Source organism: Gossypium raimondii, chromosome 5 (assembly GCF_025698545.1).
Source record: "Gossypium raimondii isolate GPD5lz chromosome 5, ASM2569854v1, whole genome shotgun sequence".
Taxonomy (NCBI): Eukaryota; Viridiplantae; Streptophyta; class Magnoliopsida; order Malvales; family Malvaceae; genus Gossypium; species Gossypium raimondii.
The window spans coordinates 47,191,294-47,263,382 of record NC_068569.1 but is presented as its reverse complement, the minus strand read 5'-3'; positions in this window follow the sequence as shown (position 1 = coordinate 47,263,382).

Below are 72,089 nucleotides of genomic sequence, written 5' to 3'. Positions count from 1 at the left end.
AGAGTTGACATACACATTAATTAATTTTATTGATAAAAGAATAAACAAACTCATTAGCTTTCATATTAAAAAAGGACCAGTAAATGAAATGAACGAATAAATCAATATTTAACACATATTCAACAATTTAAAACAACATTATACAATTAAACAAATTAATGCACGAATAAATAAATCTAATATGCATAAATACTAAAAAACCTAACTCTTAATCCTAAGTAAGTCCACTAACTAACGTCCCCAGTGGAGTCGCCAAGCTGTTAAAATGTTGCCTACATAAGAGTACATGGACCTAGTAAGCAAAGCTAGACATGGAGGGACTAAATTACGTAGAGTCGCCACTAACCAATTAGGGATAGGTTGGTTAGCCACCTATCGTCGAAAAATCTAAAATTAATACTACGGAAAAAATATTAAAAATCTAGACTTGGTCTTGATAAACTCTAGAATAACGTATTTTTATGTATTAATTATGTATTTATTCTGAGTATGATCATGCTAATTTGATCTATTTATGATCTTTTATCTCATAGGGACTAAATTTGAGGCAAAAGCAAAATTAAGGGCCAAAAGTGTGAATTTAGAAATAAAATGGGCCAATGTGCGACATAAGGAAAAGTTGGTGCCAAAAGTGCAAGCATGGAGGACACAAGGGTTGAAATGCAAAAAGAAGAGATTTTATTCTATCAAACTCTATTTTAATTATATTAGGATAATTAATATTAAGATAATTATTAAGGATTATTTAATTTTAGGATTTAATTTTATTTATCTTTATTTATTTTATCTTCAATTAAATGTATTTATCTTTTGGGAATTTAAGTAGGATTAGACTATCTCCCCTAGCACTATAAATAGGGGGTGAAGTGACTCAAAAGAGAGCCATCTTTTTTTTGTAAACACGCTCTCCCCAAAAGTCTAGGCTTTTGTTCTTCTCATATTTCCTTTCAATAAAATCTCCATTTTTATTATATTTATTTTTTTTCCACCACAACCATGAGCCACTAAACCTATCTAGCCAAAGGTTGTCGAAAATCCCTAAAAGGGTTCATGAGGCTTTGAATCCGTACTTAGCCTTCTCAACGAGTATTCATCGTTTCTCCGCACTACGGGGTTGACCCTTCTGTCCATGTCCCTTAAGAAGTAAGCTTTTCAATGTATGCAAAGGTAGCCGTTTTGTATGTTTTGGGAAGGTTGCACAGTCGGTTCGTTAGCTTACTGCGTCAGAGGTTGGCGAGCCCAAGAGACAAAATGGCGTGGGATTCGCCATTGAGAAGTGTTGATCTAGCATAAGACGATCCCACAGAAGTGATTGTTGGCTAGAGTAAAGTTCCACCAAATCAGTCTAAATCCTTGGAGCTGGTGGTTGTAGGTGTCCTCTTCCACCATAACTGGCTTATTCGGTTTGGGAAGGATCATCTAAAAGCCGAGGATTTAGCCCAAGGTGGTACGAGACAACTGGAGGCTGGAATCTCCCATAAGAATGTCCTTTCTCTCAACTCTATTTTTAATTTCTCGAATTTTTGATTCAATATTCTTAATTTTATTTTTATTTTATTTTTCGTTTCTAGATCCAAGCCTTTAATTCTGTTATTTTCTTATTTTTTCCAGGAACGTAGGTTTTCTTGGGCAAGATTCTGCCTGGGATTTCATGGAACAAGATATTGTGCAAATCCAGTCCCTGAGGATTTGACCCTACTTCCCTTTTACTATTCTTTTTCATTATTTATTAGGGATAGGATATTTTTGGTGCTTTCAACGACCGCATTAGTTCTCATCACCAAATTTCAGGTTTGGGAGTACGGTTATGTGTGGGGAAGGTTATAGTCTTTTACTATCTGGGGATAGTCTTACGGGGTCTTAAGAGTTAGATTTTTTTATTTAAGCATATTAATGTCTTAATCTAAGTTAAAATCTTATGGAAATCTTAAATAAAAACTCTAAAGGAAACGCCTCCAATTTGCTTGTAGCTCGATTAAGATGTGTTCACCAAACTTATCTAATTTGAAACTTAAATTAGAGATTTTTACTTTTAACGGGAACCCTAAAGGATACTTAAACTTCAATTCCTAAATTAATTCTATTTTAGAATTCTAAAAAACCTAGAAATTACTAATGAATTAAGAGAAATATTAAAATACATCTACAACTTATTCGATCTTATTATTATTATTATTATTGTTATTATTATTATTATTGTTATTTTAAAATATTTAATTAATAACGTTGAACCTATCAAGATCTTACGAAAGTATCCTATGTCGTGTTTATGATTTATCTTTAAAATTCTTGATATAAGATTTAAATTGTCAAAATCCTATAATAATAAATCTTAAATAACATTTATTAGCTTTCTTAAAAATTTTCTAAAATAAAATACCGAGAAAGACCTACTCATGATTTACAATTCACCTACAAAAATCTTTAGTCTTAATCTTGAATAAAGTCCTAAGAAATATTTACATATTAACTTAAGATTCTAATCCTATACGATATTTAAAACTAATTTAAAACCCTAAGAAAATATCTTACATATTATTTATAATTTTTCTAAGATAAATATTAGGTGAGATATTAAGAACTAACCTAAATCCAAATGTAAAAACCTTATGGTTTCATTAAAATATAACACCTATTTAACTAACTTCATGTCAACATATATAGGATGGAAAATGATCTAAAGTTCCCTATTTTAGAACTAATAGTAATAAAATAGGAAAAATTAATTAAATTGGCTAAAGTTAAATAAAAGTTAAAACTGTTTCAAAATGGCAATAATAAAAAGAAAAATTAAATAAATGAAGTAAATAAGACATTAACATGATATAACAATAATACACCTTATTCATAATACAATAAAAGAATTAAGGTAACATAAAAAATAATATTAAAATGTATGAAAGGGAATGTAAAAAAGTATAAATAGACATGAAAATAAATAAAATGAAATAAGAATAAGTAAAAATTATACAAGTGTGAATAAATATAAAAATTAAAATAAAGTGCATAATTAACATTAAATATATAATGTATAAATACAAATGAAATGGAAGATATAAGTGTAAACTATTTATTAAAGATGGAAACAAAATGACATAGGTTGATTTTAGAACTAAAAGATAAAAAAATGTGGAAGACAGAGGACTGATGTAGTAATTGATTTACCTTTAATTTTTAAATTCCAGATTAAAGCGAATGTTTAAATAAATAAAAGGGTTATGGGTGTAAAAAATTGGGTATTTTTATTAAAGCGAATGTTAGGTTAGAGAGGGAGGGCGGTGTTGCAAAAAATGAGGTATTTTTTTGTAAATGTAAAAAGTAAGGAGGGTAAGAATAAATTACCCATTTTTGGCACCTATAAATGAAAAAAAAACTGTTTATTCTCTCATTTTAACCTCATTGTTTTTCAAAAAAAAAAACTTCCTCTTCCTCTTCCAACTTCTATGTTGGCTATGGCTTCACCATCAGAGAGCCCAATGGCTCTCCGGACTCCGGTGGTGGGCCGCCTCGTACAGTGGTCGGATTTTGTTTTGTTTTTTTCTGTTTTTGCAAAATCAAATTTTTCTTTAGAAAAAATCATTACTTTTCTTAAAAATCAAAACCTTATTTCGAAATAATGAAAAGACTCATCTTTTTCATTTCATGTTTACATATTGTTTTTTTTAATCTTGCTTATTTGTAAAAAATGATAATAATGATATTTGTGTCAATTTAAACAATGTGAAACAATATCTAGTGCTTGGTTTGAGCTGGTTACTGAGTTCCAATGCTATAAAGTTCAAAATAATGGCATGTATAAAATCATAGTGTATTAAGTAATGGCTTCTCTAGAACCATTTAATTTTCTTAGAACTAAATATAATTTAACTAGGCTTAAATTTAATGACACATTTTAATGAAGCTTTCGGAACAATATCAAAAATAAAGACAAAAGAACAATTTTGGGCCCGTTACGTCTTGTAACTGTTTGTGAGCTTAAGCAATCATATATCCTTAAGTAGACGGAGATGGTGAATCGATCAATGCAAGGCAATTATTCCATGTCTGAATGCTCTTCGCTATAATTGTCGCTGGGCTTAGGTATTTGAATAGAGGATTTTAAAGAGTCCTCCTTACTAATGCTGAGTGGAAAACTTTTCCCAATACAACAAGTTCGCCGCAACACTTGTTAGAAATACTCCCTGTCTCGAAAATACTCGTGAAAGCTTCTAGAACACAGGGCAAACCCATTTTAGTTTCATAATTATTTTCCTTAATAATCTGGTCATTCTCCTTCGTAGCCATTGTTGCCCCGCAAGTTAAGAATAGAACTTCTAGTACGGAATAAACATTAAGGCTTGCCATACCGCTCGAATCTGATGTTACTAGTTAAATTTGGTTCGTAAAATTAATTTCGAACAAGATTTGCAGTTAAAAAAACTGGCATTTATAGGAATTGTTATTACCACATTGGACTAGAATACGTTACAGTAAAAGAAAACATTCAATATTTCAGTTTAATTAGAACATTCAATATTTCAGTTTAATTAGAATTAATTGTAATTACTACAAATCTAAATATTAATTCAAAGAGACACATTTATACTTCCCTTTGTAATTCTTAAATGGCATTAAACGGATCACGAAAATAATGTTCAATAAAGATGATTATGTCGTACATGTGTTTCACCGTTGAAACTGGGATTGAACTATTACGTCCACTCCAAACCAAACACCTCGACTATAATATGGAGGAAACAGCGTATGGAAAAAGCAATATGGGATTACAGGCACACATATTCATTATGTGTGTTGTCCTATTTTTCTGATTTTTTGAAGTTGTGTACGCCCTTGTTATGTTGATGGTAAAAAATTCTCGTGTGTCTCAAAATTGAATGAGCTATACCAGATTCCTCTGCCAGTGATATGGATGTGGCACAATGTAGAAATAGTTATGCGAAGCGCAAAATCTTATAACTTTGTTGTTGTTAAAAAGTTTTTATCAAACTTATCATATTTGTAAAATGGAAAATGGCAACTGAATGATTGAAATTCAAAATTAATACATCAAAAATATTTCTCGTTCTGAAATTAAGTAGATGTTTGTCTTTATCACGGGACTCCATTTCAGTTTTTGTAGCCTTCGTTGAACGTTAAATTTTTAGGTGTGAGCGTTCCGACCCAATGTCACTAGAATATGAATGGAAGCTTTTAGTGGGATAAGTAATGGAACTTGGAAAATGAAAAATTCTCTTAGAGAGTTAAGTTGGAAACAACAAATGATGTTACATTTCTATAACTCTTGTAGGTATTGCCCAAATAATGGATAGGATTTTGTTTTTATATAAATTGAACCTTTTTTAATAGGGAGAATGTGGGACGTACGTCGTCGACATATTTGGAGTTTCATTCTCGATCTTGATAAAAAAAAAGTAATCTAAAGAAAGAAGAATAAGGAAATCAAGTTAAGACTTTGAAGAATAAGGAAATCAAGTTAAGACTTTGAAGCGTTCCATCACTTTCGACGAGGATTTGAGGATTGCCCCTTCTCTATGGAAAAGAAAGAGGTCGTAACTGTTAGATAAGTATCGAAGTAGTGAAAATGGAAAATGGAACAAAGGTGTTCGTGGGCAATGAACTATTACAAATTATAGTGCATGTCCGTTGGTGGATATTTCCTGGCACGATATGTGTCTTTTCATAACTTGGAGAAGTGAAGGTTTTGTTCCGTTAAAGCCAATGTGAATTTAAATTGTATAAAGACTTTCAAGGAATTGAGATTGTTTCAATTCCACACCACGCTAGAACATTCCAATTCCACATTATTGAAATGAACTTAATGTTTATAATAATGATATTTATGTCAATTTAAACAATGCAAAACAATATCTAGTGCTCGATTTGAGCTGGTTACCGAGTTCCAATGCTATAAAGTTAAAAATAATGGCATGTATAAAATGATAGTGTATTAAGTAATGGCTCCTCTAGAACCATTTAATTTTCTTAGAACTAAATATAATTTAACTAGGCTTAAATTTAATGACACATTTTAATGAAGCTTTTGGAACAATGTCTAAAATAAAGACAAAAGAACAATTTTGGGCCCGTTACGTCTTGTAACCGTTTGTTAGCTTAAGCAATCATATATCCTTAAGTAGACGGAGATGGTGAATCGATCAATGCAAGGCAATTATTCCATGTTTGAATGCTCTTCGCTATAATTGTCGCTGGGGCTTAGGTCTTTGAATAGAGGATTTTCGAGAGTCCTCTTTACTAATGCTTAGTGCCAAACTTTTCCCAACACAACAAGTTCGCCGCAACACTTGTTAGAAATAGTCCCTGTCTCGAAAATACTCGTGAAAGCTTCTAGAACACAGGGCAAACCCATTTTAGTTTCACAATTATTTTCCTTAATAATCTAGTCGTTCTCCTTCGTAGACATTGCTGCCCCGCAAGTTAAGAATAAAACCACTAGTGCGGAATAAACATTAAGGCTTGCCATATCGCTCGAATCTGATGTTACTAGTTAAATTTGGTTCGTAAAACTAATTTCGAACAAGATTTGCAGTTAAAAAAACTGGCATCTATAGGAAGTGTTATTACCACATTGGACTAGAATACGTTACAGTAAAAGAAAACATTCAATATTTCAGTTTAATTAGAACATTCAATATTTCAGTTTAATTAGCATTAATTTTAATTACTACAAATCTAAATATTAATTCAAAGAGACACATTTATACTTCCCTTTATAATTCTTAAATGGCATTAAACGAATCACGAAAATAATGTTCAATAAAGATGATTATGTCGTACATGTGTTTCACCGTTGAAACTGGGATTGAACTATTACGTCCACTCCAAACCAAACACCTCGACAATAATATGGAGGAAACAACGTATGGAAAAAGCAATATGGGATTTAGTACAGGCACACATATTCGTTATGTGTGTTGTCCTATTTTTTTAATTTTTTGAAGTTGTGCAAGCACTTATTATGTTGATGGTAAAAAATTCACGTGTGTCTCAAAATTGAATGAGCTATACCAGATTCTTCTGCCAGTGATATGGATGTGGCACAATGTAGAAATAGTTATGCGAAGCGCAAAATCTTATAACTTTGTTGTTGTTAAAAAGTTTTTATCAAACTTATCACATTTGTAAAATGGAAAATGGCAACTGACTAATTGAAATTCAAAATTAAGTAGTGTTCCGACCCAATGTTACTGGACTATGAATGGAAGCTTTTCGTGGGATAAGTAGTGGAACTTGGAAAATGAAAAATTCTCTTAGAGAGTTAAATTGGAAACAACAAATGATGTTACATTTCAATAACTCTTGTAGGTATTGCCCAAATAATGGATAGGATTTTGTTTTTATATAAATTGAACCTTTTTTAATAGGGAGAATGTGGGACGTACGTCGCCGACATATTTGGAGTTTCATTCTCGATTTTGATAAAAAAAGTAATCTAAAGAAAGAAGAATAAGGAATTCAAGTTACGACTTTGAAGCGTTCCATCACTTTCGACGAGGATTTCAAGATTGCCTTTCCTCTACGGAAAAGAAAGAGGTCGTAACTGTTAGATAAGTGTAATACCTCAATTTTACCTGGCTTATATGAAGAAAATAAAACAGTCCAAATTACAAGTGGGCCTATATGGCCCAAACTGAAATAAACTAAAATATGGTGGCCCAAAACAAATGGCCCAAAGCAAAATCAGAAACCCTAGGGTTTCTCAAGATCAACAGCGCCGCAAACCAGGCCTTGCCTTCCGAATCTCCCTCGATCTTCATACCTGCGCATCAAGGAAAAAACAAAAAAGGGAGCACAATCAAAGATTTGAAGATCAAATAAAGAAACAAATTTGTTTCTTCTTTAGATTTGTTTCATTTGGCTATAAAAAAGCCACCAATACACTGTAACAAGGACCGCTTTTCAAGAAATCAATAAGAAAAACTAGCTATTATTTTTGCAGCAAACAAAAAGGTTCAATACAGAGAGCAAAAAACCGATTAAAATGTTGATATTTATATTTTTTTCATTTTTTTATCGTTATGTCTATTTTTTTTACAAACGAATAACATAAAAGTAAAAAAAGGAAGCAAACAACCTATTTGCTTTTAAGACGACGCCATAGGAGGATCAACTCCGAGGATCGGTGGTCGGAAACCGAAAGGTTTCGTTCTTCATTCGCGTTTTCTGAGAGTTTTCTAAAAACTTCAAACTCAGATCGGGGTTTAAAAAGGTCAAAGAGACTGACTGCAGAATTTTTCTCGTTTCCGACCACCGCAGATGGCGGTGTCGGCACCGGAGATCGGCAGTCGGCGCGGTGGCCGGTGACCGGACCTAGGTCGGACGTCTAAGGAGCGTGGAAAGCTTTTTGTAGTTTTTTTTTTTGTTTTTTGAAAGGAGGCTTAGAATGAAATTTTGGGAAGGGTAAGTGGCTTAAATAGCCCTTCAAAACGGTGTCGTTTTGAACCTGGGTTAACTCGAATCCAACCCGACCCGGCCTAGGATCCGCGTGTTTTTCATGCGGAGGGGCAAATTGCGCTTGTTTTTTAAATTCGTCCTTTAATTTATTTTAAATTTCAATTTAACCCTTTTAAACGGCGCCGTTTTAGAGGAGAAGGGAAAATTTCCCTTCCAGCCCCTCTATGTAATTCGCACGTTTGATTTAGTCTTCCAGACTTTATTTATTTACGGATTTCCCCAGATTTTTTTATTTGCAGTTCAATTTAGTCTTTTTTTAGATTAATTAATTTTAATAGGTTTTATATATTTTTCACAATTTTCATATGTAATTATTTTTAAAAAAATCTATATACATATATATATTTTGCACATATTTATATATATATTTTTCAAACTAATATTTTTCTCATATTTATATATATACACATATTTTATTTATTTTGATAATATAAATATTATATATATTTTATATGTAAATCATATGTATAGTTTTAAGCTTCATAATTTCAACATGTATATTATATACCTTCTATTCTTTATTTATTTTGGTCGCTTTTTTCATTTCCTATTTAATTGTATTTAAATTCATTTATTTATTCATTTGGCATTTTGGCATGTCATGGATTATTGTTTTTAGTTCCATTTATTTATTTGTTCATATTATTTCTATGCCATCGTTAAAATTATTATCATTGTATTTATTACTATTGTATTTGTTATCACGATATTTGCACATATAATATAACGTTACATCATCTTTTACTCAAATTTAAAAATAGAAAATTTTAAAAATTGAGATAATGCTCGTATTTAGGATTTTCAAGGAAATTGAGCCCTAACATATTGGGTTTTGATTTTCTTCGTTAAATCTAATAATCGAGCATTTCTCTTTCATCCAAAAATAAGAACTCATTATTGGGAATTCAACACGTTGTGTCCTAACGTATTGGATGTGACGCATTGATTTCTCGAAATGAAGGTTTTTTTTTAAAAATAATAAAGGAAATATTCCGAGTTTGGGATTTTGGAGGAATTGTGCCCTAACGTATTGGGCCGCGATTTCTTAAATCTTGAATAAATGGATATTCTTTTAAATTTTTATTACATGAGTATTCTGGCCTAATTCATTTTTGAGGAAATTAGAATGTTGTGCCCTAACGCATCGGGTGTGTCATTTTCTTTCTCTGAAATGATAAGGGTCTTAATGCGTAACGTTTAAGAGTTTTTGCTAAGGATTATATTTTTCAAATTTTCGACATTAAGACATTAATTAATTAACTAGGTACCAATTTTTGGGCGTAATGAAGGTGCTAATCCTTCCTCATACGTAATCGACTCTCGGACCCGTTTTTCTAAAATTCATAGACTAAAGTCATTTTTAGGTGACCCAATCACACCTTAATAAAAGATTGGTGGCGACCAAACAGTTTTTTAAAAGAAGAATAATAAGAGAGTCGTGCCGCAAAGTTGATTAATTTTTGTCTTATAGTCGAAAAAATGAAATTTCATTTTTTAAAAATCCTCTTGCATTCATGCTTAATTGATTTAAGTACTTTAAATTATTTTGCATTATACATTACATGTACTGGATAATTTTATCCTCTAAGTGGGAGTGAGAAGCTATTCCTTCGTGAGGTTTTCACCTTTGTATAAGATAGTGGATCGCTTTCGGGATACATCGGTACTTATGCCTTCGTGAGATTTTCATCTCCGTATAGTCATAGGGAGAATGTGTCCTCGAATCGAACTTGATCTATATGAGCCTATAATGGGTGAAGATCAAGGAATCACTGGTTCGGTACCTTTACTTTAGAGCCAAACCGCATATAATGAGCCTTAGGAGCTTGCCTTAGGTAGAACTACACTAAACCCTAATAGATGTCCTAATAGACGTTTTACTCTTCCTTGATTATATGCTTATATTTGATACTGACTTTTGTGTTTTATTTTGTTTGCATGACATGACATTTCATTTCATCATAAAAGGCGTTAGTTCAGATTCAGTTGCTAGATAGAAAGTTTGTCATGGAAAAAGGTTTCTTGATAAAGTGGAGGACAATGCGGCTGTCCGAACATGGTCTAAAACAACGCAGCAAGAAAAGGGCGATAGCCTGGCCGATGGGTATGTATCGAAATTATGGGATTTTACTTGCATCAGTGTAACTCAAAATAATTTGCAGGATTTGAAGAAAATCTGGGATCAGTGGAATAATGAGGTTAGACAGTTATTTTATGACAATTATGGGGATTTGCTTTATTTTCTTGATGTGAAGGTAGACAAGCATTTGTTTCGAGCCCTCGCCCAGTTTTAGAATCATGCTTACAGTTGCTTCACGTTTGGGAATGTCGATTTGGTGCCTAGGATAGAAGAATATGTGGCTTTACTCCGATGTTGAAAGTTTCAAGTGGACAGGGTTTACTTAAGAGCGGTAAATGTGCCAACCTTTTCAAAGAAGCTGATAGGTATAACAGGGATGAGTGAGCAGTGGGTTGCTGCACGGATTAAGCAAAAGGGGGATAGTAAATGCGTTCCTTGGAGAAGTTTGAAAGATGCAATTCTAACACATCCAGATGTGAGAAAGAGGTTAGATGTCTTTGCTTTAAGTATATATGGCTTGGTTGTCTTCCCCAAGGCCTTGGGGCATGTAGATGAAGTAGTCACCGATTTATTTGACTGACTTGATAAGAAGGTTACACCGATTCCGGCAATTTTGGCAGAAACCTTCAGGTCATTGAGTGCATGCCGAAAAACAGGTGAGGGCAGATTTATTGGATGTGCACAACTTCTACTTGTATGGTTTCATAGTCACTTTTGGAGGGTGGATAAGGTTTCGTATCTGGTTTTCTCTGAAAATTATTCACCACTAAAGGAGATAGTAGCTACGCCGAGGAGGGACGACATTTTAGAGGAGAAATGGATGGTGATTCTTCAAAGTCTTTTGGAGGAAGATGTTGAGTGGAGAGCTCCTTGGTTACTTCCAGATGAGATCCTGTATAGGTGTGGTAATTTCGATTGGGTTCCACTACTTGGGATTTGGGGAGCTAGTGGATATGCCCCGTTGTTGGTACTGAGACAGTATAGGTCAAGACAATTTATACTTGCGACCCAAGGGATAGCTGATTGTGAATTTTCGTACAAAGATTATAGTTATAGAAAGAAGATTCAAGAGATTTCTAGCGCGTGGAAATAGACTCGCCGAATGAATGGGTTAGCTATGGGACCGATGACAACTCCTGAGTATAATGAATGGTGGGGTAGGAGAATCAATGACAATATACCCAAGGTAAATCAAGAAGGTCGCCAGCCAATAGAGGAGCATTTGCGAGTTATTTCTTCTGAGTTGGAAATCATAAGACGAGATTTTGAGAGAAGAAATGCAGATTTAGAAAAGAATATAGAGAAAATGGAGGAAGAAAAGACGAACTTGAGATTGGACATAGACGTTCAGAAGCTTGAAACTGAGAAATTAAGGAAAGAGAAAAACAAGGCTGAGGAGGAGCTGGGTAGTCTGAAGACGGATTATAAAAAGTTGAGTATGTCAATGAGAACTGCCGGGCTGGGAAAAACGTCAGAACAGTGGCGAGCAGAAATTCTAGAAGAAAAGGACAAAGCCGATAGATGGGAACAGAAATTCCAAGAAATGCAGAGATGAAACGAGGCTTTAGAAAAGAGTTTGTCAGAAAGCCAAAAGGAAAAAGGCGAGTTAAAGGATAGGGTGATCGTGTTGGAAGGATCTCTTCATCAGTATCGAAATCGAAATTCTGCAATAGAGTTGAAAGCAAACTTGAGCAAGATTGAGGAAATGAAGCAAAGAATCGAAGAGCGAGAAACGACGTTGCAAAATTGTGAAAACCGGATCAAGCACTTGGAAGCAAATGAAAATCGTAATAAGGAACAACTACACTACTTTCAGAACCAAGTTAGGAGCCGAGATCATATTATGGAGGAAGCTGTGGTCTAGATCCGAGAAGTAGCTGATCATGTACAAGTTTTGGCAGTACAAGCAGACATGCTGAGTGTGAAGTATGAATTAGAATCAGATCGGGGGCAAGAGTTAGCTATGTTACTTAGGAAGATTAGAATGCTGAGCAATAGGGCAAAACTTTATTTGTAATTCACTTTATGTAAAGAAATTTGCTTTCTAGTAAAGTTTTCTTAAATGCAATTGAATCAAAATTGACGTCTTTTTTGCATTCATGCATTGCATTACTTCATATGCATTTGAAAATATTAAAAGATTCTAATTAATTTAAATTACTCCTCAGTTAATCTGGAAACCAACCACCTACTAAACATCGCTACGATATTCGATCAAAAACTAAGGATATGGATCAAAGGATGGAAAGGCTAGAACAGTCCCAAATGGAAATGCAGGAGCAGCTTCAAAAGCAAATGAATGAGTAGCAAAAAATGATAGACAAAATGATGGAATCTCAAGGGAGTATGATGTCTCAGTTAACTCAATGGTTCAACAAGGGAACTGATAAAGGAAAATGCTCTGTGCTCAATGTTGAAGAAGGAGACAATGAGGGACCTGTCTATCCTCCAGACTTTACCCCCAGCAAGTTGAGATATACCCGCGTAGGACCTCTGTTACCATTAATCCTCAGTAATTTTAGGGCGACGTTACAATGCTAATGAATCTTTAGGTAGGATCAGGCTCTAACCCCGGAGCCAACCTTTTTAATCCTGCTATCCCTGATTTCGATAAGACAGTTGGAAAGGAGAAAATGAATGATGAGTTGCCAAAACAGTTAGAGGAGAAGTACAAATGGCTGGAAGAAAAATTTATAGCGATGGAATGTACGGAGAGCTAATATGGGATCGATGCTAAAGAATTGAGCCTGGTCCCGGATTTAGTACTCCCTTACAAGTTCAAAATGCCAGAGTTTGAGAAGTACAATGAAACTAGTAGCCCCGAAGCTCATATTACCATGTTCTGCAGACAAATGACCGGTTATGTCAATAATGACCAACTCTTGATACATTACTTCCAAGATAGCCTCACAGGGGCAGCATCCAAGTGGTACAATCGATTGAACCATACCCAGATTAATTCATGGAGAGATCTGGCACATGCATTCATAAAACAGTACAACCATGTGGCTGACATGGTACCTGATAGGATCACTCTGCAGAATACGGAAAAGAAACCAGGCGAAAGATTTAGGCAATACGCACAGAGATGGAGGGAGGTTGCCGTACAAGTTCAGCCATCTCTTCTAGAAAGAGAGATGACGATGCTTTTCGTTAACACCCTGAAGGCCCCATTTATTACACATATGTTAGGAAGTGCTACTAAAAGCTTTTCTGACATAGTTATGAATGGCGAAATGATAGAAAATGCTATCAGAAGTGGGAAGATAGATGCGGGAGAAAGTAGTAGAAGGTCGGCCTCGAAGAAGAAGGAAAATGAGGTCAACAATACAAGTTCATATTCAAAGACAATTACGGTGAATCAGCCGGGAAAAGTGGCTCTTAACCAACAAGGATCATCAAAACGAGGATCCGATACAAGGCAAAATACGAAGAAGCTTCAATTTATGCCGATTCTGATGTCGTATAGGGAATTATATCAGAATCTATTCAATGCACACGTGGTTTCCCCTTACTACTTGAAACCTCTGCAGCCTCCGTACCTAAAGTGGTATGATGCAAACGCACAATGCGATTATCACGCAGGAATCGTGGGGCATTCTATAGAACATTGTACGACATTCAAGAAGCTGATAGAAAGACTCATAAGCATTGGTATTGTTAAAGTGGATGATTCGCCCAGTATAGAGAATCTGTTACCTAATCATAATGAAAATGGAGTGAACATGATAGGAGGTAACATGGGTAGGAAAATCAAAGAGGATATCGCAGAAGTGAAGATTCCTTTGAGATGGATCTGGAAGAAGAGGTAGAAAGAGGGTTCTTTGGTAGTGGATTCGGAAAGAAGCTTTGAAGAGAAGGAAAACTCATGTGAGTTCCATCATGAGGAGGGACATGAGATTCAAAATGCATGTAAATTCAGAGCCTTGGTTCAAGGCCTGATGGATAACAAGGAAATGGAGTTTTATGAAGAAGCTAAGGAGGAGGGGAGTATTTGCACATCCGAATCTGCAAAGGTTCCAAGAGTAACTCAGCCTGTAGCCATCATCTCGCGGCCAAGGAATGATGAAGTGAGAGCGCCAGTAATGCCAAGAATCATAATAAAGAAACCTGCAACCTTTTCTTACCAAGATAGTAGGAACATTCCGTGGAACTATGAGTGCAATACAACTATCCCTGGAATGGAGACTACAAAGGACCAGGATGTGAGTGCCGATCCAGAACATGTGAAAGGAAGGGCCATAATAGTGGAACAAGAGGGGGAAATGGCTAGGCCTGTGTTGTCTATCAATGAGCCGGTGAAGGAGGAAGAAGCCGTGGAATTCCTTAAATTTTTGAAGCACAGCGAGTACAATGTTGTCGACCAATTGCATAAACAACCGGCTCGTATATCCGTACTAACCTTGCTCTTGAACTCAAAAGTACACCGAAGTGCGTTGATGAGGATGTTAAATGAGACCTATGTGGCCGATGATATTTCTGTCAGTAAGTTAGATCGGTTGGCCAATAATATCAGTGCTGATAATTTCATATTCTTCAATGATGATGAAATACCTCCTGGGGGCGTGGGAACTACTAAGGCTTTGCATATCACTGCACGATGCAATGGGCATATTTTGCCAGGAGTGTTGATTGACAGTGGATCAGCTTTTAATGTGTTGCCATTATTCACACTCAACAGGCTTCCCATAGACAGTTCGCACATGAAAACATGCCAAAATATGGTGAGGGCGTTTGACAGTACAGAAAGAAAGGTCATGGGAAGAATTGAGATACCCCTACTAATTGGCCCAACAGTTTATGAGGTAGATTTTATTGTGATGGATATCAAACCTTCCTACAATTGTTTATTCGGAAGACCATTGATACATTCGGCGGGGGCAGTACCGTCATCATTACATAAGAAGCTGAAGTTAGTGTTAGAAAGTCGGCTAGTGACAATCAACGCCGAAGAGGATATAATAGCAACTGTATCCAATGAGATGCCATACGTGGAGACTAATGATGAGTCAGTAGAATGCTCATTTCGATCTTTGGAGTTTGTAAATGCGGCATTTTTGCCTTAAGGAAGCAAAATTTTGGTACCTAAATTATCCAAAACTACAGAGATGGGTTTGCAGTTGTTGGTAGGAAAAAGAGCTTTACCGGGAAAAGGGCTGGGGAGATATCTTCAAGGGAGGATTGATGTGCCAATACTGAAAGGAAAGCAAGATCACTTTGGCTTAGGATACAAGCCAGACAGGGGACAGAGAAGGAATGAGCTAGAAAAAAGACAGGAAAGAAGAAGGGCGCGTCTAAGTGGGGAGGAAACCAAATGGGAGCCAATGATAATTCCACACGTATCCAAAACCTTTGTATTTGGAGGAGTTATTCATGCTGAGAGAAAGATACCGGTTGCGGAAAGCATTGAAGAGACGTTGGGAAATATGCACATCAATGTCATTCATGAGCATGAGAATGAAGAGAGGAGCTGGTTAGATATTTGTACTTATGAGACTGGGAGTGTTTTAGACAATTGGACTGCGGAAGAAATACCTAAAGTCTTTAGAACTGTCTCAGAGTAATGTTCAGAACAAACTTGTTGTTTTAGCCTAGAAATAACAACAACTCTTTTGTGAAATAGGCTTATGATTGAATATCATTATTTTAATAAAACATCTTTGCAATCGTTTCGAGCAAATATTCTTTCATTCTTTCCATACAAGTAAATATATTCTTTCATTTATAATCATTGCACAAGTAATTGTACATAAATTCATACATTCTTTTGTAACCATATTAGGTCCCTATATATAAACGACGTGAATGACGCCGCTACGAACTCAGACTGTCCTTTTGAACAAAACATGTGTTTAGAGGGATCGCACGACTTTGAAGGTGATGAAGATTGTGGTTTATCTCTGGACTTGTTCAGGATGGCAGAACAAGAGGAAAAACAAATCCTACCTCACAAAAAATCAATAAAACTTGTGAACTTGGAAGAAGGAAAAGAGGTGAAAATTGGGACTGAGATTTCTGCAAAGACAAGACAAAACCTCATCGAATTACTTCGAGAGTTCAAAGACGTCTTCGCATGGTCATACCAGGATATGCGTGGATTGAGCACTGACATCGTGGTACATCGCCTACCTATAAGGGAGGATTGTAAGCCAGTTCAGCAGAAACTGAGAAGAATGAGGCCCGATATTGTGCTTAAAATAAAGGAGGAAGTTAAGAAACAGTTTGATGTGGGGTTTTTACAAGATGTCAAATATTCTGAACGGGTAGCCAACATTGTTCCGGTTTCTAAAAAAGAAGGAAAAGTACAAATGTACGTGGATTATAGAGATCTGAACAAAGCAAGCCCAAAAGACAATTTCCCACTTCCGCATATCGATACTTTGGTTGATAATACGGTGGGATATTCATTGTTTTCCTTCATGGATGGTTTCTTAGGATACAATCAGATAAAGATGCACCCTGAAGATATGGGAAATACTACATTTATTACTTTGTGGGGAACATTCTGCTACAAAGTAATGCCATTCGGATTAAAGAATGTGGGAGCAACATATCAGAGAGCCATGGTAGCCTTGTTCCACGACATGATGCATAAAGAGATTGAGGTTTATGTTGATGATATATTGCCAAATCTAGAACAGAGGATAAGCTTGTGCAGGTCTTGAGAAAATTGTTCTTAAGGCTAAAAAAGTTTCAGCTCAAACTCAACCCAACAAAATGCACTTTTGGAGCCAGGTCAGGAAAGCTGTTGGGCTTCGTGGTTAGTGAGAAAGGGATCAAGATTGGCCCAGATAAGGTTAGGGCAATACGAGATTTACCACCACCGCGTACTCAGAAAGAAGTTCGAGGTTTTTTAGGACGTTTGAATTATATTGCTCGGTTTATTTCACAGTTGACCAATAAATGTGACCCCATATTTCGCCTTTTGAAGAAACATAATCCAGGTGTTTGGAATAAAGAATGCTAGGAAGCTTTTGAGAGGATAAAGCAATACCTATCCAATACTCCGGTGCTGTCACCACCTAGCCCAGATAGACCCTTGATTTTGTATTTAACAGTGTTCGACAATTCCATGAGATGTGTGTTGGGTCAACATGATGCGATCGGAAAGAAGGAAAAGACGATATATTATCTCAGTAAGAAATTCACTGATTGTGAAATGAGATATTTGCCCATCGAAAAATTATGTTGCGCCTTAATCTGGACGACTAAGAGGTTGAGGCAATACTTACTCTATCATACGACTTGGCTAATTTCAAAATTAGACCCTTTGAAGTATATGATGGAGTCAACGGCCTTGAATGAAAGAATGGCTAAATGGAAAATCTTGCTATCTGAGTTCGATATAGTATATGTAAGTTAGAAGGCCATCAAAGGGAGTGCGATAGCAGATTTCTTGGCTAGTAGAGCTTTGGAGGATTATGAGCCTCTGGACTTTGATTTCCCGAATGAAAATTTGATGTATGTGGCAAATGCTGAAGAGAATCCCCAAGAAAATCATGCTTGGAGGTTAAACTTTGACGAAGCATCGAATGTGTTAGGCAATGGGATTGGGGCAATCTTGGTATCTCTAGACGGAGATTATTATCCTTTCACCAGTAAATTGGACTTCGATTGCACTAATAATATCGCCGAGTATGAAGCTTGCATCATGGGAATTCGAGCAGCCATAAAATGAAATATTAAGATACTAGAAGTGTATGGAGACTCAACATTGGTAATATACCAATTAAGAGGGGAATGGGAAACGAGAGATCCCAAGTTGATTCGTTATCGGAGATTGGTTCTGGAATTGATTAAAGAATTGGACAACATTACCTTTTGTTATCTCCCACGGGAGGAAAATTAGATGGCTGATGCTCTTGCTACTTTAGCTTCTATGATTAAAGTGAATCAGTTAGAGGACATGAAGCCCATTCAAATTAGTATTTATGAGATCCCGGCCCACTGTTACAGCATTGAAGAAGTGGTTAATGATAATCGTCCTTGGTACCAAGATATATTGCTATATGTGAAGAATCGCGAATATCCTGATCAGGCAACGGAGAATGATAAGAGGACATTGAGGAGACTAGCTATTGACTATGTCTTAGATGGAGAGATCTTATACAAAAGGGGAAAGGATCGAGTAATGTTGAGGTGCGTGGACGCTGTAGAGGCTAAGGAAATTCTAGAAGAAGTCTATGAGGGTGTTTGTGGAACGCACGCCAATGGATTCACAATGGCTAGACAGATCATGAGATTTGGATATTACTGGGCCACCATGGAAAAAGATTGCATCAATCATGGCAAAAAATGCCATAAATGCCAAATTTACGGGGATAAAATGCACGCGCCTCCTTCAGCTCTTCATGTTATGACTTCTCCATGTCCTTTCTCCATGTGGGGTATGGACGTCATTGGACCAATATCACCGAAGGCTTCTAATGGACATCGTTTCACTTTTGTGGTTATTTACTATTTCACTAAATGGGTAGAAGCAGCCTCATATGCTAATGTCACAAAGTTAGCAGTCAGTAAGTTTTTGAAGAAAGAGATCATATGTCGATATGGAATGCCTGAAAGAATCATATCTGACAATGCGCTGAATCTGAATAACAGTACAATAGCAGAAGTCTGCAGTCAGTTCAACATTAGACACCATAATTCGTCACCGTATCGTCCAAAAATGAATGGTGCAGTAGAGGTGGCCAACAAAAATATTAAGAAGATTGTGGTGAAAATGGCTGAAACTTACAAGGATTGGCATGAGAAGTTACCATTTGCTCTTCTTGCTTACCGAGCATCTGTTAGGACTTCTACTGGGCAACACATTTTTCTTTGGTTTATGGAATGGAGGCAATTTTACCCATTGAAGTTGAAATTCCTTCTCTCCGAGTAATGGCTGAGCTAAGGTTGGATGAGGCAGAATGGATCCAATCTCGATATGATCAGTTAAATCTGATAGAAGAAAAAAGACTAAAAGCTATTCGTCACGGTCAAATGTACCAGAAACGAATGATGAGAGCATATAACAAAAAGGTCCGTCCTAGAGAATTTCATGAATGGGACTTGGTGCTGAAGAAAATACTCTCTTTACAAAAGGATTTCAGAGGGAAATGGATGCCAAACTGGGAAGGACCTTATGTTGTAAAAAAGGCTTTTTCTGGAGGTGCTTTGATTTTGAGTGAAATGGATGGTAAAAACTTACCGAATCCCGTAAATTCTGATTTAGTCAAGAAATATTTCACTTGAAGGAAAAAGAGGAATCAAAGTGAAAACCCACAAAGGACGCTTTGACCCTTAAAAAAAATGGAGAGGCCAAGGCGAAAACCAGAAAAGGGCGTCTTGAGACCAAAAGGGGTTTGAGTTGAAAACCCGGAAAGGGCAGCTCAAACACTATCAGATTGGGGCATATGGTGATCCTGCTACACTTAAGTCAACAAGAAAAGGATATACGACGTCTTGGGGCATCGACAAAGTACTATAGATCCCTTAAACACATGTTAAATTCAGAATGGTTCTTGGTTCGCACGGAGAAGTTCAAGCGGTGATATCCAAGGCACCTAATCTTCATATTACTTGTACCAAGTTTGGTTTTTCTTGTAAATACTTCATTCTTTGCTATTCTTGAATACTTTTTGTTTTCAAGACACTTGCTATCAATAAATCCCTTTTCTATTTATTCGAGTTTTGACTTGAATTAATTCATTTTTTACTCAATATTTTTTTGATCATTTGTCGTATTAGAATAATGATTGATGGACTAATAAACTTTCACAAAAGAAGTTTTGCATATTACTATGAGAATTTCTAAACCTGAAACAAGACTATTGTCTAGAGCACACCAAGTTTAAAAGAGAAAGTCTAAGTTAAGATTGCTTTTTTTGGAGTTGGTTGTCTAAATATCGAATGAGATGACAAGAAGTCTTGGAAGTTCCCTCTGGAAAGGAAATTCTTCATTTATGCATGAGCATTTGGTAGGACACCCGGGTAATGGTGTAAAGGAGTTTCATGATCTGCATCCTTGAATTACGATAGGAGAGGATTGAGAAGAGTCAAACTTCTTACCATTGGGTTACACTAGAAGGAAGATGGTACAAGTTCTGCGTCCTAATGGATTGGGCTTTGAAGTTCAGAATGGAGGGCGATTTGATTGAGTGTTTCTTTGGTGATGTCAGCCAAGCAAAAGGCGTCAGCAACAAAACCTTAATAAACTTTAAATGATAACCTGAGTAATAATTCTCGAAAAATGACATTCTGCATTCATTCAAATGTCATTCGTACATGTCTAGTTAGGAGCATTGAATTCATTTTGATCATAACATCCTAATCACTAGGCATAATTAAGTTCATAGAATAGATTTTTACAGGTCATGTTCCCTAGAGAACAGATCGGTAGCCAGTAATCCTATCTCCCTGAAGTGGCAGTGGAGTGGATTAAAATCATGGATCTTATCTCTTTGAATTTGCAGAGAGCAGATCGCATTTAGTCTTATCCCCTTGAAGTTGCAGTGGAGCAGACTAAGCAAGCAAGTCTTATCCTCCTAAAGTTGCAGTGAGGCAGACTGAAGATAGCAAATCTTATCTCTCTGAAGTTGCAGTGGAGCAGATTAGAGCCGATAATCCTATCTCCCTGAAGTTGCAGTGGAGCGGATTAAAACCTTGGATCTTATCTCTCTGAAGTTGCAGAGAGCAGATCGCATCTAGTCTTATCTCCTTGAAGTTGCAGTGGAGTAGACTAAGTAAGCAAGTCTTATCTTCCTGAAGTTGCAGTGAAGCAGACTGAAGATAGCAAATCTTATCTCCCTAAAGTTGCAGTGGAGCAGATTAAAACTGATAATCCTATCTACCTGAAGTTGCAGTGGAGCGGATTAAAACCTTAGATCTTATCTCTCTGAAGTTGCAGAGAGCAGATCGCATCTAGTGTTATCTCCTTGAAGTTGCAGTGGAACAGACTAATGGAGTAGATTGAAACACTAGTTCCTATACCTCTGAAGATGCAGTAGTAAGGAATGAGGCTACTTGAAAAGTACCAAGGTCCAGCACGACCAGGCAAAAGTTGTCATTTTAAAGTCTTTGCTCCATTCCTGTTACACGATAACGAGCAAAGAGGGGCAGCTGTAATACCTCAATTTTACCCGGCTTATATGAAAAAATAAAACAGTCCAAATTACAAGTGGGCCTATATGGCCCAAACTAAAATAAACTAAAATATGGTGGCCCAAAACAAATGGCCCAAAGCAAAATTAGAAACCCTAGGGTTTCTCAAGATCAACAGCGCCGCAAACCAGGCCTTGCCTTTCTGAATCTCCCTCGATCTTCATACCTGCGCATCAAGGAAAAAACAAAAAAGGGAGCACAATCAAAGATTTGAAGATCAAATAAAGAAACAATTTTTTTTCTTCTTTAGATTTGTTTCATTTGGCCATAAAAAAGCCACCAATACACTGTAACAAGGACCGATTTTCAAGAAATCAATAAGAAAAACTAGCTATTATTTTTGCAGCAAACAAAAAGGTTCAATACATAGAGCAAAAAACCGATTAAAAGGTTGATATTTATATTTTTTTCATTTTTTTATTGTTATGTCTATTTTTTTTTCAAACGAATAACATAAAAGTAAAAAAAGGAAGGAAACAACCTATTTGCTTTTAAGACGACACCGTAGGAGGATCGACTCCGAGGATTGGTGGTCGAAAACCGAAAGGTTTCGTGCTTCATTCGCGTTTTCTGAGGGTTTTCTAGAAACTTCAAACTTAGATCGGGGTTTAAAAAGGTCAAAGAGACCGACTGCAGAATTTTTCTCTTTTTCAGCCACTGCAGACGGCGGTGCCGGCGCCAGAGATCGGCGACCAGCGACCGGACCTAGGTCGGACGTCTGGGGAGAGGGGAGAGCTTTTTGTAGTTTTTTTTTGTTTTTTGTAAAGGAGGCTTAAAATGAAATTTTGGGAAGGGTAAGTGGCTTAAATAGCCCTTCAAAACGGCGTTGTTTTGAACCTGGGTTAACCCGACTCCGACCCGACCCGGCCTACGATCCGCGTGTTTTTCATGCAGTGGGGCAAATTACACTTTTGGCCCCTCCTCCTTTTAATATATTTCCAATTAGGTTTTTTTTTTAAAATTCGTCCTTTAATTTATTTTAAATTTCAATTTAACCCTTTTGAACGACGCTGTTTTAGAGGAGAAGGGAAAATTTCCCTTCCAGCCCCTCTATGTAATTCGCGCGTTTAATTTAGTCCTCTAGACTTTATTTATTTACGGATTTCCCCAGATTTTTTTATTTACAGTTGAATTTAGACTTTTTTTTAGATTAATTAATTTTAATAGTTTTTATATATTTTTCTCAATTTTCATATGTAATAATTTTTTTTAAATCTATATACATATATATTTTTGCACATATTTATATATATACACATATTTTATTTATTTTGATAATATAAATATTATATATATTTTATATGTAAATCATATGTATATTTTTAAGCTTCATAATTTCAACGTGTATATTATATACCTTATATTCTTTATTTATTTTGGTCGCTTTCTTCATTCGCTATTTAATTGTATTTAAATTCATTTATTTATTCATTTGGAATTTTGGCATGTCATGGATTATTGTTTTTAGTTCCATTTATTTATTTGTTCATATTATTTCTATGCCATCATTAAAATTGTTATCATTGTATTTATTACTATTGTATTTGTTATCACGATATTTGCACATATAATATAACGTTACATCATCTTTTACTCAAATTTAAAAATAGAAAATTTTAAAAATTGAGATAATGCTCGTATTTAGGATTTTCAAGGAAATTGAGCCCTAACCTATTAGGTTCCAATTTTCTTCGTTAAATCTAACAATCGAGCATTTCTCTTTCATCAAAAAATAAGAACTCATTATTGGGAATTCAACACCTTGTGTCCTAACATATTGGATGTGACGCTTTGATTTCTTGAAATGAAGATTTTTTTTAAAAAATAATAAAGGAAATATTCCGAGTTTGGGATTTTGGAGGAATTGTGCCCTAACGTACAATGCGATTTCTTAAATCTTGAATAAATGGATATTCTTTTAAATTTTTATTACATGAGTATTCTGGCCTAATTCATTTTTGAGGAAATTAGAATGTCGTGCCCTAACGCATTGGGTGTGTCATTTTCTTTCTCTGAAATGACAAGGGTCTTAATGCGTAACGTTTAAGAGTTTTTGCTAAGGATTATATTTTTCAAATTTTCGACATTAAGACATTAATTAATTAACTAGGTACCAATTTTTGGGTGTAATGAGGGTGCTAATCCTTCCTCATACGTAACCGACTCCCGGACCCATTTTTCTAAAATTCGTAGACTAAAATCTTTTTTAGGTAACCCAATCACACCTTAATAAAAGATTGGTGGCGACTCCCAATTTTTCCAATTTTTATCGAAAACCAATTTTTGTATTTTAAAAAAAAAATGGTTTCGACAATAAGTATCGAAGGAGTGAAAATGGAAAATGAAACAAAGGTTTCCATAGGCAATGAACTATTACAAATTATAGTGCATGTCCCTTGGAGGATATTTCCTGGCACGATATGTGTCTTTTCACAACTTGGAGAAGTGAAGGTTTTTTTCCCTTAAAGCCAATGTGAATTTAAATTGTATAAAGACTTTCAAGGAATTGAGATTGTTTCAATTTCACACCACGCTAGAACATTCTAATTCCACAATATTGAAATGAACTTAATGTTTATAATAATGATATTTGTGTCAATTTAAACAATGTGAAACAATATCTAGTGCTCGATTTGAGCTGGTTACCGAGTTCCAATGCTATAAATTTAAAAAGAATGGCATGTATAAAATCATAGTGTATTAAGTAATGGCTCCTCTAGAACCATTTAATTTTCTTAGAACTAAATATAATTTAACTAGGCTTAAATTTAATGACACATTTTAATGAAGCTTTCAGAACAATATAAAAAATAAAGACAAAAGAACAATTTTGGGCCCGTTACGTCTTGTAACCGTTTGTTAGCTTAAGCAATCATATATCCTTAAGTAGACGGAGAAGGTGAATCGATCAATGCAAGGAAATTATTCCATGTTTGAATGCTCTTCACTATAATTCTCGCTGGGCTTAGGTCTTTGAATAGAGGATTTTCGAGAGTCCTCTTTACTAATGCTTAGTGCTGAACTTTTCCCAACACAACAAGTTCGCTGCAACACTTGTTAGAAATCCTCCCTGTCTCGAAAATACTCGTGAAAGCTTCTAGAACACAGGGCAAACCCATTTTAGTTTCACAATTAATTTCCCTAGTAATCTGGTCGTTCTCCTTCGTAGCCATTGCTGCCCCGCAAGTTAAGAATAAAACCACTAGTGCAAAATAAACATTAAGGCTTGCAATACCGCTTGAATCTGATGTTACTAGTTAAATTTGGTTCGTAAAACTAATTTCGAGCAAGTTTTGCAGGGAAAAAAACTGGCATTTATAGGAAGTGTTATAACCTCATTGGACTAGAATACGTTACAGTAAAAGAAAACATTCAATATTTTAGTTTAGTTAGCATTAATTTTAATTACTAAAAATCTAAATATTAATTCAAAGAGACACTTTTATACTTGCCTTTATAATTCCTAAATGACATTAAACGGATCACGAAAATAATGTTCAATAAAGATGATTATGTTGTACATGTGTTTCACCATTGAAACTGGGATTGAACTATTACGTCCACTCCAAACCAAACACCTGGACGATAATATAAAGGAAACAACGTATGGAAAAAGCAATATGGGATTTAGAACACTTGCATTACAGGCACACATATTCGTTATGTGTGTTGTCCTATTTTTTTAATTTTTTGAAGTTGTGTACGCACTTGTTATGTTAAAAAATTCACGTGTGTCTCAAAATTTAATGAGCTATACCAGATTCTTCTGCCAGTGTTATGGATGTGGCACAATGTAGAAATAGTTATGTGAAGCGCAAAATCTTATAACTTTGTTGTTGTCAAAAAGTTTTTACGAAACTTATCATATTTGTAAAATGGAAAATGGCAACTGAATGATTGAAATTCAAAATTAATACATCAAAAATATTACTCTTTCAGAAATTAAGTAGTGTTTGTCTTTATCGCAGGACTCCATTTTAGTTTTTGTAGCCTTCGTTGTACTTTAACTTCTTAGGTGTGAGCGTTCCGACCCAATGTTACTGGACTATGAGTGGAAGCTTTTAGTGGGATAAGTAGTGGAACTTGGAAAATGAAAAATTATCTTAGAGAATTAAATTGGAAACAACAAATGATGTTACATTTCTATAACTCTCGTAGGTATTGCCCAAATAATGGATAGGATTTTGTTTTTATATAAATTGAACCTTTTTTAATAGGGAGAATGTGGGATGTACGTCACCGACATATTTGGAGTTTCATTCTCGATCTTGATAAAAAAAGTAATCTAAAGAAAGAAGAATCAAGAATTCAGGTTAAGAGTTTGAAGCGTTCCATCATTTTCGACGAGGATTTCAAGATTGCTTCTCCTCTATGAAAAAGAAAGAAGTCATAACTGTTAGATAAGTATCGAAGGAGTGAAAATGGAAAATGGAACAAAGGTGTCCATAGGCAATGAACTATTAGAAATTATAGTGCATGTCCCTTGGAGGATATTTCCTGGCACGATATGTGTCTTTTCACAATTTGGACAAGTCAAGGTTTTTTTCCCTTAAAGCCAATGTGAATTTAATTTTAATAAAGACTTTCAAGGAATTGAGATTGTTTGAATTCCACACCACACTAGAACATTCCAATTCCACATTATTGAAATGAACTTAATGTTTATAATAATGATATTTGTGTCAAATTAAACAATCAAAAACAACATCTAGTGCTCGATTTGAGCTGGCTACCGAGTTCCAATCCTATAAAGTTAAAAATAATGGCATGTATAAAATCGTAGTGTATTAAGTAAAGGCGCCTCTAGAACCATTTAATTTTCTTAGAACTAAATATAATTTAACTAGGCTTACACATTTTAATGAAGCTTTCGGAACAATATCAAAAATAAAGACAAAAGAACAATTTTGGGCCCGTTACTTCTTGTAACCGTTTGTTAGCTTAAGCAATCATATATCCTTAAGCAGACGGTGATGGTGAATCGATGAATGCAAGGCAATTATTCCATGTCTGAATTCTTTTTGCAATAATTGTCGTTGGGCTTAGGTCTTTGAATAGAGGATTTTTGAGAGTCCTCTTTACTAATGTTGTGTGGCAAACTTTTCCCAACACAACAAGTTCGCCGCAACAGTTGTTAGAAATACTCCCTCTCTCGAAAACACTCCTGAAAGCTTCTAGAACACAGGGCAAACCCATTTTAGTTTCCCAATTATTTTCCTTAATAATCTGGTCGTTCTCCTTCGTAGCCATTGCTGCCCTACAAGTTAAGAATAAAACCACTAGTGCGGAATAAACAGTAAGGCTTGCCATACCGGTCGAATCTGATATTACTAGTTAAATTTGGTTCGTAAAACTAATTTCGAACAAGATTTGCAGGGAAAAAAATGGCATTTATAGGAAGTGTTATAACCACATTGGACTAGAATACATTACAGTAAAAGAAAACATTCAATATTTCAGTTTAATTAGAACATTCAATATTTGAGTTTAATTAGCATTAATTTTAATTACTACAAATCTAAATATTATTTCAAAGAGACACATTTATACTTCCCTTTATAATTCTTACATGACATTAAACGGATCACGAAAAAAATGTTCAACAAAGATGATTATGTCGTACATGTGTTTCAGCGTTGAAACTGGGATTGAACTATTACGTCCACTCCAAACCAAACACCTGGACGATAATATGGAGGAAACAACATATGGAAAAAGCAATATGGGATATAGTACACTTGCATTACAGGCACACATATTTTTTATGTGTGTCGTCCTATTTTTCTAATTTTTTGAAGTTGTGTACGCACTTGTTATGTTGATGGTAAAAAATTCACGTGTATCTTAAAAGTGAATGAGCTATACCAGATTCCTCTGCGAGTGATATGGATGTGTCACAATGTTGAAATAATTATGCGAAGCGCAAAGTGTTATAACTTTGTTATTGTTAAAAAGTTATTATCAAACATTACATATTTCTAAAATGGAAAATGCCAACTAAATGATTGAAATCCAAAATTATTACATCAAAAATATTTCTCGTTCTGAAATTAAGTCAATGTTTGTCTTTATCGTGGGACTCCATTTCAGTATTTGTAGTCTTCGTTCTATGTTAACCTTTTAGGTGTGAGCGTTCCGACCCAATGTTACTGGAATATGAATTGAAGCTTTTAGTGGGATAAGTAATGGAACTTGGAAAATGAAAAATTCTCTTAGAGAGTTAAATTGGAAACAACAAATGATGTTACATTTCTATAACTCTCGTAGGTATTGCCCAAATAATAAATAGGATTTTGTTTTTATATAAACTGAACCTTTTTAACAGGGAGAATGTGGGACGTACGTCACCGACATATTTGGAGAGTCCTCTTTTATATAAACTGTCGCTGGGCTTAGGTCTTTGAATAAAGGATTTTCGAGAGTCCTCTTTACTAATGCTGAGTGGCAAACTTTTCCCAACACAACAACTACGCCGCAAAACTTGTTAGAAATACTCCCTGTCTCGAAAATAACCGTGAAAGCTTCTAGAACACAGGCCAAACCCATTTTAGTTTCACAATTATTTTCCGTAATAATCTGGTCGTTCTCCTTCGTAGCCATTGCTAGCCCGCAAGTTAAGAATAAAGCCACTAGTGCGGAATAAACATTAAGGCGTGCCATACTACTCGAATCTGATGTTACTAGTTAAATTTGGTTCGTAAAATTAATTTCGAAGAAGATTTGCAGGGAAAAAAACTTGCATTTATAGAAAGTGTTATAACCACATTGGACTAGAATACGTTACATAAAAAAAATTCAATATTTGAGTTTAATTAGAACATTCAATAGTTCAGTTTAATTAGCATTAATTGTAATTACTACAAATCTAAATATTAATTCAAAGAGACACTTTTATACTTCCCTTTAAAATTCTTAAATGGCATTAAACGGATCATGAAAATAATGTTCAATAAAGATGATTATGTCTTACATGTGTTTCACCGTTGAAATTGGGATTGAACTATGACGTCCACTCCAAACCAAACACCTGGACGATAATATGGAGGAAACAACGTATGGAAAAAGCAATATGGTATTTAGTACACTGGCATTACAGGAACACATATTCGTTATGTGTGTCGTCCTATTTTTCTAATTTTTTGAAGTTGTGTACGCACTTGTTATGTTGATGGTAAAAAGTTCACGTGTGTCTCAAAATTGAATGAGCTATACCAGATTCCTCTGCCAGTGATATGGATGTGGCACAATGTAGAAATAGTTATGCGAAGCGCAAAATCTTATAACTTTGTTGTTGTTAAAAACTTTTTATGAAACTTATCATATTTGTAAAATGTAAAATGACAACTGAATGATTGAAATTCAAAATGAATACATTAAAAAATTTCTCGTTCTGAAATTAAGTAGATGTTTGTCTTTATCGCGAAACTCTGTTTCAGTTTTTGTAGCCTTTGTTGTACGTTAAGTTTTTAGGTGTGAGCGTTCCGACCCAATGTTACTGGACTATGAATGAAGGCTTTTAGTGGGATAAGTAATGGAACTTGGAAAATGCAAAATTCTCTTAGAGAGTTAAATTGGAAACAACAAATGATGTTACATTTCTATAACTCCCGTAGGTATTGCCCAAATAATGGATAGGATTTTGTTTTTATATAAATTGAACCTTTTTTAATAGGGAGAATGTAGGACGTACGTCACCGACATATTTGGAGTTTCATTCTCGATCATGATAAAAAAAAGTACTATAAAGAAAGAAGAATAACGAAATCAAGTTAAGACTTTGAAGCGTTCCATCACTTTCGACGAGGATTTCAAGATTGCCTTTCCTCTACGGAAAAGAAAGAGGTCGTAACTGTTAGATAAGTATCGAAGGAGTGAAAAGGGAAAATGAAACAAAGGTGTCCATAGGCAATAAACTATTACAAATTATAGTGCATGTCCCTTGGAGGATATTTCTTGGCACGATATGTGTCTTTTCATAACTTCGAGAAGTCAAGGTTTTTTTTCGTTCAAGACCATGTGAATTTAAATTGTATAAAGACTTTCAAGGAATTGAGATTGCTTCAATTCCACACCACGCTAGAACATTCCAATTCCACATTATTGGAATGAACTTAATGTTTATAATAATGATATTTGTGTCAATTTAAACAATGTGAAACAATATCTAGTGCTCAGTTTGAGATGGTTACCGAGTTCTAATGCTATAAAGTTAAAAATAATGGCAATTATAAAATTATAGTGAATTAAGTAATGGCTCCTCTAGAACCATTTAATTTTCTTAGAACTAAATATAATTTAACTAGGCCTAAATTTAATGGCACATTTTAATGAAGCCTTCGGAACAATATCAAAAATAAAGACAAAAGAACAATTTTGGGCCCGTTACGTCTTGTAACCATTTGTTAGCTTAAGCAATCATATATCCTTAAGCAGACGGAGATGGTGAATCGATCAATGCAAGGCAATTATTCCATGTTTGAATGCTCTTCGCTATAATGGTCACTTGGCTTAGGTCTTTGAATAGAGGATTTTCAAGAGTCCTCTTTACTAATTCTGAGTGGCAAACTTTTCCCAACACAACAAGTTCGCCGCAACACTGGTTAGAAATACTCCCTGTCTCGAAAATACTCGTGAAAGATTCTAGAACACAGGCCAAACCCATTTTAGTTTCACAATTATTTTCCTTAATAATCTGGTCGTTCTCCTTCGTAGCCATTGCTGCCTCGCAACTTAAGAATAAAACCACTAGTGCGGAATAAACATTAAGGCTTGCCATACCGCTCGAATCTGATGTTACTAGTTAAATTTGGTTCTTAAAATTAATTTCGAACAAGATTTGCTGGGAAAAAAACTTGCATTTATAGAAATTGTTATAACCACATTGGACTACAATACGTTACAATAAAAGAGACACTTTTATACTTCCCTAAAGATGATTATGTCGTACATGTGTTTCACCGTTGAAATTGGGATTGAACTATGACGTCCACTCCAAACCAAACACTTGGACGATAATATGGAGGAAACAACGTATGGAAAGACCAATATGGGATTTAGTACACTGGCATTACCGGCACACATATTCGTTATGTGTGTCGTCCTATTTTTCTTATTTTTTGAAGTTGTGTACACACTTGTTATGTTGATGGTAAAAAGTTCACGTGTGTCTCAAAATTGAATGAGCTATACCAGATTCCTCTGCAAGTGATATGGATGTGGCACAATGTAGAAATAGTTATGCGAAGCGCAAAATCTTATAACTTTGTTGTTGTTAAAAAGATTTTATCAAACTTATCATATTTGTAAAATGTAAAATGGCAACTGAATGATTGAAATTCAAAATGAATACATCAAAAATATTTCTCGTTTTGAAATTAAGTAGATGTTTGTCTTTATCGCGAGACACCATTTCAGTTTTTGTAGCCTTCGTTGTACGTTAACTTTTTAGGTGTGAGCGTTCCGACCCAATGTTACTGGACTATGAATGGAGGCTTTTAGTAGGATAAGTAATGGAACTTGGAAAATGAAAAATTCTCTTAGAGAGTTAAATTGGAAACAACAAATGATGTTACATTTCTATAACTCCCGTAGGTATTGCCCAAATAATGGATAGGATTTTGTTGCTATATAAATTGAACCTTTTTGAATATGGAGAATGTGGAAAAGTAATCTAAAGAAAGAAGAATAAGGAAATCAAGTTAAGACCTTAAAGCGTTCTATCACTTTCGACGAGGATTTCAAGATTGCCTCTCCTCTATGGAAAAGAAAGAGGCCGTAACTATTAAATTAGTATCGAAGAAGTGAAAATGGAAAATGAAAGAAAGGTGTCCATAGGCAATGAACTATTACAAATTATAGTGCATGTCCCTTGGAGGATATTTCCTGGCATGATATGTGTCTTTTCACAACTTCGAGAAGTCAAGGTTTTTTCCCTTAAAGCAAATGTGAATTTAAATTGTATAAAGACTTTCAAGGAATTGAGGTTGTGTCAATTCCACACCACGCTAGAACATTCTAATTCTACATTATTGAAATGAACTTAATGTTTATAATAATGATATTTGTGTCAATTTAAACAATGTGAAACAATATCTAGTGCTCTATTTGAGTTGGTTACCGAGTTCCAATGCTATAAAGTTAAAAATAATGGCATGTATAAAATCATAGTGTATTAAGTTATAGCTCCTCTAGAACCATTTAATTTTCTTAGAACTAAATATAGTTTAACTAGGCTTAATTTTAATGGCACATTTTAATGAAGCTTTCGGAACAATATCAAAAATAAAGACAAAAGAACAATTTTGGACCCGTTATGTCTGGTAACCGTTTGTTAGCTTAAGCAATCATATATCCTTAAGCAGACGAAGATGGTGAATTGATCATTGCAAGGCAATTATTCCATGTTTCAATGATCTTCGCTATATTGTCGTTGGGCTTAGGTATTTGAATAGAGGATTTTCGAGAGTCCTCTTTCCTAATGCTGATTGGCAAACTTTTCCCAACACAACAAGTTCGCCGTATTACTTGTTAGAAATACTCCATGTCTCGAAAATACTCATGAAAGCTTCTAGAACACAGGGTAAACCCATTTTAGTTTCACAATTATTTTCCTTAATATTCTGGTCATTCTCCTTCGTAGCCATTGCTGCCCCGCAAGTTAAGAATAAAACCGCTAGTACGGAATAAACATTAAGGCTTGCCATACCGCTCGAATCTAATGTTACTAGTTAAATTTGGTTCGGAAAATTAATTTCAAACAAGATTTGCTGGGAAAGAAACTGGCATTTATAGGAAGTGTTATAACCACATTGGACTAGAATACGTTACAATAAAAGAAAACATTCCATATTTCAGTTGAATTAGAACATTCAATATTTCAGTTTAATTAGCATTAATTTTAATTACTGCCAATCTAAATATTAATTCATTGAGACACATTTATACTTCCCTTTATAATTCTTAAATGACATTAAACGTATCACGAAAATAATGTTCAACAAAGATGATTATGTCGTACATGTGTTTCACAGTTGAAACTGGGATTGAACTATTACGTCCACTCCAAACGAAACACCTGGACGATAATATGGAGGAAACAACGTATGGAAAAAGCAATATGGGATATAGTACACTTGCATTACACACAATGTTTTGAAGTTGTGAACACACTTGTTATGTTGATGGTAAAAAAATTCACGTCTATGTTCAAAATGAATGAGTTATACCAGATTCCTCTGCGAGTGATATGGATGTGTCACAATGTTGAAATAATTAGGCGAAGCGCAAAATCTTATAACTTTGTTGTTGTTAAAAAGTTTTTATCAAACTTATCATATTTGTAAAATGGAAAATGGCAATTGAATGATTGAAATTCAAAAATATTACATCAAAAATATTTCTCGTTCTGAAATTACGTCGATGTTTGTCTTTATCGCGGGACTCCATTTCAGTTTTTGTTGTCTTCGTTCTACGTTAACCTTTTAGGTGTGAGCGTTCCGACCCAATGTTACTAGAATATGAATTGAAGCTTTTAGTGGGATAAGTAATGGATCTTGGAAAATGAAAAATTCTCTTAGAGAGTTAAATTGGAATCAACAAATGATGTTACATTTCTATAACTCTCATAGGTATTGCCCAAATAATGGAAAGGATTTTGTTTTTATATAAATTGAACCTTTTTTAATAGAGAGAATGTGGGATTTACGTCGTCGACATAGTTTGAATTCCATTCTTGATCTTGATAAAAAAAGTAATCTAAAGAAAGAAGAATAAGGAAATCAAGATCAGACTTTGAAGGGTTCCATCACTTTCGACGAAGATTTCAAGATTGCCTCTCCTCTACGGAAAAGAAAGAGGTCGTAACTGTTAGATAAGTATCAAAGGAGTGAAAAGGGAAAATGAAACAAAGGTGTCCATAGGCAATGAACTATTACAAATTATAGTGCATGTCCCTTGGAGGATATTTCCTGGCACGATATGTGTCTTTTCACAACTTGGAGAAGTCAAGGTTTTTTTCCCTTAAAGCCAATGTGAATTTAAATTGTATAAAGCCTTTCAAGCAATTGAGATTGTTTCAATTCCACACCACGCTAGAACATTCCAATTCCTCATTATTGAAATGAACTTAATGTTTATAATAATGTATTTGAGTCAATTTAAACGTTGTGAAACAATATCTAGTGCTTGATTTGAGATGGTTACCGAGTTCCAATGCTATAAAGTTAAAAATAATGGCATGTATAAAATCATAGTGTATTAAGTAATGGTTCCTCTAGAACCATTTAATTTTCTCAGAACTAAATATAAATTAACTAGGCTTAAATTTAATGACACATTTTAATGAAGCTTTCGGAACAATATCAAAAATAAAGACGAAAGAACAAATTTGAGCCCGTTACGTCTTGTAATCATTTGTTAGCTTAAGCAACCATATATCCTTAAGCAGACGGAGATGGTGAATCGAATAATGGAAGGCAATTGTTCCATGTTTGAATGCTCTTCGTTATAATTGTCGTTGGGCTTAGGTCTTTGAATAGAGGATTTTCGGGAGTCCTCTTTACTAATGCTGAGTGGCAAACTTTTCTCAACCCAACAAGTTCGCCGCAACACTCGTTAGAAATACTCCCTCTCTCGAAAACACTCGTGAAAGCTTCTATAACACATGGCAAACCCATTTTAGTTTCACAATTATTTTCCTTAATAATCTGGTCGTTCTCCTTCGTAGCCATTGCTGCCCCGCAAGTTAAGAATAAAACCACTAGTACGGAATAAACATTAAGGCTTGCCATACCGCTCGAATCTAATGTAATTAGTTAAATTTGGTTCGTAAAATTAATTTCGAACAAGATTTGCAGGGAAAGAAACTGGAATTTATAGGAAGTGTTATAACCACATTGGACTAGAATACGTTACAATAAAAGAAAACATTCCATATTTCAATTTAATTAGAACATTTGATATTTCAGTTTAATTAGAATTAATTTTAATTACTACAAATCTAAATATTAATTCAAAGAGACACGTTTATACTTCCCTTTATAATTCTTAAATGACATTAACCGGATCATGAAAATAATGTTCAACAAAGATGATTATGTCGTACATGTGTTTCACCGTTGAAACTGGGATTGAACAATGACGTCCACTCCAAACCAAACACCTGGACGATAATATAGAGGAAACAACGTATGGAAATAGCAATATGGGATATGGTACACTTGCATTACAAGCACACATATTTTTTTATGTGTGTCGTCCTATTTTTCTAATTTTTTGAAGTTGTGTACGCACTTGTTATGTTGATGGTAAAAAATTCACGTCTATCTTCAAAATGAATGAGCTATACCAGATTCCTCTGGCAGTGATATGGATGTGGCACAATGTAGAAATAATTATGCGAAACGCAAAATCTTATAACTTTTTTGTTGTTAAAAACTTTTTATAAAACTTATCATATTTGTAAAATGGAAAATGGCAACTGAATGACTGAAATTCAAAATTATTACATCAAAAATATTTCCGGTTCGAAATTAAGTCGATGTTTGTCTTTATCGCGGGACTCCATTTCAATTTTTGTAGTCTTCGTTCTATGTTAACTTTTTAGGTGTGAGCGTTCCGACCGAATGTTACTAGAATATGAATTGAAGTTTTAGTGGGATAAATAATGGAACTTCGGAAATGAAAAATTCTTTTAGAGAGTTAAATTGGAAACAACAAATGATGTTACATTTCTATAACTCTCGTAGGTATTGCCCAAATAATGGATAGGATTTTGTTTTTATATAAATTGAACCTTTTTTAATAGGGAGAATGTGGGACGTACGTCGACGACATATTTGGAGTTTCATTCTCGATCTTGATAAAAAAAGTAATCTAAAGAAAGAAGAATAAGGCAATCAAGTTCAGACTTTGAAGCGTTCCATCACTTTCGACGAGGATTTCAAGTTTGCCTTTCCTCTACGTAAAAGAAAGAGGTCGAACTCTTAGATAAGTATCGAAGGAGTGAAAATGGAAAATGAAAAAAGGTGTCCATAGGCAATGAACTATTACAGATTATAGTGCATGTCCCTTGGAGGATATTTCCTTTCACTATATGTGTCTTTTCACAATGTCGAAAAGTCAAGGTTTTTTCCTTAAAGCCAATGTGAATTTAAATTGTATAAAGACTTTCAAGGAATTGAGATTGTTTCAATTCCACACGTAATAGAACATTCCAATTCCACATTATTGAAATGAACTTAATGTTTATAATAATGATATTTGTGTCAATTTAAACAATGTGAAACAATATCTAGGGCTCGATTTGAGATGGTTACTGAGTTCTAATGCTAGAAAGTTAAAAATAATGGCAATTATAAAATTTTAGTGTATTAAGTAATGGTTCTTCTAGAAACATTTAATTTTCTTAGAACTAAATATAATTTAACTAGGCTTAAATTTAATGACACATTTTAATGAAGCTTTGAACAATATCAAAAATAAAGACAAAAGAACAATTTTGGGCCTTAAGACGTCTTGTAACCGTTTGTTAGCTTAAGCAATCATATATCCTTAAGCGGACGGAAATGGTGAATCGATCAATGCAAGGCAATTATTCCATGTTTGAATGCTCTTCGCTATAATTGTCATTTGGGCTTAGGTCTTTGAATAGAGGATTTTCGAGAGTCCTCTTTACCAATGCTGAGTGGCAAACTTTTCCCAACCCAACAAGTTCGCGCAACACTTGTTAGAAATACTCCTCGTCACGAAAATACTCGTGAAAGCTTCTAGAACATGTGGCAAACCCATTTTAGTTTCACAATTATTTTCTTTAATAATCTGGTCGTTCTCCTTAGTAGCCATTCTTTGCCCATGCAAGTTAAGAATAAAACCACTAGTGCGGAATAAACATTAAGGCTTGCCATACCGCTCAAATCTGATGTTACTAGTTAAATTTGGTTCGTAAAATTAATTTCGAACAAGATTTACAGGGAAAAAAACTGGAATTTATAGGAAGTGTTATAACCACATTGGACTAGAATACGTTACAATAAAAGAAAACATTCCATATTTCAATTTAATTAGAACATTTGATATTTCAGTTTAATTAGAATTAATTTTAATTACTACAAATCTAAATATTAATTCAAAGAGACACGTTTATACTTCCCTTTATAATTCTTAAATGACATTAACCGAATCATGAAAATAATGTTCAACAAAGATGATTATGTTGTACATGTGTTTCATCGTTGAAACTGGGATTGAACTATTACGTCCACTCCAAACCAAACACCTGGACGATAATATAGAGGAAACAACGTATGGAAATAGCAATATGGGATATGGTACACTTGCATTACAAGCACACATATTTTTTTATGTTTGTCGTCCTATTTTTCTAATTTTTTGAAGTTGTGTACGCACTTGTTATGTTGATGGTAAAAAATTCACGTCTATCTTCAAAATGAATGAGCTATACCAGATTCCTCTGGCAGTGATATGGATGTGGTACAATGTAGAAATAATTATGCGAAACGCAAAATCTTATAACTTTTTTGTTGTTAAAAACTTTTTATCAAACTTATCATATTTGTAAAATGGAAAATGGCAACTGAATGACTGAAATTCAAAATTATTACATCAAAAATATTTCCCGTTCTGAAATTAAGTCGATGTTTGTCTTTATCGCGGGACTCCATTTCAATTTTTGTAGTCTTCGTTCTACGTTAACTTTTTAGGTGTGAGCGTTCCGACCGAATGTTACTAGAATATGAATTGAAGTTTTAGTGGGATAAATAATGGAACTTCGGAAATGAAAAATTCTTTTAGAGAGTTAAATTGGAAACAACAAATGATGTTACATTTCTATAACTCTCGTAGGTATTGCCCAAATAATGGATAGGATTTTGTTTTTATATAAATTGAACCTTTTTTAATAGGGAGAATGTGGGACGTACGTTGCCGACATATTTGGAGTTTCATTCTCGATCTTGATAAAAAAAGTAATCTAAAGAAAGAAGAATAAGGCAATCAAGTTCAGACTTTGAAGCGTTCCATCACTTTCGACGAGGATTTCAAGTTTGCCTTTCCTCTACAGAAAAGAAAGAGGTCGTAACTCTTAGATAAGTATCGAAGGAGTGAAAATGGAAAATGAAAAAAAGGTGTCCATAGGCAATGAACTATTACAGATTATAGTGCATGTCCCTTGGAGGATATTTCCTTTCACTATATGTGTCTTTTCACAATGTCGAAAAGTCAAGGTTTTTTTCCCTTAAAGCCAATGTGAATTTAAATTGTATAAAGACTTTCAAGGAATTGAGACTGTTTCAATTCCACACCAGAATAGAACATTCCAATTCCACATTATTGAAATGAACTTAATGTTTATAATAATGATATTTGTGTCAATTTAAACAATGTGAAACAATATCTAGGGCTCGATTTGAGATGGTTACCGAGTTCTAATGCTAGAAAGTTAAAAATAATGGCAATTATAAAATTTTAGTGTATTAAGTAATGGTTCTTCTAGAAACATTTAATTTTCTTAGAACTAAATATAATTTAACTAGGCTTAAATTTAATGACACATTTTAATGAAGCTTTCGGAACAATATCAAAAATAAAGACAAAAGAACAATTTTGGGCCCGTTACGTCTTGTAACCGTTTGTTAGCTTAAGCAATCATATATCCTTAAGCAAACGGAAATGGTGAATCGATCAATGCAAGGCAATTATTCCATGTTTGAATGCTCTTCGCTATAATTGTCGCTGGGCTTAGGTCTTTGAATAGAGGATTTTCGAGAGTCCTCTTTACTAATGCTGAGTGGCAAATTTTTCCCAACCCAACAAGTTCGCCGCAACACTTGTTAGAAATACTCCCTGTCATGAAAATACTCGTGAAAGCTTCTAGAACACAGGGCAAACCCATTTTAGTTTCACAATTATTTTCCTTAATAATCTGGTCGTTCTCCTTCGTAGCCATTGCTACCCCGCAAGTTAAGAATAAAACCACTAGTGCGGAATAAACATTAAGGCTTGCCATACCGCTCAAATCTGATGTTACTAGTAAAATTTGGTTCGTAAAATTAATTTCGAACAAGATTTGCATGGAAAACAACTGGCACTTATAGGAAGTGTTATAACCACATTGGACTACAATACGTTCCAATAAACGAAAACATTCAATATTTCAGTTTAATTAGAACATTCAATATTTCAGTTTCGTTAGCATTAATTTTAATTACTACAAATCTAAATATTAATTCAAGGAAGCACATTAATATTTCCCTTCATAATTCTTAAATGGAATTAAACGGATCACGAAAATAATTTTCAACAAAGATGATTATGTCGTACATGTGTTTCACCGTCGAAACTGGGATTGAACTATTACGTCCACCCCAAACCAAACACCTGGATGATAATATGGAGGAAACAACGTATGGAGAAAGCAATATGGGATATAGTACACTTGCATTACAAGCACACATATTCGTTATGTGTGTTGCCCTATTTTTCTAATTTTTTGAAGTTGTGTACGCACTTGTTATGTTGATGGTAGAAAAATCACGTGTATCTCAAAAGTGAATGAGCTATACCAGATTCCTCTGCCAGTGATATGGATGTGGTACAATGTATAAATAATTATGCGAAGCTGAAAATCTTATAACTTTGTTGTTGTTAAAAAGTTTTTATCAAACTTATCATAGTTGTAAAATGGAAAATGGAAACTGAATGATTGAAATTCAAAATTATTACATCAAAAATATTTCTCGTTCTGAAATTCAGTCGATGTTTGTCTTTATCGCTGGACTCCATTTTAGTTTTTGTAGTCTTCGTTCTACGTTAAGTTTTTAAGTGTGAGCGTTCCCACCTAATGTTTCTAGAATATGAATTGATGCTTTTAGTGGGATGAATAATGGAACTTGGAAAATGAAAAATTCTCTTAGAGAGTTAAATTGGAAACAACAAATGATGTTACATTTCTATAACTCTCGTAGGTATTGCCCAAATAATGGATAGGATTTTGTTTTTATATAAATTGAACCTTTTTTAATAGGGAGAATGTGGGACGTACGTCACCGACATATTTGGAGTTTCATTCTCGATCTTGATAAAAAAAAGTAATCTAAAGAAAGAAGAATAAGGAAATCAAGTTCAGACTTTGATGCGTTCCATCACTTTCGACGAGGATTTCAAGATTGCCTCTCCTCTACGGAAAAGAAATAGGTCGTAACTGTTAGATAAGTATCGAAGGAGTGAAAATGGAAAATGAAACAAAGGTGTCCATAGGCAATGAACTATTACAAATTATAGTGCATGTCCCTTGGAGGATATTTCCTGGCACGATATGTGTCTTTTCACAACATCGAGAAGTCAAGGTTTTTTTCCCTTAAAGCCAATGTGAATTTAAATTGTATAAAGACTTTCAAGGAATTGAGATTGTTTCAATTCCACACCACGCTAGAACATTCCAATTCCACATTATTGAAATGAACTTAATGTTTATAATAATGATATTTGTGTCAATTTAAACAATGTGAAACAATATCTAGTGCTCGATTTGAGATGGTTACCGAGTTCTAATGCTTTAAAGTTAAAAATAATGGCAATTATAAAATTATAGTGTATTAAGTAATGGCTCCTCTAGAACCATTTAATTTTCTTAGAACTAAATATAATTTAACTAGGCTTAAATTTAATGACACATTTTAATGAAGCTTTTGGAACAATATCAAAAATAAAGACAAAAGAACAATTTTTTACGCCTTGTAACCATTTGTTAGCTTAAGCAATCATATATCCTTAAGCGGACGGAGATGGTGAATCGATCAATGCAAGGCAATTATTCCATGTTTGAATGCTCTTCGCTATAATTGTCTCTGGGCTTAGGTCTTTGAATAGAGGATTTTCGAGAGTCCTCTTTACTAATGCTGAGTGGCAAACTTTTCCCAACCCAACAAGTTGAACACTTGTTAGAAATACTCCATGCCTCAAAATACTCGTGAAAGCTTCTAGAACATGTGGCAAACCCATTTTAGTTTCACAATTATTTTCCTTAATAATCTGGATGTTCCTTAGTTAAATTTGGTTCATAAAATTAAGAATAAAACCAAGTCGGAATAAACATTAAGGCTTGCCATACCGCTCGAATCTGATGTTACTAGTTAAATTTGGTTCGTAAAATTAATTTCGAACAATATTTGCAGGGAAAAAACTGGCATTTATAGGAAGTGTTATAACCACATTGGACTACAATACGTTACAATAAAAGAAAACATTCAATATTTCCGTTTAATTAGCATTAATTTTAATTACTACAAATCTAAATATTAATTCAAGGACGCACATTAATATTTCCCTTCATAATTCTTAAATGGCATTAAACGGTCACGAAAATAATGTTCAACAAAGATGATTATGTCGTACATGTGTTTCACCGTCAAATCTGGGATTGAACTATTACGTCTACTCCAAAACAAACACCTGGACGATAATATAGAGGAAACAACGTATCGAAAAAGAAATATGGGATATAGTACACTTGCATTACAAGCACACATATTCGTTATGTGTGTCGTCCTATTTTTCTAATTTTTTGAAGTTGTGTACGCACTTGTTATGTTGATGGTAAAAAATTCACGTGTATCTCAAAAGTGAAAGAGCTATACCAGATTCCTCTGCCCAGTGATATGGATGCTGCACAATGTAGAAATAATTATACGAAGCGCAAAATCTTATAACTTAGTTGTTGTTAAAAAGTTTTTATCATACTTATCATATTTGTAAAATGGAAAATGGCAACTGAATGATTGAAATTCAAAATTATTACATCAAAAATATTTCTCGTTCTGAAATTAAGTTGATGTTTGTCTTTATCGCGGGACTCCATTTCAGTTTTTGTTGTCTTCGTTCTACGTTAACTTTTTAGGTGAGAGCGTTCCGACCCAATGTTACTGGAATATGAATTGAAGCTTTTAGTGGGATAAGTAATGGAACTTGGAAAATGCAAAATTCTCTTAGAGAGTTAAATTGGAAACAACAAATGATGTTACATTTCTATAACTCTCGTAGGTATTGCCCAAATAGTGGATAGGATTTTGTTTTTATATAATTTGAACCTTTTTTAATAGTGAGAATGTGGGACGTACGTCGCCGACATAGTTGGAGTTTCATTCTTGATCTTGATAAAAATTTGTGATCTAAAGAAAGAAGAATAAGGAAACCAAGTTCAGACTTTGAAGCGTTCCATCACTTTCGACGAGGATTTCAAGATTGCTCTCCTCTATGGAAAAGAAAGAGGTCGTACCAATTAGATAAGTATCGAAGGAGTGAAAATGGAAAATGAAACAAAGGTGTCCATAGGCAATGAACTATTACAAATTATAGTGCATGTCCCTTGGAGGATATTTCCTGGCACGATATGTGTCTTTTCACAACTTCGAGAAGTCAAGGTTTTTTTCCCTTAAAGCCAATGTGAATTTAAATTGTATAAAGACTTTCAAGGAATTGAGATTGTTTCAATTCCACACCACGCTAGAACATTCCAATTCCACATTATTGAAATGAACTTAATGTTTATAATAATGATATTTGTGTCAATTTAAACAATGTGAAACAATATCTAGTGCTCGATTTGAGATGGTTACTGAGTTCTAATGCTTTAAAGTTAAAAATAATGGCAATTATAAAATTATAGTGTATTAAGTAATGGCTCCTCTAGAACCATTTAATTTTCTTAGAACTAAATATAATTTAACTAGGCTTAAATTTAATGACACATTTTAATGAAGCTTTCGGAACAATATCAAAAATAAAGACAAAAGAACAATTTTGGGCCCGTTACGTCTTGTAACCGTTTGTTAGCTTAAGCAATCATATATCCTTAAGCGGACGGTGATGGTGAGTCGATCAATGCAAGGCAATTATTCCATGTTTGAATGCTCTTCGCTATAATTGTCAGCTGGGCTTAGGTCTTTGAATAGAGGATTTTCGAGAGTCCTCTTTACTAATGCTGAGTGGCAAACTTTTCCCAACCCAACAAGTTCGCCGCAACACTTGTTAGAAATACTCCCTGTCTCAAAAATACTCGTGAAAGCTTCTAGAACACAGGGCAAACCCATTTTAGTTTCACAATTATTTTCCTTAATAATCTGGTCGTTCTCCTTCGTAGCCATTGCTGCCCCGCAAGTTAAGAATAAAACCACTAGTGCGGAATAAACATTAAGGCTTGCCATACCGCTCGAATCTGATGTTACTAGTTAAATTTGGTTCGTAAAATTAATTTCGAACAAGATTTGCAGGGAAAAAAATTGGCATTTATAGGAAGTGTTATAACCACATTGGACTACAATACGTTACAATAAAAGAAAACATTCAATATTTTAGTTTAATTAGAACATTCAATATTTTAGTTTAATTAGCATTAATTTTAATTACTACAAATCTAACTATTAATGGAAGGACGCACATTAATGTTTCCCGTCATAATTAGTAAATGGCATTAAACGGATCACGAAAATAATGTTCAACAAAGATGATTATGTCACACATGTGTTTCACCGTCGAAACTAGGATTGAACAATGACATCCACTCCAAACCAAACACCTAGACGATAATATGGAGGAAACAACGTATGGAAAAAGCAATATGGGATATAGTACACTTGCATTACAAGCACACATATTCGTTATGTGTGTCGTCCTATTTTTCTAATTTTCGAAGTTGTGTACGCACTTGTTATGTTGATGGTAAAAAATTCACATGTATCTCAAAAGTGAATGAGCTATACCAGATTCCTCTGCCAAATGATATGGATGTGGCACAATGTAGAAATAATTATTCGAAGCGAAAAATCTTATAACTTTGTTGTTGTTAAAAAGTTTTTATCAAACTTATTATATTTATAAAACGGAAATTGGCAACTGAATGATTGAAATTCAAAATTATTACATCAAAAATATTTCTCGTTCTGAAATTAAGTCGATGTTTATCTTTATCGCGGGAGTCCATTTCAGTTTTTGTAGTCTTCGTTCTACGTTAACTTTTTAGGTCTGAATATTCCGACCCAATGTTACTGGAATATGAATTGAAGCTTTTAGTGGGATAAGTAATGGAACTTGGAAAATGCAAAATTCTCTTAGAGAGTTAAATTGGAAACAACAAATGATGTTACATTTGTATAACTCTCGTAGGTATTGCCCAAATAATGGATAGGATTTTGTTTTTATATAAATTGAACCTTTTTTAATAGGGAGAATGTGGGACGTACGTCGCCGACATATTTGGAGTTTCATTCTCAATCTTGATAAAAAATAGTAATCTAAAGAGAAAAGAATAAGGAAATCAATTTCAGACTTTGAAGCGTTCTATCACTTTCGACGAGCATTTCAAGATTGCCTAGTTAAATTGGAAACAACAAATGATATTACATTTCCATAACTCTCGTAGGTATTGCCCAAATAATGGATAGGATTTTGTTTTTATATAAATTGAACCTTTTTAATAGGAGAATGTGGGACGACGTCACGACATATTTGGAGTTTCATTCTCGATCTTGATAAAAAAGTAATCTAAAGAAAGAAGAATAAGGAAATCAAGTTCGACTTTGAAGTTGTTCCATCACTTTTGACGAGGATTTCAAGATTGCTCTCCTCTATGGAAAAGAAATAGGTCGAATCATTAGATAAGTATCAAGGAGTGAAAATGGAAAATGACACAAAGGTGTCCATAGGCAATGAACTATTACAAATTATAGTGCATGTCCCTTGGAGGATATTTCCGCACGATATGTGTCTTTTCACAACATCGAGAAGTCAAGGTTTTTTCCTTAAAGCCAATGTGAATTTAAATTGTATAAAGACTTTCAAGGAATTGAGATTGTTTCAATTCCACACCACGCTAGAACATTCCAATTCCACATTATTGAAATGAACTTAATGTTTATAATAATGATATTTGTGTCAATTTAAACAATGTGAAACAATATCTAGTGCTCGATTTGAGATGGTTACTGAGTTCTAATGCTTTAAAGTTAAAAATAATGGCAATTATAAAATTATAGTGTATTAAGTAATGGCTCCTCTAGAACCATTTAATTTTCTTAGAACTAAATATAATTTAACTAGGCTTAAATTTAATGACACATTTTAATGAAGCTTTTGGAACAATATCAAAAATAAAGACAAAAGAACAATTTTGGGCCCGTTACGTCTTGTAACCGTTTGTTAGCTTAAGCAATCATATATCCTTAAGCGGACGGTGATGGTGAGTCGATCAATGCAAGGCAATTATTCCATGTTTGAATGCTCTTCGCTATAATTGTCGCTGGGCTTAGGTCTTTGAATAGAGGATTTTCGAGAGTCCTCTTTACTAATGCTGAGTGGCAAACTTTTCCCAACCCAACAAGTTCGCCGCAACACTTGTTAGAAATACTCCCTGTCTCGAAAATACTCGTGAAAGCTTCTAGAACACAGGGCAAACCCATTTTAGTTTCACAATTATTTTCCTTAATAATCTGGTCGTTCTCCTTCAGAGCCATTCTTTGCCCGCAAGTTAAGAATAAAACCACTAGTGCGGAATAAACATTAAGGCTTGCCATACCGCTTAATCGATGTTACTAGTTAAATTTGGTTCAGAAATTAATTTCGAACAATATTTGCAGGGAAAAAAACTGGCATTTATAGGAAGTGTTATAACCACATTGGACTACAATACGTTACAATAAAAGAAAACATTCAATATTTTAGTTTAATTAGCATTAATTTTAATTACTACAAATCTAAATATTAATTCAAGGACGCACATTAATATTTCCCTTCATAATTCTTAAATGGCATTAAACGGATCACGAAAATAATGTTCAGCAAAGATGATTATGTCGTACATGTGTTTCACCGTCGAAACTGGGATTGAACTATTACGTCCTCTCCAAACCAAACACCTGGACGATAATAAGGAGGAAACAACGTATGGAAAAAGCAATATGGGATATAGTACACTTGCATTACAAGCACACACATTCGTTATGTGTGTCGTCCTATTTTTCTAATTTTTTGAACTTGTGTACGCACTTGTTATGTTGACGGTAAAAAAATCCACGTGTATCTCAAAAGTGAAAGAGCTATAGCAGATTCCTCTGCCAGTGATATGGATGCGGCACAATGTAGAAATAATGATGCGAAGCGCAAAATCTTATACCTTTGTTGTTGTTAAAATGTTTTCATCAAACTTATCATATCTGTAAAATGGAAAATGCCAACTGAATGATTGAAATTCAAAATAATTACATCAAAAATATTTCTCGTTCTGAAATTAAGTTGAGGTTTGTCTTTATCGCGGGACTCCATTTCAGTTTTTGTTGTCTTCGTCCTACGTTAACTTTTTAGGTGAGAGCGTTCCGACCCAATGTTACTGGAATATGAATTGAAGCTTTTAGTGGGATAAGTAATGGAACTTGGAAAATGAAATATTCTCTTAGAGAGTTAAATTGGAAACAACAAATGATATTACATTTCCATAACTCTCGTAGGTATTGCCCAAATAATGGATAGGATTTTGTTTTTATATAAATTGAACCTGTTTTGATAGGGAGAATGTGGGACGACGTCACGACATATTTGGAGTTTCATTCTCAATCTTGATAAAAAAGTAATCTAAAGAAAGAAGAATAAGGAAATCAAGTTCGACTTTGAAGCGTTCCATCACTTTTGACGAGGATTTCAAGATTGCCTCTCCTCTACGGAAAAGAAATAGGTCGAATCGTTAGATAAGTATCAAGGAGTGAAAATGGAAAATGACACAAAGGTGTCCATAGGCAATGAACTATTACAAATTATAGTGCATGTCCCTTGGAGGATATTTCCTGGCACGATATGTGTCTTTTCACAACATCGAGAAGTCAAGGTTTTTTTCCCTTAAAGCCAATGTGAATTTAAATTGTATAAAGACTTTCAAGGAATTGAGATTGTTTCAATTCCACACCACGCTAGAACATTCCAATTCCACATTATTGAAATGAACTTAATGTTTATAATAATGATATTTGTGTCAATTTAAACAATGTGAAACAATATCTAGTGCTCGATTTGAGATGGTTACCGAGTTCTAATGCTTTAAAGTTAAAAATAATGGCAATTATAAAATTATAGTGTATTAAGTAATGGCTCCTCTAGAACCATTTAATTTTCTTAGAACTAAATATAATTTAACTAGGCTTAAATTTAATGACACATTTTAATGAAGCTTTGAACAATATCAAAATAAAGACAAAAGAACAATTTTGGGCCTGTTACGTCTTGTAACCGTTTGTTAGCTTAAGCAATCATATATCCTTAAGCGGACGGTGATGGTGAGTCGATCAATGCAAGGCAATTATTCCATGTTTGAATGCTCTTCGCTATAATTGTCGCTGGGCTTAGGTCTTTGAATAGAGGATTTTCGAGAGTCCTCTTTACTAATGCTGAGTGGCAAACTTTTCCCAACCCAACAAGTTCGCCGCAACACTTGTTAGAAATACTCCTGTCTCGAAAATACTCGTGAAAGCTTCTAGAACACAGGGGCAAACCCATTTTAGTTTCACAATTATTTTCCTTAATAATCTGGTCGTTCTCCTTCTAAGCCATTGTTGCCCGCAAGTTAAGAATAAAACCAGTAGTGCGGAATAAACATTAAGGCTTGCCATACCGCTCAAATCTGATGTTACTAGTTAAATTTGGTTCAGAAATTAATTTCGAACAATATTTGCAGGAAAAAAATGGCATTTAAAGGAAGTGTTATAACCACATTGGACTACAATACGTTACAATAAAAGAAAACATTCAATATTTCAGTTTAATTAGAACATTCAATATTTCAGTTTAATTAGCATTAATTTTAATTACTACAAATCTAAATATTAATTCAAGGACGCACATTAATATTTCCCTTCATAATTCTTAAATGGCGTTAAACGGATCACAAAAATAATGTTCAGCAAAGATGATTATGTCGTACATGTGTTTCACCGTCGAAACTGGGATTGAACTATTACGTCCTCTCCAAACCAAACACCTGGACGATAATAAGGAGGAAACAACGTATGGAAAAAGCAATATGGGATATAGTACACTTGCATTACAAGCACACACATTCGTTATGTGTGTCGTCCTATTTTTATAATTTTTTGAACTTGTGTACGCACTTGTTATGTTGATGGTAATAAATTCACATGTATCTCAAAAGTGAAAGAGCTACAGCAGATTCCTCAGCCAGTGATATGGATGCGGCACAATGTAGAAATAATGATGCGAAGCGCAAAATCTTATACCTTTGTTGTTGTTAAAAAGTTTTTATCAAACTTATCATATTTGTAAAATGGAAAATGGCAACCTGAATGATTGAAATTCAAAATTATTACATCAAAAATATTTCGCTCAAATTAAGTTGATATTTGTCTTTATCACGGGACTCCATTTCAGTTTTTGTTGTCTTCGTTCTACGTTAACTTTTTAGGTGAGAGCGTTCCGACCCAATGTTACTGGAATATGAATTGAAGCTTTTAGTGGGATAAGTAATGGAACTTGGAAAATAAAATATTCTCTTAGAGAGTTAAATTGGAAACAACAAATGATATTACATTTCCATAACTCTTGTAGGTATTGCCCAAATAATGGATAGGATTTTGTTTTTATATAAATTGAACCTATTTTATAGGAGAATGTGGGACGACGTCACGACATATTTGGAGTTTCATTCTTGATCTTGATAAAAAAGTAATCTAAAGAAAGAAGAATAAGGAAATCAAGTTCGACTTTGAAGCGTTCCATCACTTTTGACGAGGATTTCAAGATTGCTCTCCTCTACGGAAAAGAAATAGGTCGAATCATTAGATAAGTATCAAGGAGTGAAATGGAAAATGACACAAAGGTGTCCATAGGCAATGAACTATTACAAATTATAGTGCATGTCCCTTGGAGGATATTTCCGCACGATATGTGTCTTTTCACAACATCGAGAAGTCAAGGTTTTTTTCCCTTAAAGCCAATGTGAATTTAAATTGTATAAAGACTTTCAAGGAATTGAGATTGTTTCAATTCCACACCACGCTAGAACATTCCAATTCCACATTATTGAAATGAACTTAATGTTTATAATAATGATATTTGTGTCAATTTAAACAATGTGAAACAATATCTAGTGCTCGATTTGAGATGGTTACCGAGTTCTAATGCTTTAAAGTTAAAAATAATGGCAATTATAAAATTATAGTGTATTAAGTAATGGCTCCTCTAGAACCATTTAATTTTCTTAGAACTAAATATAATTTAACTAGGCTTAAATTTAATGACACATTTTAATGAAGCTTTCGGAACAATATCAAAAATAAAGACAAAAGAACAATTTTGGGCCCGTTACGTCTTGTAACCGTTTGTTAGCTTAAGCAATCATATATCCTTAAGCGGACGGTGATGGTGAGTCGATCAATGCAAGGCAATTATTCCATGTTTGAATGCTCTTCGCTATAATTGTCATTTGGGCTTAGGTCTTTGAATAGAGGATTTTCGAGAGTCCTCTTTACTAATGCCGAGTGGCAAACTTTTCCCAACCCAACAAGTTCGCCGCAACACTTGTTAGAAATACTCCTGCCTCAAAATACTCGTGAAAGCTTCTAGAACATGTGGCAAACCCATTTTAGTTTCACAATTATTTTCCTTAATAATCGGTCGTTCTCCTTCGTAGCTATTGCTGCCCCGCAAGTTAAGAATAAAACCAGTAGTGCGGAATAAACATTAAGGCTTGCCATACCGCTCGAATCGATGTTACTAGTTAAATTTGGTTCAGAAATTAATTTCAACAATATTTGCAGGAAAAAACTGGCATTTATAGGAAGTGTTATAACCACATTGACTACAATACGTTACAATAAAAGAAAACATTCAATATTTCAGTTTAATTAGAACATTCAATATTTCAGTTTAATTAGCATTAATTTTAATTACTACAAATCTAAATATTAATTCAAGGGCGCACATTAATATTTCCTTCATAATTTTAAATGGCATTAAACGGATCACGAAAATAATGTTCAAGAAAGATGATTATGTCGTATATGTGTTTCACCGTTAAACTGGATTGAACTATTACGTCCTCTCCAAACCAAACACCGGACGATAATAAGGAGGAAACAACGATGGAAAAAGCAATATGGGATATAGTACACTTGCATTACAAGCACACACATTCGTTATGTGTGTCGTCCTATTTTGTAATTTTTGAACTTGTGTACGCACTTGTTATGTTGATGGTAAAAAATTCACGTGTATCTCAAAAGTGAAAGAGCTATAGCAGATTCCTCTGCCAGTGATATGGATGCGGCACAATGTAGAAATAATGATGCGAAGCGCAAAATCTTATACCTTTGTTGTTGTTAAAAAGTTTTTATCAAACTTATCATATTTGTAAAATGGAAAATGGCAACTGAATGATTGAAATTAAAAATTATTACATCAAAAATATTTCTCGTTCTGAAATTAAGTTGATGTTTGTCTTTATCGCGGGACTCCATTTCAGTTTTTGTTGTCTTCGTTCTACGTTAACTTTTTAGGTGAGAGCGTTCCGACCCAATGTTACTGGAATATGAATTGAAGCTTTTAGTGGGATAAGTAATGGAACTTGGAAAATAAAATATTCTCTTAGAGAGTTAAATTGGAAACAACAAATGATATTACATTTCCATAACTCTCGTAGGTATTGCCCAAATAATGGATAGGATTTTGTTTTTATATAAATTGAACCTCTTTTATAGGGAGAATGTGGGACGACGACGTCACGACATATTTGGAGTTTCATTCTCGATCTTGATAAAAAAGTAATCTAAAGAAAGAAGAATAAGGAAATCAAGTTCGACTTTGAAGTGTTCCATCACTTTGACGAGGATTTCAAGATTGCCTCTCCTCTACGGAAAAGAAATAGGTCGAATCGTTAGATAAGTATCGAAGGAGTGAAAATGGAAAATGACACAAAGGTGTCCATAGGCAATGAACTATTACAAATTATAGTGCATGTCCCTTGGAGGATATTTCCTGGCACGATATGTGTCTTTTCACAACATCGAGAAGTCAAGGTTTTTTTCCCTTAAAGCCAATGTGAATTTAAATTGTATAAAGACTTTCAAGGAATTGAGATTGTTTCAATTCCACACCACGCTAGAACATTCCAATTCCACATTATTGAAATGAACTTAATGTTTATAATAATGATATTTGTGTCAATTTAAACAATGTGAAACAATATCTAGTGCTCGATTTGAGATGGTTACCGAGTTCTAATGCTTTAAAGTTAAAAATAATGGCAATTATAAAATTATAGTGTATTAAGTAATGGCTCCTCTAGAACCATTTAATTTTCTTAGAACTAAATATAATTTAACTAGGCTTAAATTTAATGACACATTTTAATGAAGCTTTCGGAACAATATCAAAAATAAAGACAAAAGAACAATTTTGGGCTCGTTACGTCTTGTAACCGTTTGTTAGCTTAAGCAATCATATATCCTGCTTGACGGTGATGGTGAGTCGATCAATGCAAGGCAATTATTCCATGTTTGAATGCTCTTCGCTATAATTGTCGCTGGGCTTAGGTCTTTGAATAGAGGATTTTCGAGAGTCCTCTTTACTAATGCTGAGTGGCAAACTTTTCCCAACCCAACAAGTTCGCCGCAACACTTGTTAGAAATACTCCCCTGCCTCAAAATACTCGTGAAAGCTTCTAGAACATGTGGCAAACCCATTTTAGTTTCACAATTATTTTCCTTAATAATCTGGTCGTTCTCCTTCAGAGCCATTCTTTGCCCGCAAGTTAAGAATAAAACCAAGAGTGCGGAATAAACATTAAGGCTTGCCATACCGCTCGAATCGATGTTACTAGTTAAATTTGGTTCAGAAATTAATTTCAACAATATTTGCAGGAAAAAAGCGGCATTTATAGGAAGTGTTATAACCACATTGGACTACAATACGTTACAATAAAAGAAAACATTCAATATTTCAGTTTAATTAGAACATTCAATATTTCAGTTTAATTAGCATTAATTTTAATTACTACAAATCTAAATATTAATTCAAGGACGCACATTAATATTTCCCTTCATAATTCTTAAATGGCATTAAACGGATCACGAAAATAATGTTCAGCAAAGATGATTATGTCGTACATGTGTTTCACCGTCGAAACTGGGATTGAACTATTACGTCCTCTCCAAACCAAACACCTGGACGATAATAAGGAGGAAACAACGTATGGAAAAAGCAATATGGGATATAGTACACTTGCATTACAAGCACACACATTCGTTATGTGTGTCGTCCTATTTTTGTAATTTTTTGAACTTGTGTACGCACTTGTTATGTTGATGGTAATAAATTCACATGTATCTCAAAAGTGAAAGAGCTACAGCAGATTCCTCTGCCAGTGATATGGATGCGGCACAATGTAGAAATAATGATGCGAAGCGCAAAATCTTATACCTTTGTTGTTGTTAAAAAGTTTTTATCAAACTTATCATATTTGTAAAATGGAAAATGGCAACTGAATGATTGAAATTAAAAATTATTACATCAAAAATATTTCTCGTTCTGAAATTAAGTTGATGTTTGTCTTTATCGCGGGACTCCATTTCAGTTTTTGTTGTCTTCGTTCTACGTTAACTTTTTAGGTGAGAGCGTTCCGACCCAATGTTACTGGAATATGAATTGAAGCTTTTAGTGGGATAAGTAATGGAACTTGGAAAATAAAATATTCTCTTAGAGAGTTAAATTGGAAACAACAAATGATATTACATTTCCATAACTCTCGTAGGTATTGCCCAAATAATGGATAGGATTTTGTTTTTATATAAATTGAACCTGTTTTAATAGGGAGAATGTGGGACGACGTCACGACATATTTGGAGTTTCATTCTCGGTCTTGATAAAAAAGTAATCTAAAGAAAGAAGAATAAGGAAATCAAGTTCGACTTTGAAGTTGTTCCATCACTTTTGACGAGGATTTCAAGATTGCCTCTCCTCTACGGAAAAGAAATAGGTCGAATGTTAGATAAGTATCAAGGAGTGAAAATGGAAAATGACACAAAGGTGTCCATAGGCAATGAACTATTACAAATTATAGTGCATGTCCCTTGGAGGATATTTCCGCACGATATGTGTCTTTTCACAACATCGAGAAGTCAAGGTTTTTTCCTTAAAGCCAATGTGAATTTAAATTGTATAAAGACTTTCAAGGAATTGAGATTGTTTCAATTCCACACCACGCTAGAACATTCCAATTCCACATTATTGAAATGAACTTAATGTTTATAATAATGATATTTGTGTCAATTTAAACAATGTGAAACAATATCTAGTGCTCGATTTGAGATGGTTTGAAGTTCTAATGCTTTAAAGTTAAAAATAATGGCAATTATAAAATTATAGTGTATTAAGTAATGGCTCCTCTAGAACCATTTAATTTTCTTAGAACTAAATATAATTTAACTAGGCTTAAATTTAATGACACATTTTAATGAAGCTTTGAACAATATCAAAAATAAAGACAAAAGAACAATTTTGGGTCTCTACGCCTTGTAACCGCTTGTTAGCTTAAGCAATCATATATCCTTAAGCGGACGGTGATGGTGAGTCGATCAATGCAAGGCAATTATTCCATGTTTGAATGCTCTTCGCTATAATTGTAGCTGGGCTTAGGTCTTTGAATAGAGGATTTTCGAGAGTCCTCTTTACTAATGCTGAGTGGCACACTTTTCCCAACCCAACAAGTTCGCCACAACACTTATTAGAAATACTCCCTGTCTTGAAAATACTCGTGAAAGCTTCTAGAACACAGGGCAAACCCATTTTAGTTTCACAATTATTTTCCTTAATAATCTGGTCGTTCTCCATCGTAGCCATTGCTGCCCCGCAAGTTAAGAATAAAACTAGTAGTGCGGAATAAACATTAAGGCTTGCCATCCCGCTCGAATCTGATGTTACTAGTTAAAATTGATTCGTAAAATTAATTTCGAACAATATTAGCAGGGAAAGAAATTGGCATTTATAGGAAGTGTTATAACCACATTGGACTACAATACGTTACAATAAAAGAAAACATTCAATTTTTCAGTTTAATTAGAACATTCAATATTTCAGTTTAATTAACATTAATTTTAATTACTAGAAATCTAAATATTAATTCAAGGACGACATTAATATTTCCTTCATAATTTTAAATGGCATTAAACGGATCACGAAAATAATGTTCAAGAAAGATGATTATGTCGTATATGTGTTTCACCGTTTAAACTGGATTGAACTATTACGCCCTCTCCAAACCAAACACCGGACGATAATAAGGAGGAAACAACGATGGAAAAAGCAATATGGGATATAGTACACTTGCATTACAAGCACACATTCGTTATGTGTGTCGTCCTATTTTGTAATTTTTGAACTTGTGTACGCACTTGTTATGTTGATGGTAAAAATTCACATGTATCTCAAAAGTGAAAGAGCTATAGCAGATTCCTCCGCCAAAGGATATGGATGCGCACAATGTAGAAATAATGATGCTAAGCGCAAAATCTTATACCTTTGTTGTTGTTAAAATTTTTTTATCAAACTTATCATATTTGTAAAATGGAAAATGGCAATTGAATGATTGAAATTCAAAATTATTACATCAAAAATATTTCTCGTTCTGAAATTAAGTTGATGTTTGTCTTTATCGCGGGACTCCATTTCAGTTTTTGTTGTCTTCGTTCTACGTTAACTTTTTAGGTGAGAGCGTTCCGACCCAATGTTACTGGAATATGAATTGAAGCTTTTAGTGGGATAAGTAATGGAACTTGGAAAATAAAATATTCTCTTAGAGAGTTAAATTGGAAACAACAAATGATATTACATTTCCATAACTCTCGTAGGTATTGCCCAAATAATGGATAGGATTTTGTTTTTATATAAATTGAACCTGTTTTAATAGGGAGAATGTGGGACGTACGTCGCTGACATATTTGGAGTTTCATTCTCGGTCTTGATAAAAAAAAGTAATCTAAAGAAAGAAGAATAAGGAAATCAAGTTCAGACTTTGAAGAGTTCCATCACTTTTGACGAGGATTTCAAGATTGCCTCTCCTCTACGGAAAAGAAATAGGTCGTAACTGTTAGATAAGTATCAAGGTGAAAATGGAAAATGACACAAAGGTGTCCATAGGCAATGAACTATTACAAATTATAGTGCATGTCCCTTGGAGGATATTTCCTGGCACGATATGTGTCTTTTCACAACATCGAGAAGTCAAGGTTTTTTTCCCTTAAAGCCAATGTGAATTTAAATTGTATAAAGACTTTCAAGGAATTGAGATTGTTTCAATTCCACACCACGCTAGAACATTCCAATTCCACATTATTGAAATGAACTTAATGTTTATAATAATGATATTTGTGTCAATTTAAACAATGTGAAACAATATCTAGTGCTCGATTTGAGATGGTTACCGAGTTCTAATGCTTTAAAGTTAAAAATAATGAACAAATGATAGCAATTATAAAATTATAGTGTATTAAGTAATGGCTCCTCTAGAACCATTTAATTTTCTTAGAACTAAATATAATTTAACTAGGCTTAAATTTAATGACACATTTTAATGAAGCTTTCAGAACAATATCAAAAATAAAGACAAAAGAACAATTTTGGGTCCGTTACGCCTTGTAACCGCTTGTTAGCTTAAGCAATCATATATCCTTAAGCTTGACGGTGATGGTGAGTCGATCAATGCAAGGCAATTATTCCATGTTTGAATGCTCTTCGCTATAATTGTCGCTGGGCTTAGGTCTTTGAATAGAGGATTTTCGAGAGTCCTCTTTACTAATGCTGAGTGGCAAACTTTTCCCAACCCAACAAGTTCGCCGCAACACTTGTTAGAAATACTCCCGCCTCAAAATACTCGTGAAAGCTTCTAGAACAGTGGCAAACCCATTTTAGTTTCACAATTATTTTCCTTAATAATCTGGTCGTTCTCCTTCAGAGCTATTCTTCGCCCGCAAGTTAAGAATAAAACCAGAGTGCGGAATAAACATTAAGGCTTGCCATACCGCTCGAATCGATGTTACTAGTTAAATTTGGTTCAGAAATTAATTTCAACAATATTTGCAGGAAAAAAACGGCATTTATAGGAAGTGTTATAACCACATTGACTACAATACGTTACAATAAAAGAAAACATTCAATATTTCAGTTTAATTAGAACATTCAATATTTCAGTTTAATTAGCATTAATTTTAATTACTACAAATCTAAATATTAATTCAAGGACGCACATTAATATTTCCTTCATAATTTTAAATGGCATTAAACGGATCACGAAAATAATGTTCAAGCAAAGATGATTATGTCGTATATGTGTTTCACCGTTAAACTGGATTGAACTATTACGTCCTCTCCAAACCAAACACCGGACGATAATAAGGAGGAAACAACGATGGAAAAAGCAATATGGGATATAGTACACTTGCATTACAAGCACACACATTCGTTATGTGTGTCGTCCTATTTTGTAATTTTTGAACTTGTGTACGCACTTGTTATGTTGATGGTAAAAAATTCACATGTATCTCAAAAGTGAAAGAGCTATAGCAGATTCCTCGCCAAAGGATATGGATGCGCACAATGTAGAAATAATGATGCTAAGCGCAAAATCTTATACCTTTGTTGTTGTTAAAAGTTTTTATCAAACTTATCATATTTGTAAAATGGAAAATGGCAACTGAATGATTGAAATTCAAAATTATTACATCAAAAATATTTCTCGCTCAAATTAAGTTGATGTTTGTCTTTATCGGGACTCCATTTCAGCTTTTGTTGTCTTCGTTTCACGTTAACTTTTTAGGTGAGAGCGTTCACCCAATGTTCTTTGGAATATGAATTGAAGCTTTTAGTGGGATAAGTAATGGAACTTGGAAAATAAAATATTCTCTTAGAGAGTTAAATTGGAAACAACAAATGATATTACATTTCCATAACTCTCGTAGGTATTGCCCAAATAATGGATAGGATTTTGTTTTATATAAATTGAACCTGTTTTAATAGGGAGAATGTGGGACGACGTCACGACATATTTGGAGTTTCATTCTCGGCCTTGATAAAAAAGTAATCTAAAGAAAGAAGAATAAGGAAATCAAGTTCGACTTTGAAGCTGTTCCATCACTTTTGACGAGGATTTCAAGATTGCCTCTCCTCTACGGAAAAGAAATAGGTCGAATCATAGATAAGTATCAAGGAGTGAAAATGGAAAATGACACAAAGGTGTCCATAGGCAATGAACTATTACAAATTATAGTGCATGTCCCTTGGAGGATATTTCCGCACGATATGTGTCTTTTCACAACATCGAGAAGTCAAGGTTTTTTCCTTAAAGCCAATGTGAATTTAAATTGTATAAAGACTTTCAAGGAATTGAGATTGTTTCAATTCCACACCACGCTAGAACATTCCAATTCCACATTATTGAAATGAACTTAATGTTTATAATAATGATATTTGTGTCAATTTAAACAATGTGAAACAATATCTAGTGCTCGATTTGAGATGGTTACTGAAGTTCTAATGCTTTAAAGTTAAAAATAATGGCAATTATAAAATTATAGTGTATTAAGTAATGGCTCCTCTAGAACCATTTAATTTTCTTAGAACTAAATATAATTTAACTAGGCTTAAATTTAATGACACATTTTAATGAAGCTTTTTGGAACAATATCAAAATAAAGACAAAAGAACAATTTTGGGTCTGTACGCCTTGTAACCGCTTGTTAGCTTAAGCAATCATATATCCTTAAGCGGACGGTGATGGTGAGTCGATCAATGCAAGGCAATTATTCCATGTTTGAATGCTCTTCGCTATAATTGTCATTTGGGCTTAGGTCTTTGAATAGAGGATTTTCGAGAGTCCTCTTTACTAATGCCGAGTGGCAAACTTTTCCCAACCCAACAAGTTCGCCGCAACACTTGTTAGAAATACTCCCTGTCTCAAAAATACTGGTGAAAGCTTCTAGAACACAGGGCAAACCCATTTTAGTTTCACAATTATTTTCCTTAATAATCTGGTCGTTCTCCTTCGTAGCCATTGCTGCCCCGCAAGTTAAGAATAAAACCAGTATTGCGGAATAAACATTAAGGCTTGCCATACCGCTCTAATCTGATGTTACTAGTTAAATTTGGTTCAGAAATTAATTTCAACAATATTTGCAGGAAAAAACGGCATTTATAGGAAGTGTTATAACCACATTGACTACAATACGTTACAATAAAAGAAAACATTCAATATTTCAGGTTTAATTAGAACATTCAATATTTCAATTTAATTAGCATTAATTTTAATTACTACAAATCTAAATATTAATTCAAGGACGCACATTAATATTTCCTTCATAATTTTAAATGGCATTAAACGGATCACTAAAATAATGTTCAAAGAAAGATGATTATGTCGTACATGTGTTTCACCGTCGAAACTGGGATTGAACTATTACGTCCTCTCCAAACCAAACACCTGGACGATAATAAGGAGGAAACAACGTATGGAAAAAGCAATATGGGATATAGTACACTTGCATTACAAGCACACACATTCGTTATGTGTGTCGTCCTATTTTGTAATTTTTGAACTTGTGTACGCACTTGTTATGTTGATGGTAATAAATTCACATGTATCTCAAAAGTGAAAGAGCTACAGCAGATTCCTCTGCCAGTGATATGGATGCGGCACAATGTAGAAATAATGATGCAAAGCGCAAAATCTTATACCTTTGTTGTTGTTAAAAAGTTTTTATCAAACTTATCATATTTGTAAAATGGAAAATGGCAACCTGAATGATTGAAATTCAAAATTATTACATCAAAATATTTCTCGCTCAAATTAAGTTGAGGTTTGTCTTTATCGCGGGACTCCATTTCAGTTTTTGTTGTCTTCGTTCTACGTTAACTTTTTAGGTGAGAGCGTTCCGACCCAATGTTACTGGAATATGAATTGAAGCTTTTAGTGGGATAAGTAATGGAACTTGGAAAATGAAATATTCTCTTAGAGAGTTAAATTGGAAACAACAAATGATATTACATTTCCATAACTCTCGTAGGTATTGCCCAAATAATGGATAGGATTTTGTTTTTATATAAATTGAACCTGTTTTAATAGGGAGAATGTGGGACGTACGTCACTGACATATTTGGAGTTTCATTCTCGGTCACGATAAAAAAAAGTAATCTAAAGAAAGAAGAATAAGGAAATCAAGTTCAGACTTTGAAGCATTCCATCACTTTTGACGAGGATTTCAGGATTGCCTCTCCTCTACGGAAAAGAAATAGGTCGTAACTGTTAGATAAGTATCGAAGGAGTGAAAATGGAAAATGACACAAAGGTGTCCATAGGCAATGAACTATTACAAATTATAGTGCATGTCCCTTGGAGGATATTTCCTAGCACGATATGTGTCTTTTCACAACATCGAGAAGTCAAGGTTTTTTTCCCTTAAAGCTAATGTGAATTTAAATTGTATAAAGACTTTCAAGGAATTGAGATTGTTTCAATTCCACACCACGCTAGAACATTCCAATTCCACATTATTGAAATGAACTTAATGTTTATAATAATGATATTTGTGTCAATTTAAACAATGTGAAACAATATCTAGTGCTCGATTTGAGATGGTTACCGAGTTCTAATGCTTTAAAGTTAAAAATAATGGCAATTATAAAATTATAGTGTATTAAGTAATGGCTCCTCTAGAACCATTTAATTTTCTTAGAACTAAATATAATTTAACTAGGCTTAAATTTAATGACACATTTTAATGAAGCTTTTGAACAATATCAAAAATAAAGACAAAAGAACAATTTTGGGTCTGTACGCCTTGTAACCGCTTGTTAGCTTAAGCAATCATATATCCTGCGGACGGTGATGGTGAGTCGATCAATGCAAGGCAATTATTCCATGTTTGAATGCTCTTCGCTATAATTGTCGCTTGGGCTTAGGTCTTTGAATAGAGGATTTTCGAGAGTCCTCTTTACTAATGCCGAGTGGCAAACTTTTCCCAACCCAACAAGTTCGCCGCAACACTTGTTAGAAATACTCCCTGCCTCAAAATACTCGTGAAAGCTTCTAGAACATGTGGCAAACCCATTTTAGTTTCACAATTATTTTCCTTAATAATCTGGTCGTTCTCCTTCAGAGCCATTGTTGCCCGCAAGTTAAGAATAAAACCAGAGTGCGGAATAAACATTAAGGCTTGCCATACCGCTCGAATCGATGTTACTAGTTAAATTTGGTTCAGAAATTAATTTGAACAATATTTGCAGGAAAAAACGGCATTTATAGGAAGTGTTATAACCACATTGACTACAATACGTTACAATAAAAGAAAACATTCAATATTTCAGTTTAATTAGAACATTCAATATTTCAGTTTAATTAGCATTAATTTTAATTACTACAAATCTAAATATTAATTCAAGGACGCACATTAATATTTCCTTCATAATTTTAAATGGCATTAAACGGATCACGAAAATAATGTTCAAAGAAAGATGATTATGTCGTATATGTGTTTCACCGTTTAAACTGGATTGAACTATTACGCCCTCTCCAAACCAAACACCGGACGATAATAAGGAGGAAACAACGATGGAAAAAGCAATATGGGATATAGTACACTTGCATTACAAGCACACACATTCGTTATGTGTGTCGTCCTATTTTGTAATTTTTGAACTTGTGTACGCACTTGTTATGTTGATGGTAAAAATTCACATGTATCTCAAAAGTGAAAGAGCTATAGCAGATTCCTCGCCAAAGGATATGGATGCGCACAATGTAGAAATAATGATGCGAAGCGCAAAATCTTATACCTTTGTTGTTGTTAAAAGTTTTTATCAAACTTATCATATTTGTAAAATGGAAAATGGCAACTGAATGATTGAAATTCAAAATTATTACATCAAAAATATTTCTCGCTCAAATTAAGTTGATGTTTGTCTTTATCGGGACTCCATTTCAGCTTTTGTTGTCTTCGTTCACGTTAACTTTTTAGGTGAGAGCGTTCCACCCAATGTTTTGGAATATGAATTGAAGCTTTTAGTGGGATAAGTAATGGAACTTGGAAAATGAAATATTCTCTTAGAGAGTTAAATTGGAAACAACAAATGATATTACATTTCCATAACTCTCGTAGGTATTGCCCAAATAATGGATAGGATTTTGTTTTTATATAAATTGAACCTGTTTTGATAGGGAGAATGTGGGACGTACGTCGCTGACATATTTGGAGTTTCATTCTCGGTCTTGATTAAAAAAGTAATCTAAAGAAAGAAGAATAAGGAAATCAAGTTCAGACTTTGAAGCGTTCCATCACTTTTGACGAGGATTTCAAGATTGGCTCTCCTCTGCGAAAAAGAAATAGGTCGTAACTGTTAGATAAGTATCGAAGGAGTGAAAATGGAAAATCACACAAAGGTGTCCATAGGCAATGAACTATTACAAATTATAGTGCATGTCCCTTGGAGGATATTTCCTGGCACGATATGTGTCTTTTCACAACATCGAGAAGTCAAGGTTTTTTTCCCTTAAAGCCAATGTGAATTTAAATTGTATAAAGACTTTCAAGGAATTGAGATTGTTTCAATTCCACACCACGCTAGAACATTCCAATTCCACATTATTGAAATGAACTTAATGTTTATAATAATGATATTTGTGTCAATTTAAACAATGTGAAACAATATCTAGTGCTCGATTTGAGATGGTTACCGAGTTCTAATGCTTTAAAGTTAAAAATAATGGCAATTATAAAATTATAGTGTATTAAGTAATGGCTCCTCTAGAACCATTTAATTTTCTTAGAACTAAATATAATTTAACTAGGCTTAAATTTAATGACACATTTTAATGAAGCTTTGAACAATATCAAAAATAAAGACAAAAGAACAATTTTGGGTCCGTTACGCCTTGTAACCGCTTGTTAGCTTAAGCAATCATATATCCTTGCGGACGGTGATGGTGAGTCGATCAATGCAAGGCAATTATTCCATGTTTGAATGCTCTTCGCTATAATTGTCATTTGGGCTTAGGTCTTTGAATAGAGGATTTTCGAGAGTCCTCTTTACTAATGCCGAGTGGCAAACTTTTCCCAACCCAACAAGTTCGCCGCAACACTTGTTAGAAATACTCCTGTCCTCAAAATACTCGTGAAAGCTTCTAGAACATGTGGCAAACCCATTTTAGTTTCACAATTATTTTCCTTAATAATCTGGTCGTTCTCCTTCAGAGCCATTGTTGCCCGCAAGTTAAGAATAAAACCAGTAGTGCGGAATAAACATTAAGGCTTGCCATACCGCTCGAATCTGATGTTACTAGTTAAATTTGGTTCAGTAAAATTAATTTCAACAATATTTGCAGGAAAAAACTGGCATTTATAGGAAGTGTTATAACCACATTGACTACAATACGTTACAATAAAAGAAAACATTCAATTTTTCAGTTTAATTAGAACATTCAATATTTCAGTTTAATTAACATTAATTTTAATTACTAGAAATCTAAATATTAATTCAAGGACACACATTAATATTTCCCTTCATAATTTTTAAATGGCAATAAACGGATCACGAAAATAATGTTCAGCAAAGATGATTATGTCGTACATGTGTTTCACCGTCGAAACTGGGATTGAACTATTACGTCCTCTCCAAACCAAACACCTGGACGATAATAAGGAGGAAACAACGTATGGAAAAAGCAATATGGGATATAGTACACTTGCATTACAAGCACACACATTCGTTATGTGTGTCGTCCTATTTTTGTAATTTTTTGAACTTGTGTACGCACTTGTTATGTTGATGGTAAAAAATTCACGTGTATCTCAAAAGTGAAAGAGCTATAGCAGATTCCTCTGCCAGTGATATGGATGCGGCACAATGTAGAAATAATGATGCGAAGCGCAAAATCTTATACCTTTGTTGTTGTTAAAAAGTTTTTATCAAACTTATCATATTTGTAAAATGGAAAATGGCAACTGAATGATTGAAATTCAAAATTATTACATCAAAAATATTTCTCGTTCTGAAATTAAGTTGATGTTTGTCTTTATCGCGGGACTCCATTTCAGTTTTTGTTGTCTTCGTTCTACGTTAACTTTTTAGGTGAGAGCGTTCCGACCCAATGTTACTGGAATATGAATTGAAGCTTTTAGTGGGATAAGTAATGGAACTTGGAAAATGAAATATTCTCTTAGAGAGTTAAATTGGAAACAACAAATGATATTACATTTCCATAACTCTCGTAGGTATTGCCCAAATAATGGATAGGATTTTGTTTTTATATAAATTGAACCTGTTTTAATAGGGAGAATGTGGGACGTACGTCGCTGACATATTTGGAGTTTCATTCTCGGTCTTGATAAAAAAAGTAATCTAAAGAAAGAAGAATAAGGAAATCAAGTTCGACTTTGAAGTTGTTCCATCACTTTTGACGAGGATTTCAAGATTGCCTCTCCTCTACGGAAAAGAAATAGGTCGAATTGTTAGATAAGTATCAAGGAGTGAAAATGGAAAATGACACAAAGGTGTCCATAGGCAATGAACTATTACAAATTATAGTGCATGTCCCTTGGAGGATATTTCCTGGCACGATATGTGTCTTTTCACAACATCGAGAAGTCAAGGTTTTTTCCGTTAAAGCCAATGTGAATTTAAATTGTATAAAGACTTTCAAGGAATTGAGATTGTTTCAATTCCACACCACGCTAGAACATTCCAATTCCACATTATTGAAATGAACTTAATGTTTATAATAATGATATTTGTGTCAATTTAAACAATGTGAAACAATATCTAGTGCTCGATTTGAGATGGTTAATGAAGTTCTAATGCTTTAAAGTTAAAAATAATGGCAATTATAAAATTATAGTGTATTAAGTAATGGCTCCTCTAGAACCATTTAATTTTCTTAGAACTAAATATAATTTAACTAGGCTTAAATTTAATGACACATTTTAATGAAGCTTTTGAACAATATCAAAAATAAAGACAAAAGAACAATTTTGGGTCTGCTACGCCTTGTAACCGCTTGTTAGCTTAAGCAATCATATATCCTTGCTTGACGGTGATGGTGAGTCGATCAATGCAAGGCAATTATTCCATGTTTGAATGCTCTTCGCTATAATTGTCATTTGGGCTTAGGTCTTTGAATAGAGGATTTTCGAGAGTCCTCTTTACTAATGCCGAGTGGCAAACTTTTCCCAACCCAACAAGTTCGCCGCAACACTTGTTAGAAATACTCCTGCCTCAAAAATACTCGTGAAAGCTTCTAGAACATGTGGCAAACCCATTTTAGTTTCACAATTATTTTCCTTAATAATCTGGTCGTTCTCCTTCAGAGCCATTTTGCCCGCAAGTTAAGAATAAAACCAAGAGTGCGGAATAAACATTAAGGCTTGCCATACCGCTCGAATCGATGTTACTAGTTAAATTTGGTTCAGAAATTAATTTCAACAATATTTGCAGGAAAAAAACTGGCATTTATAGGAAGTGTTATAACCACATTGACTACAATACGTTACAATAAAAGAAAACATTCAATATTTCAGTTTAATTAGAACATTCAATATTTCAGTTTAATTAGCATTAATTTTAATTACTACAAATCTAAATATTAATTCAAGGACGCACATTAATATTTCCCTTCATAATTCTTAAATGGCATTAAACGGATCACGAAAATAATGTTCAAAGAAAGATGATTACGTCGTACATGTGTTTCACCGTCGAAACTGGGATTGAACTATTACGTCCTCTCCAAACCAAACACCTGGACGATAATAAGGAGGAAACAACGTATGGAAAAAGCAATATGGGATATAGTACACTTGCATTACAAGCACACACATTCGTTATGTGTGTCGTCCTATTTTTCTAATTTTTTGAACTTGTGTACGCACTTGTTATGTTGATGGTAAAAAATCCACGTGTATCTCAAAAGTGAAAGAGCTATAGCAGATTCCTCTGCCAGTGATATGGATGCGGCACAATGTAGAAATAATGATGCGAAGCGCAAAATCTTATACCTTTGTTGTTGTTAAAAAGTTTTTATCAAACTTATCATATCTGTAATATGGAAAATGCCAACTGAATGATTGAAATTCAAAATTATTACATCAAAAATATTTCTCGTTCTGAAATTAAGTTGAGGTTTGTCTTTATCGCGGGACTCCATTTCAGTTTTTGTTGTCTTCGTTCTACGTTAACTTTTTAGGTGAGAGCGTTCCGACCCAATGTTACTGGAATATGAATTGAAGCTTTTAGTGGGATAAGTAATGGAACTTGGAAAATGAAATATTCTCTTAGAGAGTTAAATTGGAAACAACAAATGATATTACATTTCCATAACTCTCGTAGGTATTGCCCAAATAATGGATAGGATTTTGTTTTTATATAAATTGAACCTGTTTTAATAGGGAGAATGTGGGACGTACGTCGCTGACATATTTGGAGTTTCATTCTCGGCCTTGATAAAAAAAAGTAATCTAAAGAAAGAAGAATAAGGAAATCAAGTTCAGACTTTGAAGCGTTCCATCACTTTTGACGAGGATTTCAAGATTGCCTCTCCTCTACGGAAAAGAAATAGGTCGAATCATAGATAAGTATCGAAGGAGTGAAAATGGAAAATGACACAAAGGTGTCCATAGGCAATGAACTATTACAAATTATAGTGCATGTCCCTTGGAGGATATTTCCTGGCACGATATGTGTCTTTTCACAACATCGAGAAGTCAAGGTTTTTTTCCCTTAAAGCCAATGTGAATTTAAATTGTATAAAGACTTTCAAGGAATTGAGATTGTTTCAATTCCACACCACGCTAGAACATTCCAATTCCACATTATTGAAATGAACTTAATGTTTATAATAATGATATTTGTGTCAATTTAAACAATGTGAAACAATATCTAGTGCTCGATTTGAGATGGTTACCGAAGTTCTAATGCTTTAAAGTTAAAAATAATGGCAATTATAAAATTATAGTGTATTAAGTAATGGCTCCTCTAGAACCATTTAATTTTCTTAGAACTAAATATAATTTAACTAGGCTTAAATTTAATGACACATTTTAATGAAGCTTTGAACAATATCAAAAATAAAGACAAAAGAACAATTTTGGGCTCGTTACGTCTTGTAACCGTTTGTTAGCTTAAGCAATCATATATCCTTAAGCGGACGGTGATGGTGAGTTGATCAATGCAAGGCAATTATTCCATGTTTGAATGCTCTTCGCTATAATTGTCGCTGGGCTTAGGTCTTTGAATAGAGGATTTTCGAGAGTCCTCTTTACTAATGCCGAGTGGCAAACTTTTCCCAACCCAACAAGTTCGCCGCAACACTTGTTAGAAATACTCCCTGTCTCAAAAATACTGGTGAAAGCTTCTAGAACACAGGGCAAACCCATTTTAGTTTCACAATTATTTTCCTTAATAATCTGGTCGTTCTCCTTCGTAGCCATTGCTGCCCCGCAAGTTAAGAATAAAACCAGTATTGCGGAATAAACATTAAGGCTTGCCATACCGCTCTAATCTGATGTTACTAGTTAAATTTGGTTCGTTAAATTAATTTCGAACAATATTTGCAGGGAAAAAAACTGGCATTTATAGGAAGTGTTATAACCACATTGGACTACAATACGTTACAATAAAAGAAAACATTCAATATTTCAGTTTAATTCGAACATTCAATATTTCAGTTTAATTAGCATTAATTTTAATTACAGCAAATCTAAATATTAATTCAAGGACGCACATTAATATTTCCCTTCATAATTCTTAAATGGCATTAAACGGATCACGAAAATAATGTTCAGCAAAGATGATTATGTCGTACATGTGTTTCACCGTCGAAACTGGGATTGAACTATTACGTCCTCTCCAAACCAAACACCTGGACGATAATAAGGAGGAAACAACGTATGGAAAAAGCAATATGGGATATAGTACACTTGCATTACAAGCACACACATTCGTTATGTGTGTCGTCCTATTTTTGTAATTTTTTGAACTTGTGTACGCACTTGTTATGTTGATGGTAATAAATTCACATGTATCTCAAAAGTGAAAGAGCTATAGCAGATTCCTCTGCCAGTGATATGGATGCTGCACAATGTAGAAATAATGATGCTGAAGCGCAAAATCTTATACCTTTGTTGTTGTTAAAAAGTTTTTATCAAACTTATCATATTTGTAAAATGGAAAATGGCAACTGAATGATTGAAATTAAAAATTATTACATCAAAAATATTTCTCGTTCTGAAATTAAGTTGATGTTTGTCTTTATCGCGGGACTCCATTTCAATTTTTGTTGTCTTCGTTCTACGTTAACTTTTTAGGTGAGAGCGTTCCGACCCAATGTTACTGGAATATGAATTGAAGCTTTTAGTGGGATAAGTAATGGAACTTGGAAAATGAAATATTCTCTTAGAGAGTTAAATTGGAAACAACAAATCATATTGCATTTCCATAACTCTCGTAGGTATTGCCCAAATAATGGATAGGATTTTGTTTTTATATAAATTGAACCTGTTTTAATAGGGAGAATGTGGGACGTACGTCACTGACATATTTGGAGTTTAATTCTCGATCTTGATAAAAAAATGTAATCTAAAGAAAGAAGAATAAGGAAATCAAGTTCAGACTTTGAAGCGTTCCATCAGTTTTGACGAGGATTTCAAGATTGCCTCTCCTCTACGGAAAAGAACTAGGTCGAATCATAGATAAGTATCAAGGAGTGAAAATGGAAAATGACACAAAGGTGTCCATAGGCAATGAACTATTACAAATTATAGTGCATGTCCCTTGGAGGATATTTCCTGGCACGATATGTGTCTTTTCACAACATCGAGAAGTCAAGGTTTTTTTCCCTTAAAGCCAATGTGAATTTAAATTGTATAAAGACTTTCAAGGAATTGAGATTGTTTCAATTCCACACCACGCTAGAACATTCCAATTCCACATTATTGAAATGAACTTAATGTTTATAATAATGATATTTGTGTCAATTTAAACAATGTGAAACAATATCTAGTGCTCGATTTGAGATGGTTACCGAGTTCTAATGCTTTAAAGTTAAAAATAATGGCAATTATAAAATTATAGTGTATTAAGTAATGGCTCCTCTAGAACCATTTAATTTTCTTAGAACTAAATATAATTTAACTAGGCTTAAATTTAATGACACATTTTAATGAAGCTTTGAACAATATCAAAAATAAAGACAAAAGAACAATTTTGGGTCGTTACATCTTGTAACCGCTTGTTAGCTTAAGCAATCATATATCCTTAAGCTTGACGGTGATGGTGAGTCGATCAATGCAAGGCAATTATTCCATGTTTGAATGCTCTTCGCTATAATTGTCACTGGGCTTAGGTCTTTGAATAGAGGATTTTCGAGAGTCCTCTTTACTAATGCTGAGTGGCAAACTTTTCCCAACCCAACAAGTTCGCCGCAACACTTGTTAGAAATACTCCCTGTCTCAAAAATACTCGTGAAAGCTTCTAGAACACAGGGCAAACCCATTTTAGTTTCACAATTATTTTCCTTAATAATCTGGTCGTTCTCCTTCGTAGCCATTGCTGCCCCGCAAGTTAAGAATAAAACCAGTAGTGCGGAATAAACATTAAGGCTTGCCATACCGCTCGAATCTGATGTTACTAGTTAAATTTGGTTCAGAAATTAATTTCAACAATATTTGCGAGGGAAAAAACGGCATTTATAGGAAGTGTTATAACCACATTGGACTACAATACGTTACAATAAAAGAAAACATTCAATATTTCAGTTTAATTAGAACATTCAATATTTCAGTTTAATTAGCATTAATTTTAATTACTACAAATCTAAATATTAATTCAAGGACGCACATTAATATTTCCCTTCATAATTCTTAAATGGCATTAAACGGATCACGAAAATAATGTTCAGCAAAGATGATTATGTCGTACATGTGTTTCACCGTTAAACTGGATTGAACTATTACGCCCTCTCCAAACCAAACACCGGACGATAATAAGGAGGAAACAACGATGGAAAAAGCAATATGGGATATAGTACACTTGCATTACAAGCACACACATTCGTTATGTGTGTCGTCCTATTTTGTAATTTTTGAACTTGTGTACGCACTTGTTATGTTGATGGTAAAAATTCACGTGTATCTCAAAAGTGAAAGAGCTATAGCAGATTCCTCCGCCAAAGTGATATGGATGCTGCACAATGTAGAAATAATTATACGAAGCGCAAAATCTTATAACTTAGTTGTTGTTAAAAAGTTTTTATCATACTTATCATATTTGTAAAATGGAAAATGGCAACTGAATGATTGAAATTCAAAATTATTACATCAAAAATATTTCTCGTTCTGAAATTAAGTTGATGTTTGTCTTTATCGCGACACTCCATTTCAATTTTTCTAGTCTTCGTTCTACGTTAACTTTTTAGGTGTGAGCGTTCCGATCCAGTGTTACTGGAATATGAATTGAAGCTTTTAGTGGGATAAGTAATGGAACCTAGAAAATGAATAATTCTCTTAGAGAGTTAAATTCGAAACAACAAATGATGTTACATTTCCATAACTCTCGTAGGTATAGCCCAAATAATGGATAGGATTTTATTTTTATATAAATTGAACCTGTTTTAATAGGGAGAATGTGGGACGTACGTCACCGACATATTTGGAGTTTCATTCTCGATCTTGATAAAAAAAGTAATCTAAAGAAAGAAGTATAAGGAAATCAAGTTCAGACTATGAAGCGTTCCATCACTTTCGACGAGGATTTCAATATTGCCTCTCCTCTACGGAAAAGAAAGAGGTCGTGACTGTTAGATAAGTATCATAGAGTGACAATGGAAAATGACACAAAGGTGTCCATAGGCAATGAACTATTACAAATTATAGTGCATGTCCCTTGGAGGATATTTCCGCACGATATGTGTCTTTTCACAACTTCGAGAAGTCAAGGTTTTTTTCCCTTAAAGCCAATGTGAATTTAAATTGTATAAAGACTTTCAAGGAATTGAGATTGTTTCAATTCCACACCACGCTAGAACATTCCAATTCCACATTATTGAAATGAACTTAATGTTTATAATAATGATATTTGTGTCAATTTAAACAATGTGAAACAATATCTAGTGCTCGATTTGAGATGGTTACTGAAGTTCTAATGCTTTAAAGTTAAAAATAATGGCAATTATAAAATTATAGTGTATTAAGTAATGGCTCCTCTAGAACCATTTAATTTTCTTAGAACTAAATATAATTTAACTAGGCTTAAATTTAATGACACATTTTAATGAAGCTTTCGGAACAATATCAAAAATAAAGACAAAAGAACAATTTTGGGCCCGTTACATCTTGTAACCGTTTGTTAGCTTAAGCAATCATATATCCTTAAGCGGACGGTGATGGTGAGTCGATCAATGCAAGGCAATTATTCCATGTTTGAATGCTCTTCGCTATAATTGTCGCTGGGCTTAGGTCTTTGAATAGAGGATTTTCGAGAGTCCTCTTTACTAATGCTGAGTGGCAAACTTTTCCCAACCCAACAAGTTCGCCGCAACACTTGTTAGAAATACTCCCTGTCTCAAAAATACTCGTGAAAGCTTCTAGAACACAGGGCAAACCCATTTTAGTTTCACAATTATTTTCCTTAATAATCTGGTCGTTCTCCTTCGTAGCCATTGCTGCCCCGCAAGTTAAGAATAAAACCAGTAGTGCGGAATAAACATTAAGGCTTGCCATACCGCTCGAATCTGATGTTACTAGTTAAATTTGGTTCGTAAAATTAATTTCGAACAATATTTGCAGGGAAAAAAACTGGCATTTATAGGAAGTGTTATAACCACATTGGACTACAATACGTTACAATAAAAGAAAACATTCAATATTTCAGTTTAATTAGAACATTCAATATTTCAGTTTAATTAGCATTAATTTTAATTACTACAAATCTAAATATTAATTCAAGGACGCACATTAATATTTCCCTTCATAATTCTTAAATGGCATTAAACGGATCACGAAAACAATGTTCAACAAAGATGACTACCTCCTACATGTGTTTGACCGTTAAACTGGGATTGAACTATTACGTCCACTCCAAACCAAATACATGGACAATAAGAAGGAGGAAACAACGTTTGGAAAAAGTAATATGGGATATAGTACACTTGCATTACAAGCACACATATTCGTTATGTGTGCCGTCCTATTTTTGTAATTTTTTTAAGTTGTGTACGCACTTGTTATGTTGATGGTAAAAAATTCACGTGTATCTCAAAAGTGAAAGAGCTATACCAGATTCCTCGGCCCAGTGATATGGATGCTGCACAATGTAGAAATAATTATACGAAGCGCAAAATCTTATAACTTAGTTGTTGTTAAAAAGTTTTTATCATACTTATCATATTTGTAAAATGGAAAATGGCAACTGAATGATTGAAATTCAAAATTATTACATCAAAAATATTTCTCGTTCTGAAATTAAGTTGATGTTTGTCTTTATCGCGGCACTCCATTTCAATTTTTCTAGTCTTCGTTCTACGTTAACTTTTTAGGTGTGAGCGTTCACCCAATGTTACCGAATATGAATTGAAGCTTTTAGTGGGATAAGTAATGGAACCTAGAAAATGAATAATTCTCTTAGAGAGTTAAATTCGAAACAACAAATGATGTTACATTTCCATAACTCTCGTAGGTATAGCCCAAATAATGGATAGGATTTTATTTTTATATAAATTGAACCTGTTTTAATAGGGAGAATGTGGGACGTACGTCACCGACATATTTGGAGTTTCATTCTCGATCTTGATAAAAAAAGTAATCTAAAGAAAGAAGTATAAGGAAATCAAGTTCAGACTATGAAGCGTTCCATCACTTTCGACGAGGATTTCAATATTGCCTCTCCTCTACGGAAAAGAAAGAGGTCGTGACTGTTAGATAAGTATCCATAGAGTGACAATGGAAAATGAAACAAAGGTGTCCATAGGCAATGAACTATTACAAATTATAGTGCATGTCCCTTGGAGGATATTTCCTGGCACGATATGTGTCTTTTCACAACTTCGAGAAGTCAAGGTTTTTTTCCCTTAAAGCCAATGTGAATTTAAATTGTATAAGGACTTTCAAGGAATTGAGGTTGTTTTAATTCCACACCACGCTAGAACATTCCAATTCCACATTATTGAAATGAACTTAATGTTTATAATAATGATATTTGTGTCAATTTAAACAATGTGAAACAATATCTAGTGCTCGATTTGAGATGGTTACCGAGTTCCAATGCTATAAAGCTAAAAATAATGGCAATTATAAAATTA